General features: G+C 43.0%; 2 protein-coding genes across 2 annotated transcripts; one reads left to right on the top strand and one right to left on the bottom strand.

The window, feature by feature from the left end:
* Positions 1-433: 433 nt before the first annotated feature.
* Positions 434-11,763, bottom strand: LOC149280634 (E3 ubiquitin ligase Rnf121). The gene is made up of 9 exons (XM_089500343.1): positions 11,707-11,763; positions 8,060-8,097; positions 7,077-7,218; positions 6,543-6,697; positions 5,932-6,039; positions 5,618-5,738; positions 4,656-4,789; positions 3,542-3,643; positions 434-554 (listed from the first exon to the last, which is right to left on the bottom strand). Exons 1-9 carry the CDS (start codon positions 11,761-11,763, stop codon positions 434-436), a joined length of 978 nt encoding a protein of 325 aa, XP_089356469.1.
* Positions 11,764-12,921: 1,158 nt separating this feature from the next.
* LOC149280633 (uncharacterized) lies at positions 12,922-47,854 on the top strand. Its single transcript, XM_089500335.1, has 24 exons — positions 12,922-12,966; positions 14,101-14,239; positions 14,609-14,764; positions 15,465-15,622; positions 16,559-16,644; positions 16,851-17,089; positions 20,514-20,565; positions 22,014-23,105; positions 23,314-24,066; positions 24,131-24,953; positions 26,756-26,920; positions 29,242-29,331; positions 37,861-38,553; positions 39,397-39,600; positions 39,862-40,026; positions 40,225-40,399; positions 40,541-40,741; positions 41,111-41,273; positions 42,008-42,100; positions 42,404-42,596; positions 42,807-42,934; positions 43,244-43,313; positions 44,349-44,481; positions 47,514-47,854. The coding sequence occupies exons 1-24, from the start codon at positions 12,922-12,924 to the stop codon at positions 47,852-47,854; spliced, it is 6,357 nt and encodes a 2,118-aa protein (XP_089356461.1).
* The last annotated feature ends 13,094 nt before the right edge of the window (positions 47,855-60,948 follow it).

Genomic DNA, 60,948 nt, shown 5'->3' with positions numbered 1-60,948 from the left:
GCGAAGTAGTGGGGCGGTGGGGGGGGGCGCAGCTCTATCTTGGGAACGGAGTGGTATATAACACTCTAGTGCTGGACGTGCAATCCCACCAGCACTAAAAAGTTTAATTTAGTTAAAATAAAACACTAAATACACAAAATTATAGGATCCTGTAGTGCCAAGTAAAAATATTTATAGACACAATGTTGTAATAAATAAGTAATACAACAAGCCCCTCCGGCGTGGGCAGCCGCTAACACTGCGGAAGAACCTACGCAGCAGCCACGGCGCCATGTTCCAGGTGGCTAAAAATCCAGAAGTGAGTGGCATATAAAATACAAAAAAAAAAAAAAAACACCAGAAAATGGCCGCTGGGCCGAGCTGCCGTGTCCTCTGGTTGCTGATGTAGGAACTCCTGGATTTTTTCGGGGTCGGGAAGCGTTTTTTTTTTTTTTTATTCCAGTCCGAGGCAATAGTTGATACCTTGTACCAGTCCGATGATGACCGGCTGCCAGGCAACGAGGTACCGTAACCAGTCCAAGAGCTGCCCGTACATAACGTGGGGTCTCTCCCATCTGAATCAACCAGGATTAAGGAAGTTAAAATCAAGATATGACAACTTGTCTGATCGGGTTTGGGTTCCTGTCCTTGAGAATGAGAAGAATTTGGTTGATGCACGGGGAGGGCCGGGTGTGCCAAACCATTTATCATTCCCATGTACGTGCCAGTCAACGCAGCCATCCCATTACTCAAACTATTAAGCCCCAAAGCCATCAACCATGGTGGTGGTGTGGGGGGGGTAATCGGTAGGAGAGTACCCTAAAGCCTGACACTCTCGTTCACTCTTTGCGGTAACACATTAATCATAAACTTTGTTTTTTTTTTACTTTTTAGAATACGGTCTTTGTTAATTCTAAAACCCCATTCAGTATTAGATACAAAGTAATGGGGGGGTAGTGATGAAGACAATGGGGCTGATACCAGTCCTCTATCGGAGCTTTAAAGATGGGTGTCGCAATCTTCCCCGTGACTTTAAAGTACCGTAGTCTACGGAAACTAACCCCGGGGTAACATCGCTGAAACTGGTTTTCTGACATTTAAATAAACGATTTTCCATGCGTGGAGCTCATTACAGCAAGACACGCGTTTCTAACGCGCCGTGCCGGGGCCTTCACCGGTGAATCAAGCTACGAGTGTTTTAAACACATATGATGGAACAGTTTAATTTAACAGATACGTGCCGGGAAGTGGTTTTAGAAGTTATGTAAAACTATTAAAAACGCAAAACATTTTAAAAAGTGAAGACACACGGGGGATTTTCACACCCTGTTAATGTTAAAGGGGAAGTGCCATGAGAAAAACTTCTCTCAGAATTAACCCCAAACCTGTATACAGTAATAGCCCCCAGCACTGTATACAATAATATAGGTCTGCTTTGGGGGAAAAAAAACCCTAAACCCTGTTTTTTATCTCATTTTGTTCCAATAAACTCCCTTTATCTGCAGACCTGGAGCCGGCGTTGCTGTCAGTCATGTGATAATTTGGGTGCCACACTGAGCTGATGCTTTATGGCAATGCAAATCCGCTCCTCCATAGAGATCCAGCTGGGTAATTGAGACTGAGGCATTCTATTGTTTCCCAGGGTGTTTCTCTTGTAAATTAAGCTAAGATAACAGCGAGGAGACATATTAACACGTAATATTCAGCTGTCTGAAATTATTATATTAAGGGGCAGAAACTAGAACTGCCTTAACCCCTTCAGTCCCAGGGGTTTTTGGTACCTCAAGTCCTGGAGCAATTTTGCCATTTTTGGGGTATGTCGGTTCAGCGAATATTCTCCTTTCCTGTGAATAGCGTAAACTATATATTGTTTTTTTCCCAAGAAGAGATAGAACTAGTTAGATAATTAGCTGAAAATCTAGGATGAGAAATTTAGTAAAAACAAGCAAGAATTAGAAAGAAAAAAAAAAAACCCTATACATTTTCCCCTCTGAATGCTCACAAAATTAGGTAAAGTGGCGGAAAATCCCCTCCAAGTTTATCAATTCAGGTGTCCTGATTACAGAAATACCTAATTTATATAGAATTTCCATACTTTCCCAGCCCCTATAAGGTGTACATTATTCGTAGAATTTTTACATTAGGTATGATGGGATTGCAACTCTAATTTGGGGGTTGTGAACGGAGGCAATGGGATAAGGGTTTTTTTTTTTAACCCCTTAAAGACAAAGTCCGTACATGTACGGGCTCAAAATGCATTGTTTTCAATGGGTTTAGGGACCGCCCATTGTCCTTAAGGGGGTTAAAATTATTATCTTTTTTATATGTTTATTTTGTATTTTTTATCAGTGCAGTATGCTTATAGGTCCTCTTAGGGACCTCTTGAACATGTTAGTAATGCCAGTGATGTCACAATGACATCACTCAGCTCACTATTTAAAAAAAAATATATTGTATTATTTTAGTGAATTGTTTTTCTTTTTTTCCTGAGTCCCCACAGACTTGCATAGAGATCAGTGTCTGTGATCTGTGCCTCATCGGAGCGATCGGATATCCCAGCCGGGTCTAGACAATCCCTGCAAGGGATATCCTGTCCTCCGATGACCTTCCGGGTGACGTCAGCAGTGACGCGAGATCGGGCATTTAAAACGGTAACAGGAGATTGGGCATGCTGGCTTCTGCTGACAGGGGGGAGTCCAGGCTGTCAAATGACAGCTGCTGCAAGGTCAGGACGTACCGGTACGTCTATAGGGGACCGAAGGAGTTAAAAAAAAAAAAAAAGAAAAAGAAGAAAATGTTTTTAATCAGATACTAGTAATAAAAGATTTGATGGGCGTTGCCTTTAAGGTCTACTTGCTCTCAGTCAAGCTCCCAGCTGACACTATAAGCCTAAGTAATGTCTATTAATATCATTACACAAGAAGTTTACTTTCGCTCCAAAAAAGCATTACTTTTTTAACCAAAGTTTAGTAATTCCAGAAATTCCTTATATTTAAAAACTAATTTACTTGTTTTCATTTCCCAACCTGCCCCCCAGTTATGCCACTCTGTCCCCACAGACTTACCAATGCATCTCTAGACTTGTCCCCCGTGTTTCAGACTTCCGGGTGTCTAGTGGGGGCAGCCAGAAGGTCATATCACGGCAGCAGTGATTGGTCATAGAAGCCCCGGCGGAAGTGCCGGCAGCAGCGGAAACTGTCTACGTGCATCGCGCAGACCTTCACCGGCTGCCGGAGAGGAGGATCCGGGTCCCCTGCAGCGCGGGGGATCTGGATCTTAGTCTTGTAGTCAGACCTCTAAGACGGCCTCGAATATAAGATGAGCATTTGCTCTGAAAAAAACCTTGTCTTATATTCCAGCAAATACGAGATATAGATATATATATATATATATATATACATATAATAAATAATTTACCCATAGTTTGTGCTTTCTAGTTTTTCCCTAACAAAAAGAGTGGAAGGAGCGATTATTCTTATTCTGAGAACAGAAAGTGGAACTGGTTTTAAACAAAAAACATGTAGGATCTGTGCCGACCACTTTCCCCGGAGTAAAAGGATACGGGTTACTGAACATCCTCTTCAGATCCACCTTCTCTTTGCAGTACGGACACGTCTGCTTCTTCCCCACGATGCACCAGCCGCGGATGCAGAACTCGTGGAAACTGGTGAATTGTGCAAGTTAAGGGCAAAGATCACAATTAAACTCTAAATACACAACGGTAAAAAAACCCCACAAGTTTCATACAAAGGCAAAAAACACAAGTTTCACGGCAAAACACTTTATATTCATTACGCCGAGGTTATCCTCATTTCACCCGCATAGCCGACCCCTCAAATAAAGTGGAAGGGTTGATATTCAAGTAATTCTTCCAGGTTCGCAGCCAAGAAATTCAAATTAAAGGGGTATAGTTACGACACAGCAGAAAATCGAGCCATAAGCGCCTGCAGATTGCGTTGCGGTTTTGATTTAGAACATTCAGTCTTAACCAGGGGCAATACGGGAAACATATGCTACAGGGATGCTTAAAAGACAAAACATGTACGACTCAAGCTTTTTAAAGCACCCTCAATGTAGGCGGCCATCTGTTCACACGGCTACAAGCATTTTCCAGATCATTAGCTATTGTCACTCTATCCCACCCAGCCTGAAGGCTAAGACAAGCGTGAGAACATATACTTTATATCAAAAACTCCAAGTCCTCACTTGGTTCTCACGTCGCGTTCTTGCACGCTTCATCGAAATTCCTCTCCTATGCGGCAAAAACCACTTTGGTGCGTTTTAAAGCGCTCTGGGTTGGAGCTATACATTTAGTCGTTAGTATTTCTATTGACAGCATTATTCCGAGGATGAGGTGGTGGTGCGCATGTGATAATATTTAGCACACAATGAGCTGTGGATGTCTGCCCACCAAAGCTTCTTACCAACCTCAGCCTGGAAATTCTCTATCCCAGGGCTCCTTACGCCCAACACAAATATCAAGGTGGTGGGAAGGTAAATGTAGCCCTTGTGCATGATGCGTTGTGTTGCGCGCATGCACACACATTCACAATAAGGAATAAAATATACATCTGTTAGGAATTGAGGGATGGACACTGTTAAGTGGATGAGTTAAAGCCTCGGCGAGAGTAGTAATGCATTCTTTAAAAGGTACTTTGGTGTGATTATAAGGATACACATGGTTGCAGGACAGTCTAAACGTGTTCTCGATGATACCCTCTTCATTGACATCGACGAAGATCTGCTGGCCGCAAACGGCGCACATGCTGTCCGAAAGGTGCTTGGTGGGCATTCCTGATGCACTGTAGAACTGCGGGAAGACGACAAGTCATTAGGACATTACGCTTCATGTCCTCGGGTCCTAAAGCCATCTCCAATAACATTTACCCAAACGTACGGTGCCCTCCGTTCTTTCTGTACATATGCAGGCATTTTCATGTTTTTTCTGCGCCAATCGCTCCACAGCCTACCCATATTCTGTAGAACCAAATTCAAACGTCTGACCCGGACCTACCCCTTATATCTCTACCCTCCTAACCAAATACACCCCCAACCGTCCTCTTCGTCTCGTAACCTGCATCTCTCTTCTACCATCGTTACCTCTTCCCGCTCCCAACAGACTACATTGTAAGCTTGGAAGAACAGGGCCCTCTCCTTTTATACTTTTCTTTTTATTGGGCACGATTTAAAACGTTCTTACAGACTCTGATGTAACAGCGCCACGGGATCTGCTGGCGATATATAAATAAATGTAAATATTGTATGTGTGACGGATGGTAATCTAATATAAGTATCTGCTGCCATCTAGTGTCGCGGCAGTGAACAGCATCACTTGGTTTGAGTTATTGATCATGCCACGCAGCACGGAAATATGGACTTTAAACAGCAAACGTTGGCATGCTAAGCCTTAGCCGGTCATTCTATTCTTTCCGCTGATTAATTGCACAAGCAAGCAAGGTTTTAATAAGGTTTTTTCAGTTTCTATGGCAACAACCTATCAGTACTTGATCTTGTGCCCCTGGCAAACACTATGAATAAGACGATTTTACGCCATTAAAGACTCATCTCGGGGAAGGGTTTTGTGTATCCAGCAGTACTTGAAATTTTGACACAACGGTGTTTTAATATCCACACTCACCCCAATGGTTGAAGCCATGTAATCCGCGCACATCTCGGCAAAATCCCTTCCAAGCACCCCGTAGTAAAGGCCATAGAAGAGCAGGGATATCCCGAAGTCCATGGCGTCCTCTGGCTTTATTCTGTGGTGAGAGAGAAGAGGTCTTGTGGTCAGTGGCTTTTTTTTTTTTTAAAGCAAAGATTACGCCCATGTAGGATTTATAAATTATGTTTTTGAATTTTCTAAATTACTGTAAAATTGGGGGGGGGGGAGCCGTCACACAGCACTAATGAATGAAGTACAAATGAACATTAAAGACAAAAAGGAGAACTCACCTAAATACAAAATTGAGACCAAACAGCGTGAACATCACTGCTATATACCCCACGATCCCGGTGGCGTAGCTCAGCTTGTACAGCAGCAGGAACCATTTATAAACCAGCCTGTGGATATAAGACAAGCGCATTGGAGAAAAAACACCTTCGAGATTTTATTTCATTTCATTTTTATCTTTTATTTGTACAGCGCAAGTAATTCACGCAGCGCTCCGTAGTGCGTAGAGATCAGGAGAAGTATTATGACTTGGAGTCAGGGAAATCTCATACACCCAATTCTGGGGAACGCAGTGAAACGCGGGTAATAACTATTATTCAGCTGCCGATTCGGGGCTTTAAGTACCACTGGGAGAAAGGCGCTATATAAATACTAGGCGTTATATTATATTACCTGTCAAGTCATTCACAGGCAACAGGAGCCTGAATGAAGTTCAGGGAGAGCTGGATCGCCCCAATGCTGTACCACTGGTGAGATACACAATTGTATCTCGCTAGCTCTATGGCTATGGTTATGTATAAGTAAACACATGAGCTTATTGTGAGCATTAGGGGAGCTGCATATCCATAACAGCCGGACCGCGTTACATACTTAATCCCGCACTCCCACTCACCTGGGGGTAGTCTGTTCCAAGGGTTTACGGGTCGCTCTGTACGTGATGAAGGCGGTGATGATGGAGAAGAGAACCCAGATGCCGAGGAATCTCCACCAGTGGAGCTTCACTGTGAAGTAGACGGGTACGATCCACATCTGGAACAGGGTCACCATCTGGGGCAAAAGATGCACAATGACATCTGCGGCAAACTGTACTATATACGCCGTGTGTGTGTGTGTATATACACACACACACCAAGAGGGCAGGGAGGGTAAAATGTTTGGACGTTCCTGGGGCAGTACTCGGCTTTAACCACTTTGTCCCAGACCCTCTCAGGCTTGCTACGATCAAGCCCTGTCTCAGAAGGCTTGCGTGTCTGTGGATAATATTTGCTGTATTGGTACTAAAACACAATACGTTTCCCCTTTCACCATCAAAATGTGAATTCCCCCCAAAAATGCACCTCTGGTGCTATGATAGGGTTAAGCGCAGCCGGCGCGCTCTGACGGCCCGTCACGGACGCAGGAGGCAGACGGGACGCGTGATTCTTACATTGTAGGAGCGCGAGTGTCTTTGCTTCCACTGAACAAGCAGCAGCTGAGCGACCACCAGTGTGGCGATGAGGATAAGAACCATCTCGGCATGCATCGCTTCGTGGCCTCTGTGCTTGGCGTGCATCCGCGCATGTTCTACCCTGAAAATACACAACGGAGAGTTACACCGGCGCCGCAAACTCACTTCCCTCACGACTTTCCCTTCGTGAAACCAATTAGCATTTAGACATAGATCTGACTAGGTAAACCTATGAGTTCTAATTTCCTTGGGAAACGCTACTGTGCACGTTTCCAAAGTGTGTGTATATATTATATTATATATGTGTGTGTATATTATATTATATATGTGTGTGTGTATATTATATTATATTATATATGTGTGTGTCTATTATATTATATATGTGTGTGTCTATTATATTATATTATATATGTGTGTGTATATATTATATATGTGTGTGTGTATATTATATTATATTATATATGTGTGTATATATTATATATGTGTGTGTGTATATTATATTATATATGTGTGTGTATATTATATTATATATGTGTGTGTATATATTATATTATATTATATATGTGTGTGTATATTATATTATATTATATATGTGTGTGTATATTATATTATATATGTGTGTGTATATTATATTATATATGTGTGTGTATATTATATTATATTATATATGTGTGTGTGTATATGTACACACACACGCCATGATTATATGCTCTGGTAGATGATAATATTTGTGACCCATGACGGTTTGCCCTGCTTGGTGTCTACAAGCTCCTCTTTGCAGCCAAGTTCTTATAGCATATGTCACATGACTAGTGATAACATGGGTATATAATAATAATGATAATAATCACCACTAACGACAGGAAAGTGCCTGCATGGGCTAGCAAGCTCTGGGTCCTCAAAACGCTAAGTGTACTGAAAACAGGGGCTCAAGCTGGATCCGTGATATAAATGTAACTCACCGCCATCTTTCCTCTGGGGCCAGGTCCGAGAGATCCACCTGCTGTGAAAAGGAAAAGGTTAATAAGCGTCCACCAGCAGAATGTATAATATAATACGCGGCACAGCGCACAGCACCACCGACACATTTACAGAACTGCCCGCATAACTATAATAAAACCCATCCTGACCAGCTGCTGGCGGATACCCGGCCCTCCAATCCGTATCCACTGCCGAACTGGCAAACGTTAACGGATGTCACCAGAGCGCATGGGTAACGCTTGGGATTTAAAGAGTTAAATGAAAACGGTCATGGCTGTGGCTACCTGTGAATGCCCCAACACCTCATAAATCTCAATGGGCCCTCGGACTGGAATGCCCCCCCCCCCCCCAGCAATTCCACAATACCTACCAACAGTCCTTTACAATCACCTCATCACGAATAGTTTACGGCCAATTATCTCAGGACCTCTTTACCCAGAACCGCTAATAAACTCGATCGGCTCCCCGGCATAATTAACAGCTAGAAATACACGCGCTGTTGGGAAACGCACAGCTTAGAAGATTTATCACAGAGAGACGCGAGGAGCCGGGTATCAGAGCACGTTGCACAACCCGGAGAGATGGCGACTGCTCTGGGCGAAGGTCGGCCGAGGTCGGCGAAGGAACGCGCTGCGTACGGCGTAGAGAACGGCGAGATCGCTGATGATTGCGACATTTCTGCCACGTCGACATGGAAAGAAACTGCAGAGAAACCGCGTTAAGAACCAAGAGGAACGAGCGGGGGAATAAACGCCACGGAGGCTGATGAGACGTCCCATCCGCGTGGCGCACAATGTCAGGCCCCCGCCGTTAAAGGCACCAAAGATCAGGAGCTACCCGAGCGTCTACCGCCGGCGCCCGCTGAGAGCTCGTGGCATATGCGCCCACCGAGTGCCGGGCGAGCCAGATGTAGATTATCCATAAAATCCGCGCTTCAAACGTCACGTATTATTCACCGATATGAAACAGTAACAGAAAAAGTGGGAAAAAGGTTTTTCCAAAGCCATTTCCCCCCCAATTTCTCAGAAAATTTTCATTTTGTCCGTAAAAAAAAAAAACTTTTAAATCTCTGCCCGCCTACCGTCAACTGGGAGTCTGGCGGCGTCAAAGAGACCGGCGCCCCGGGGGGTGGTGGGGGTTGGGTTTGTGTTCTCACCACGGGACAAATAATGAGAAACGCAAACATGATAAACGCTCAAAGGCACGACGGTTACACGGCAGCCAAGCACCACGAGCAGCAAGAACATTATACAAAGTTTCATGCCTCCCAACTGTCCTGCGCTATACCAGACAGTCCAGATTTGCCAGTCTCTCTCACCAAGCTCTTCAGGGGTAGCACAGACAAGAAAAAAGCCCAAAACATTACTATCCTCACAAGCCGGCCCTGCATAATGCATAACGTAACGGGTGACAAGACTTTGGGGAAACCTCGTATACATGCATCCCAAACGATCATGCGGGGCTCTGCTGTTAACTCCGTGAATGCCAGCCCCGAACACAGCCCAGCTTTAAAGCCAGGTGGAAATAGCCCTAAAAATATTACTGAATTATATCAAATGTTACAAAATACTAATAATTACCGCGGCATTCACTAAACATTTCCTCTCCTTTATTGCATTATACAGGGTGATGGGTTAACCCCGGCGAAACGACATTCAGGAAGTGACCCCATATTAAACATGCCGGCCCTTGCCGCGGGGGCCACTTATCACATTGCTTACTTTCTAACGCATTGTTAGTTGGAGTCGATATGATAAACACCCCCCCCCCCCCCCCAGAGTGAACGCAGCAGGTAGGAATTCGGGAGGCAGCCGGGGAAGCGGTCCGGAGGAGGCAGCCGGGGAAGCGGTCCGGAGGAGGCAGCCGGGGAAGCGGTCCGGAGGAGGCAGCCGGGGAAGCGGTCCGGAGGAGGCAGCCGGGGAAGCGGTCCGGAGGAGGCAGCCGGGGAAGCGGTCCGGAGGAGGCAGCCGGGGAAGCGGTCCGGAGGAGGCAGCCGGGGAAGCGGTCCGGAGGAGGCAGCCGGGGAAGCGGTCCGGAGGAGGCAGCCGGGGAAGCGGTCCGGAGGAGGCAGCCAGGGAAGCGGTCCGGAGGAAGGTCAGTCACTCAATGAACCGAAAAACTGGTTATTCCTGAACGGGCTCAATGACAGAAAATGGAGAAAAACACACAAAAAAAAAAACCCCACAAAAAACTAACAAATTCCGAGATTACAGGGGAATTCGCAGAGAAAAGGAAAAAACGGTAAATATGGAGAAAAAAAAAATTAAAAACAATAAGTCGCAGGATTTCATATGGAAAATGCCAGAATAATATATGAATAACGATTATATATATATATATAACGCGTGGGGGGGGGTCGCGGGGTGTATACAGTGAGGTATCACGCGATGGGGTAGAAAGGACTGATAGTTTGTACACTGCTGCCCGCATCCCGACTGCAACCTGGATTCAGAAAGTGATGCAAAAAGCTGCAGTTTCATTTAGACGTCCGGCAGGTTCACGCAAGAAAAAAAGAGCAGCTAAAGCCGAAAAGGAGGCCGAAAAGCGACGGCCGACGCAGAATCGCCAAGGAGGGAGGGGGTCGGATCCGGCACAATTACCCCCCCTCCCCCCGGCACATCATCTGGCCGGACACCGCGTAATACATTATACACCAGCCGGGGCAGGCGACGTACAGAGGGCTGATCTAGAAAATAAGACGGGTCACAGGGACAGCGAAGGAGGCAATTAGAGAGGGGATCTTAATAACCAACTTATTATTGTTTTATATAGCGCCCCATCCGGCCCCCCGTCTAGTCGCCTGTTCCTCCTGCTGTAAAGACTCCGAACCTTAATCAGCCGTCTGTCTCGTCTTAGATTCAGGAGCTGTACGCCTGTCCCATGTATGTTTTTAACTTCTACTGCTTCTGCTGGTAAGCTGTTCCACTTATCAACGGCCTTCTCAGTAAAGTTATTCTTCACGCTACGAAGGCGTCCAACTCCCATTTATTAAGAGTCTGTAATGGACTGTAAGATCGCAAGAGCTCAGCCCTCGTCTCCGCCGGATTACGTTTCTTCTTTATATCCCCAATTTTAACGTTATCGGTAATTCTGTATCAGCCGCGCAACGTGAAGGAAGCGCGGAACCAACCGGCACATCGTATATAACGTGTAATAATAATACCGGGGAACGTATGCTGCCAGCAGCCTGTGTATGGTGTATGTATCCAGCTATTGATACTATTAATCTACTGGCATTAGACGTAACTGCCTGGGGGCAATTCGTCCTGTCAGGGAGGGGGGTTTATATTAACCGCGTGGGGGGAGGGGGATCTGCCCATCGGTCATTCCAGGGAGGGGCTCAGACGCCAATGAAAAGGTATAATGTCACACCTGTCATTGGGATGAGGGGGGTAACAGCTCTACCAACGGGCCCGGTAACCGAGTACAATCCCCCGTATATCCGGGGACGGATATTACCACCCGGGGGAGGACCTGTCAATACATCTTCGCCCTGTGAATGGCCCTGGAAGAGGCAGCTAATTGCCACACTGGGGCAATGTTACAGCCAACGTGTCGCCCCACCGGGCGCTGGCCCACACTCATTCTCACTTCCCGGCCTACATGCCCGTGCCGCTTTCTCACTCACCTCCTCTACCTCCCTCGCCCCGGCTCCTCCAATTTCCACCTCCAACACCGCCGCCATCTTGCGCCACGACAGCGGGTTCTGGGACGCTCAACCAATCAGAGAGCGCGTTCCGTCGGCCGCTCTACACCAATCAGAATACAGGTTGACGGAAATCGATTCTCTAAGAAGGCGTCAGCCTGTCAAAGAAAGCGGCCATCTTCCTACACCCAATAAAAAAGGAAGAGGCGGCCATCTTACTACACTCGAAAACAAGGAAGAGGCGGCCATCTTACTACACCAAATACCATAGAAGAGACGGCCATCTTACTACACCAAATACCATAGAAGAGACAGCCATCTTACTACACCCTATACCAAGAAAGGAGCGGTAATCTTACCAGAATGGGAAAGGCGACTGCTGTCACCGCATTATGGCGAGCGGTTTTGTTTAAATAGCTAACTTTATCAAACAATACACGGACACAGCCGCTGAGGCTTCTATACTCTAAATATCGCTATATTATAGCTTCCTGTGATTGTGCTGGTAGGGCGGGTTGTGCTGACGTCGTGCGTGGGCGTGGCTGAGAATGGGAGCGCGGGAAATTGTGGAACCAGAGGTACGGAGTATGAGGGGCTGATTTAATTCCTATTCCTGGGTTGCCGTGGGGTGGCTCCGCGGGTGAGTCGCCCTCAGGCTGCGTCCCTCCTTCTGACAGTTATTATACACCAGTGAAGGGGCTTTGTTAGTAATAACTCCTGTTAAAATAGATTTTTGTGTTCATTCGTAAAGCTAAATTGCTACAAGCGGAGGGTTATTCCTCATATTGGGTGTTATATATATATATATATATATATATATATATACACACACACACACACACACACACACACACATACGACGGGACCCCAATGCACAGATTGATAAATCGCTTTATCACCATAGCAACCAGCGATCAAGCTTGGTAAAGATAATACTTTTATTGGGTAACTGGATTTTTCTTCCTCAGCTTGGTGATCCATTTCATTGGTTGCCATGGTGATAAGGTTTTCAAGCTTTGAATCAGAATCACAAAAAAATGATGATTTACTCAAAACCATATTGCGTATTTCCTGTCAATCGCAAGCAATAAAATAAGTCTGTGTTTTTCCTCTTGTTTCCAGGTTGGGGGCTGAAATTTGCCGTATGGATCGAGGCCATCGAGAGCGATACGGCATGAAGCGACCCAAGGTGTCCTGATGGCCCCTATTAAAATCCAGCACGTCATCTCCTTCACCTCGCAGGTATCTTTTACGTAACTCCTTACCCCAAAAAACCTAACGTTACCTTTTGGGAAGGTTCTTTGAATTTTGGGGTAAACCGGTCGATGTTGTTCGTCTTTTTCAGGCTAATGTTAAAGGGACAACTTTTTGCTCGTCTCTTCTGTACCTTAATTTCTTGGATTCAAACGGTCTATCCAACTGCTCTTCTTTTGTGCTTCATACAGATGCCCCCAAACTACTACTTCATGCATGTTTTGGGGTTAATTAAATTTTATATCGCACAAAGCGAATCTTATGTGGTACTACTTGGTGTGAAAGCCAGGAAAAGAATAAAGAAATAAAACCATAATAATAACAAAATATACTAGAAATATAGTGACTCCGGGGTGTCTTTTACTTAATTCCCTAGAAATATCTTAGCTTTTCAGGAAAAGAGGAACAATGGGGGGGGTAATATGAGAGCAACAAACATGTGATACACGCGTGTCCCAGTGACCAGAAAGGTGAAGTCTATCTCCAGTTTGTCAAAAAGATAATCTAAATCAACCCATAGAGGAGAAAATCAGTGCGCACCTTTAATTGCTTCCCCTTCAACTACCCCAGTGGGTAAAAGTGGCGCATGAAAATTTAAAGGGACTGTGCACTTATCGTATGCATTGAAGTTCATGCTATATCTGGAGTGTCCCTTTAAGCATGGGCCGGTTGATCATCGCCGGGGTGATGGGTCTAACAGGTACTACACCCGATCTTACCCAAACTTGATGGATGTGTCTCTCTCCCCCCCCCCAACCTAAATGACTATGTAATAGATGAATAACATACCTGGGAGATCGGTTTCCTTTGATTTAAGGAGGGCCGGCACCTCGTAAATGTATTTTTTTTTAATTCTTTACTTGTATCTTCTAATTTCTATGTAATTGGTGCTGTTAGTTTTGTGTTGGTGTTTTTTTTTTCTTTCCCCCCTTGATAATTTCCCCTTATAGCAAAGCTAAGGACCCTGACACAGTAAACGACTCTTACTAGTCCTTCCATTTATCATGTCCTTATTTATATTTGGAGTTCTGTACATTTATCTTGCTTGCGTTCGAGTGTGTGTTTATTCTCTGCTAGTTTTTATTTTTATTTTGTAATAATGATAGATCGATTTTGCCGCAGGACCCCAAGCACCCGGTGGAAAACCTTCTGTGCGAGAGTTCGATTCAGCCTTGGCTGTGCTGCCCACGTGAACGAAGCCGGCAGCTTACAGCGGTCCTGCAGCTCGAAAAGGCCTGCCAGATTGGATACATCGATATAGGTATTTAAAAAATAATATACTCTATATCCCAATATTGATAATTTATTACTAATTAATTAGATAGGACCCGATCTATTTCTATATTAGAAGTGATAACTGATATTCCCATATCCCCCATCAGCCTATACAATAAAAAAAAAATGACGCTATATATCCTTCAACAAATCTTTGTTCTTTTTTTGTTTTTTCTTTTCTTTTATATACATCATGCAAGTCTTAAGTCTGTTAAAGTTTGTAAGATAGAATACAATCGTTATACAAATAATTACTTGGCTTGACATGTATCTTCTTTAAAATGGAAATGGACTTAATTGTTTCTGTTTAGCTCGGCACGATTGTAATCTAATCACGGCTTTCTTCTGGTTTCAGGGAATGGCGGGTCTGCTTTTGTGCAGATTGATGTGGGGCGCTCCAGCTGGTCCCCCGAGAAGGCGTTTGTAACGCTTCTCCCTACTGCCACGCTGATGAGCCCTGCCGATTCCAAGCTGGGGAAGAACCGCAATGTTGTGAGAATGTTTAAGGAAGGTGAGTAGAGAGGAAGGATTGTATGATATTATGACGCTGTTAAAGGGTTCCTGACACCCCTCGTTAAAAAATGCATATTAAAGTTCTCTGCAAGACGGGCTCGACAAACCCTGGGTTGCCACGGTGACAAGAAATTGCTTCCCGGCACCTAGGGTCTTGCAAGTAGCGAGGACAGCGAGGGAGGAGGTGAGCTGTCCTCAGCCAACAAATGTTAGGGGTACAAAAAAGTGTGTGTGAGTGTGTGTTACTTTGAGTGTTAATATGTTAGTATGTCAGTGTGTGTGATGCTGATACTGTTAGTGTGTGTAAGTATGTTAGTATGTGTGTTGTTGTTAAAAAAAAAAAAATGGCTCCTGCGTTTTTGGCTTGCTAAAAGTTTGTCAGCCCCTGCTGTAAGATAAATGTGGGCGCTTTTGATGCATGCGCACAGGGTCTGAACAGTTTATCAGCTCATCTAGTCTGCTAGTTCTTTCTGATTTACTCAGACCTTAATCTTTCCTTGTTCTCATCTTAGATGCCTATGCCTTGCATGTTTACGTTCCTTCATTGTATTAACCTCTACCGCTTCTGATGGGAGGCTGTTCCACTTATCAACCATCATCTCTGTAAATACTACAGAATTCTGATACTTGCATTTTTTTTTTTTTTTTTTTTTTGCTGTAGTTGAAGAGGTTTCCTGTTTTTTGTTTTTTTTCTTGAGGTGACTTTGTCAAAGAAGCAGCCAGTGAAAAGTGGGACAGACTTCGTATCATGTGCAGCCAGCCTTTCAACAAGCAGGACCCGTTTGGTCTGTCATTTATACGCCTTCGATCTCCTCTGGATGAACTGGAACAGGCCTTGCCTACTACAAGTTGTGATGTGAGTTTATAGCTATTTCCGCTGCCTCTGGGTTCGATCTTGACACAGAGCAATCATGTACTTTCTTCTCCACTGTCACTGGACCTCAGCCTTATTTAACAAGTTTGAGGATACTTAGAGGGAGAAGGCAAAACACATTCTGACATCTCTATGCATTCTTGCTGATGCTCTAAAGGAGTGCTGAGATAACGTGAAAGCAGCCATTAAGGCACATTATAGTCACAGCAAATCTTGAGAATTTTTTTGATTTTCAGTTACTAAACCACCACATTTTTGCATTTATTAGAGAGAGTTATTTATGTCAGTGTGTTCTGCCTTTTTCTTTTTTAAATGCCCTCAAACATGTAAATTGAGGTCAAGCAATAGTGGTGGCAAAAGCCATGCAAACTAGATATCCTTACTCTTCCTTGGAAACATCTTTAATGTGTGTTTATGGTTGTTTTCCTGTTGGAAAATAAATTTAATTTTTCATTGAAAAGCAGACCATTAAGGACCGGTGATGTGCCTGGCACCCATGGGGTTGAATTAATTTAGAAAGTGACCTTTGGTGCTTTTCTTTGCTAAGCCCCCTGATTACTTGCTGCCAGGTTTGCAGAACTTAATATGCCTGGAAGGAATATCTGTGTGGATAAATCCCTGACAAAGTATAAGGGATGGTTGGGATTCATGCAGTATATTTCCGTGGTCTCCAGGTGTTTAGCGAAGGTGTATAAGCTCTGCGAGAGCCTTCCAGGAAAAGAATAGCCACCTTGACCTTCCAGGTTGCCCAGAACATACGGCAACCAGTTTCAAGATCTAATATCCCCCCTATACGAACAAAAAGCATTTAGCATGAGAATAAGGCTGCAGTTCTCTTGTAAGCACTGTTTGAAGCCTGCGAGGCTCACATTCAATGCCTAATTATTATTATTTGTTATTCGTTGTTTTTCTCCGCAGAATGGCGTTTCCCAAGTGGATAACGGCTCGCAACTCCCTGGCGCATCCCCAAGAGATATAACTAAAGAGAGAAATGAGAATAAAATGTAAGCATCTATACGTTTAACAGTTGTCCCCTATGCTGCTGCTGGGCTGGGGTTTGTGTTGCTGTAGGGGTACATGTCAAATGTCATGCTGTGTAATATAAAAACTAAGTCACGGATCACAGAGAACACTTAGGTCTGGGGCGGTCTGGGACAGTGAAGAATCCGCGTTGACTTTATTGGTAATTCTTTGTGTTGTTTCTGTACAGGAATACAGAGGATGAGAAAGTGAAGGATAAGTTACAGCAAATCCTTGCCGACAGTTCACCGCGAACGGAGCCGTTGACTCCTATGAGCCGAAAAGCTATGATGGTCTTATGTGCCGCTAAGTCACGCAAGCGCAGCTATCCTACCCCTGCCGCAGATTCGCAGACGCATCCAGGCAAGTCGGCAAAAAGCAGCCAACAGCTAGCGCAGAAGAGTGACGGCCAGAGCCCGGTGCTTGATGGTGGGTGTGCATCATTTAGAGACTTCGTATCTGGAGCTGTTATGAGGTCCGGCTCCCTATGTAGGTTATGTATAAAGAATAAAAGTGGCTAGATGAGTTGAAATGTTTAGCCCTGCATGATGGATAGTTAGTCTTCCTACTGCACACATTTTGTAACCTGTGAGAGAGCGCGTATTATGCTTCCTTCTAAAAAGGAACTAAAATTCTAGACTGATCTTATCTTCCTGACAGAGCAGTGTCCCCAATGCTGTAGCATGATTTGGGATTTTTAGATCCCAAGTGTGTTGTTTTACATTTATCTTCATTAGCTTCTGTCACTCAACCATTGCTTTATCCATTCAACCAAACCCACCCAAAGACAGTGTCCCCCGTGCATGTTTAAATCCTCTCGCTGTGTTCTACTAATTCTGTTGGGAGGCTGTTCCACTTACCGTATTTGCTCGATTATAAGACGAGGTTTTTTTCAGAGCAAATGCTCTGAAAAATACCCCTCGTCTTCTAATCGGGGTCGTCTTCTAATCAGACCTCAAATAGAGTCTGATTAGGAGACTAAGATCCAGATCCCCCGCACCGCTGCAGGGGACCTGGATCCTCCTGTCTCACCCCCCCCCCCATCATACACACTTACCGGTGCTTCCTGCTGTATTGCCGGGGCAGCGGGTTGACGTCTACGCGATCCGCGTAGACAACGTCCGCTGCAGCCGGAAGGAGGTGTGGCTAGCAGCGGGGGTTGTCTGCGTCCGTCGCGTAGACCTTCCCCGACTGTCAGAGATCTCTGATCTCTGACAGCCGGGGAAAGTATACGCGACGGACGCATACAAACCCCCGCTGCCAACTCCACCTCCTTCCGGCTGCAGCAGAAGGCGACGTCAACCCGCTGCCCCGGCTGGAAGCACCGGTAAGAGAGGGCTGAGAGGGGAGAGAGTGGAGAGAGGAGAGGAGAGGAGAGGGGAGGGGAGGGGAGGGGGGGAGGGGGGGGGAGAGAGTGTGTGTGTGTGTGTGTTAGTTAAATGGGGGCATAGGGCATTTCTGGAGTGGCGTTAAGGGGGCATTTAATAGAGCACTCTGCCTCCTGAAATGCCTTATACCTCCCTATATGCCACTCTGCCCCATAATATGCCTTTTAACCCCCTAAATGCCAGAGTGGCATATAGGGGTATAAGGCATTTCTGGAGGCAGAGTGCTCTATACAATGCCTTTTAACTCCCTTAATGCCACTCTGCCTCCTGAAATGCCTTATACCTCCCTATATGCCACTCTGCCCCATAATATGCATTTTAACCCCCTAAATGCCAGAATGGGATATAGGGGTATAAGGCATTTCTGGAGGCAGAGTGGCATATAGGGGGTCAAAAGGCATACCATGGGGCACAGTGGCATATAGAGGGTTAAAAGGCATATCATGGGCCACAGTGCCATATTGGTGTGGCAAGCCTGGGGGCAGATGTGCGTAACTGGGGGACAGGCTGGAAAATACAAGAAATAAAAACAAAAAAAATATTTTTCTCAATCATAGCTTTTATTAAAAAAAATAGTTTACATGAATTAACATTTACTGGTAAAACTTTTTTCCTTTAGGGTCGTCTTATATTCAGGCTTTTTCTTTTTTCCTAAGTTAATATTCAGATTTTGGGGGGTCGTCTTATAATCAGGGTCGTCTTATAATCGAGCAAATACGGTATTTACCACTCTCGCTAAACGAAAATAAATAAAGCAGGTACATTTCTTCCCGTGGTGGGAGGCTGAACTATTAATGAATCCTGCTATGTTTTTGGCTATAGATAGGTTATACTTTATACACTGTTCATAACCACAGCTAGTGGGCTTTTTTAAACTTGGCCCTCTTCTAAACTAGTATGTAAATGATTCTTCGCTATTGTAATAGTGCTACAAAATCTCTAGGGCTATACAAACTAAATGTCATGTTTGTTTCCACAGAACCTTGTCCAGGCGGCTTTAGGACACGACCCGGTCAATCACAGAAAGAGCGCGTGAAGCCGGGCAGCAGACAACGGCTGAGAATGCATGCGCCGCCTGGAAGGTGGGTTTCACGTGTAATGATTAAATAGTATAATGTAGTGTAACATCCCTGGGCTAACACATTTCAGATATCAATATAATTCAAATTCAAACTAAGCCATTTGCAAGACGTTTAGACTCCCCAGATGGCCCATTAAGCTTAAGGGTTCTACTGGTAAAGGCGTACTGGATCTGCTGCCTTTGGCCTAGTCGACTTAGAGGATAATATGACTTGTTACATGGGTATAGTGTATACTACACAACCAGAAAGCATGAGATTTGTATGTCTATTCGCTGCGAGGTATCCTGTGCCCAGGCCGAAGCACTGGTAGTGCCAGATTTGGTTACCTTTTTGATAAACTTAATCATGTTTCACGTCGGAATTTCATTAAAAAAAAACAAAACATATATTAAAAATTTGATTGAGAACTGATAAAGATCTCTGATCTGTTATTATTGGGTGGTGGTAGAAATTGCCCTTTGGCCAGCCTTTTCTAACATAACTTATTGCTTAGGGTCCCTGTGGACATAAAAGGTACTATGTTTGATTTGGACCATCTGCACCTTAGTCTTTGACTAGACTATGCTTACGAACAACACGCAATGTGAGTGTGTATCCGTGATAAAGAACCTAAATTGCTATGAAGGAGTACAGAAATAAGTGAAAATATTCTGCATTTATTTGCATCTGTAAAAGCTTTTAATTAATGTTAGAATTATTTGACTCACATGGAATATTAAAATTGATTTATTTTTTTTGGGTGAATTAAATTAGATTTTTTTTTATTATTATTAAATTCCTTACGCTTAAAGATTTGGCTATTTATTTACAGTCATAACCTAGTTACTCATCTCATATCTTGCATATCATAGTTTCCCCCCTAAAAAGGCAGTTTTATTTATTTTGTGTATTCTGAACGTTAATATATTAAATGTATGTTTATCCCCTATGTGTGATGGCTTTTTCTGACCTGCAATAATTGGCACTTAATTGACAAGATACTAATTAGCTAATTCATGTCAAACTCTCCAATGTATAAAAATACCATGTTCCCTTATAGATGCCGTGGGAAACCCCTTTCCCAAAAGAGAACTCCAACACGCAGTAGACCATACGCGCATTCATCGAGGGCACCCGGTTCTGAGTCTACACAGCAGCGCGGCAGCTGCCCGATATGCGGAGGTGAGGGCCTGGCTTCTCCCCATGATACCTTCTTACTTTGCGGATTTCTGTTTTAGGAAAGAATATTTTCCTGCCATACAGTGGCAGTACGATTGGGTAAAGCCTCTTCGTGGACAAGAAGACGCTATGGCAAAACAAAGGGTTAACAGACAGGAACCCTCCCCTTACCCATAAAGCCAGGCTAACCCTGAACGAATCCAGTTTTCTTCTTGTCCCGTTCAGGGACCGACGTTTCCTATGGCTGGGGATGTTTCACCCGAAGATCGTCAGTCTGGTGAGGCGCACGGGTTGCTGCCTGGGGGTCTTCATCCTCCGATTGCTCCCCGGGTGGTGAGCAGAGCGAGGTCCTCTCCTTAGTGTTTGAGTTACGGAGGGGTTTGGACAGATCAAGTTTATTGGCTTCCGGCTGTGCGCAGTGAGTGGAACGCACGCCCGGGTGGGGTTGCGTTCCACTGAAGTTCCGATCGCGCTACTGCGCATGCGTGTATCGGATCTTCTGGAGGGCGCCAAATTCAAACCTTTAAAAGGTTTGAATGCATGCTGTCTGTCTGCATGGGCATTGTTCAGCACAGGATACCGTGTCACCAGCCCCCCCACACGGTTCAGAGGATTTGGAGGTAAGATTTTTTTATCTTTCCCTTCATTTTTTCTCTGCCTCCAGAAGATTTGGTTTATATATATATATATATATATATATATATATATATATATATATTAAAAAAAAAATGTCTATTCCGGTTTCTCCGGGGGATAAAGATAAGAAACCTGCTCCCACTCCAAGGAAGGCCACTTTTAAGTCAAAGCATGCAGCTTGCTCTGAGTGTGCTACTCCTCTTCCTGATGGATGCAGGAAAAAGATGTGTAATGCCTGCGCGGCAGAGCAACTTTCTAAAGAAAAGCAGAAAGACTTGCAATCCTTCCTGGGATGGTTCCAGGAAAACCTAGCACAGACCTTTGAGGCTTTTCAGGTTTCTGCAGCTCAAGCCCAGTCAAAGGTTTCGAGTAGGTCCTCCCACAAACGCAAAAGATCTCGGTCATCTTCCAGATCAGAGCTATCATCTGGTGAAATCTCTCAGTCCTCAAGCTCTACAACTTCGTTCAGTTCAGAGGAGGAGGCCGTTTTTCCTCCCCAAGAACTTCGGAAATTCACCAAGGAGGTGACTCGTATCTGACGAAGAGGCTAATAAAATCAAGGGCTTTCCTGTTCTTCCCAAGCTGAAGCAATTTATGGAAAGAAAATGGAAATACCCGGGGAAGAGGGTTTTTCTATCCAGGCATTTTAAACACCTTTTCAGGCTCCAGAGTGATGAGCGTTGGGATGAGCCCCCCAAGGTTGACGTCCAAATAGCTCAACTGTCGAAAAAAACAACCATACCCATTGGAGGAGTCTCCGGCCTTAAAGACTCGATGGATAGGAGGCTTGAAACTTCCTGCAGGCATATATTCCAGGCATCAGGTGCCCAATGCAAAGCTGCTGTAGTCAGTGCAGCGGTCTCCAGGGCTCAAAGCTATTGGTTACAGGCCTTGGAAGAGTGCTTACCGGACGATCAAGACTCCGAAATTTCTCAACTACTAAAGAATATGAGATTGTCCAATAGTCTTCTTACGGATTCATCTCAGGAAATGGTGAAGATTTCAGCTCGCAATATGGGCTTTGTGGTTAAGATCCTGGTCAGCAGATACAGCCTCTAAGGCATCACTCTGTGATTTACCCTTTGAAAGGTATAAATTGTTCGGAGCTCCGTTGGACGACTTGATTAAGAAAATGTCTGACACTAAGAGGGCTCTTCCTCAGGATAAACGCTCCAGATGGAATAGAAGGTATCCATTTCAAACCTCCAGGCCCTTCCAGTCATCTTCCAGATCGCAGAATTTTCGGAGTTCCTTTGGAGACCGAAAGTTCCAGGATCGTCACAAGAAAGGAGAAAATTCTGACAAAGTAGGGGGAAGGCTGCAGCGGTTCACTCATGTTTGGGAACAGACTACGCGCAGCAAGTGGATTCGGAATCTCATTTCAGAGGGATATAAGATCAATTTTTCGTCACTTCCCAGAAGTCAGTTCCTGATTTCCTCGTACCCATCCCAATTAAAAAATGTAGCGCTTCATTCGGCTTGCCTGTCTCTCCTTTCAAAAGGAGTCATAGAGAGGGTTCAGGCTTCTCTACACTTCCAAGGAGTGTATTCCAGACTCTTCCTAGTCCCAAAACCGGACGGATCCTTCCGCCTCGTTTTGGATCTAAAAAAAGTGCCACTTCCGGATGGAGAATTTATCTTCGGTCGCCCAGTTGCTTCAGCAAGGAGACGTCATGGCAACCTTGGACCTAAAGGACGCATACCTTCACGTCCCAATTGCACAGTCTTCCAGAAGATTTCTGAGGTTTGCAATCCGAATACGTGGAGTCGTTCATCATTTCCAATTCAAGGCACTCCCGTTCGGTCTATCCCCAGCCCCAAGAATCTTCACAAAGATTTTGTGTCCATTGACTGCATCGATGCGGGAAAAGGGGATTTACATAGTTCCCTACCTCGACGACTGGCTCATCAAGGCCGAATCTCCAAGGAAGCTCCAGGCAGACCTTGCCACCACGATGCAGTTTCTGGAAGATCACGGCTGGATTATCAACCGCAAGAAGCCCAACCTCATCCCTTCTACCAGGATCCAGTTCAGGAAGGCCATGAGCATCCTTGGTCTCATTACGGCATCCATCCCGGCGGTCAAGTGGGCAAGAGCTCAAATGCGGCCCCTTCAATGGGATATTCTAAGGAATTGGTCAAGACGAGAGGAAGACCTGGATCTAGATGTTACGATCGCGAGTAGAGTCTTATCCCACCTTACCTGGTGGAGGACGCCTTCAAATCTTTCCAAATCTTTCGTTCCCCCAAATGGGTAATACTTACCACGGATGCTTCCGGCATCGGATGGGGCGCCCATTTAAATTGTCTCTTCCGACAAGGCGTGTGGTCTCCAGCAGTCGTTCATCCAATTTTCGGGAATTAAAAGCGGTTCTTCTTGCCCTCGTAGCCTTCAGAACCATGTTGGAGGGTCGTGCAGTGAGGATACAGTCGGACAACGCCACGACGGTTGCATACATAAACAGGCAAGGGGGTACTCGGGTAAGGAGCCTTCAGGTTCTTTGCTCTGTGCTGATGAGTTGGGCCCAGCGGCATCTGGAAGACATATCGGCTACTCACATAAGAGGATGCGACAATACCATTGCGGACGATCTCAGCAGGCTAAGATGGTCACAAGCAGAGTGGTCTTTAACCAAGGGAACCTTCGCCTCCTTGGTGTCAAGATTTGGCCTCCCGAAGATAGATCTAAGGGCATCCAGGAGAAACAGGAAAGTTCTAATTTTTGCCTCTCTCAACAGGCAAGATTCTCCAGACTTCCTGGACGGTCTGTCCATGAAGTGGGATTTCCGTCTGGCTTATGTTTTTCCTCCGGTCGCATTGATTCCTCGCGTCCTCCAGAAGATCCGTTCAGACAGGGCATGGGTCTTAGTCGTCATCCCATATTGGCCAAACCGCAGCTGGTTCTTCCTCCAAAAACAACTAAGTCTAACGTGTTGGGAACTGCCTCCTTCAAATCACTTGCTGGACGATGGGGCCCTGCATCTGGATCAGCTCCAGATGTTCAAGTTGACGGCCTGGCTACTGCAAGGATGATTCTGCGGGGTCAAGGTGTTGAGGATGATTTGTCTGACTTGCTGTTAAAATCAGTTAGAGGCTCTACTTCAAAGATTTATTTTCGGATCTGGAAGAAGTTCCTTCTCTGGTATGCCTCAAGGGACTTTTCGGTTTTTCCTCCTACAGTCAACTCCATTTTGCTGTTTTTAAAGGATGTATTTTCCGCTGGCCTCAGTGTCTCTACCCTTAAAGGTCGGGTTTCGGCCCTTAGTCATTTTTTTTCTGGAAGACCTAGCTTCTCACTTGCTAGTCAGACGATTTTTTAAGGTCATCACCATTCAGCGTCCGCCAAGGAGGGCTCACTTTCCAGCTTGGGATCTTACGGTGGTTCTTCACTCTCTCTGCTCGCCTCCGTTTGAACCCTTAGAGGAAGTTCCGTTGAAGATCTTATCGTTTAAGACGGTGTTTTTGGTAGCCATCATTTCTGCCAAACGTGTGGGAGAAATCCAAGCCCTTTCTTCCTCGGAGAAGTTTACCATCTTCCATCAGGATAAAGTTGTTCTCCACCTTCAGCCTTCCTTTCTGCCGAAGGTCTTATCCAAATCAGCTATTAATCAGCCTCTGGTTCTTCCATCATTTTTTCCATCTCCCTCCTCTCCAGAAGAAGTTAAATGGCACATGTTAGATGTCAAGAGAGCCCTTGAGTTGTATATTTCTAGGACTGGCTCCATTCGTTCCACTGACCAATTGTTCATTTCTTGGTCTGGTTGTTCGGCAGGGAAGGCTGCCTCAAAGGCTTCCCTGGCAAGATGGATCACGGGAACTATTCGTATGGGCTATCAAGTCTCTGACGTTCCTCTTTTGTCTCCTGTCACGGCCCACTCCACCAGAGCTGTGTCTGCTTCATGGGCTGAGAAGGCTTCTGCTTCACCGGAAGATATTTGCAAAGCGGCTACATGGTTATCGTTCAATACCTTTGTTCGTCACTACCGGCTAGACGTCTTCTCATCCTCTGCAGCGGATTTCGGGCGTAAGGTGCTCCAGGCGGTTGTTTCCTAGGAGTTGGTTGCCCTCACATTCTTTAGGGATCTTGGTACATCCCGATCGTACTGCCACTGTATGGCAGGAAAAATGGAAATTTTTTACTCACCGTAAATTCCTTTTTCCCTAATACAGTGGCAGTACGGATTTCCCTCCCTAAATAAATTATTTTTGGATTCAGTTTTGGTGTTCTTGTTATTTACTGGATTCGTTCAGGGTTAGCCTGGCTTTATGGGTAAGGGGGAGGGTTCCTGTCTGTTAACCCTTTGTTTTGCCATAGCGTGTTCTCGTCCATGAAGAGGCTTTACCCCGATCGTACTGCCACTGTATTAAGGAAAAAGGAATTTACGGTGAGTAAAAAATTTCCATTTTTTTATGTCATCTATGAGTCAGTATTAGCAAATACAGTGTGTTGATTTTATTATTGGTTTGATTTGTTTAATATACATGTGTGCAGCATAACTACTCGTGATGTTAATTGGGATCGTGCTTTTTTTTTTTTTTTTCTTTCATGCAATTTTTTTGTATTGGTTTAAGGTATTCTATGTTTGTTTTCTGAATGAGACCCTGATAGCCTGTAAGTCTATTACCGTATTTGCTCGATTATAAGACGAGGTTTTTTTCAGAGCAAATGCCCCTCGTCTTATAATCGAGGTCGTCTTCTAATCAGACCTCTGCTGGGGCCAGGCTGCTTACCGGTGCTTTGGTCGCGAGCAGCTTCTCTTCTACCAGCGGCAGGAGAACAGGAAGCTAGCAGAGTGTCACATAACTCTGCCTCCCCCTCCTTCCTCTGGGGGCGGGGCCAGAGAAGTTGCTCGCACAGCCGGGCCCCTGCAGAAGTCTGCGAGTGAGAGATCTGCAGTTCAGGTAAGGGGGTGGGGTAGGGTTTTTGTGATTAATGTGTGAAGTATGTGTGATTAATGGAATGAATGAGTATTTAAATGTTTGTGAGTGTGTGTGATAGCATGGATGTGTAAGGGGGGTGGTGGTGGTAGCATGGCATAGGGTGGCTGTACTCCTATCATCCCCAGGTTCCAGCATGTACTGGCTGCCTTGGCTTGATAGGAGTGTGATTGCTATATATATATAATTGTGTGTGTGTGTGTGTGTGTGTATGTATATATGTATATATATATATATATATATATATATATATATCTCCAGAAATGCCTTTTACCCCCCATATATGCCACTCTGCCATATAGGGGGTTAAAAGGCATATCATGGGGCAGAGTGGCATATAGGAGGGTATAAGACATTTCTGGGGGCAGAGTGGCATATAGAGGGTTAAAAGGCACATCATGGGGCAGACTGGCAAATAGGGGGTATATATATTTTTCTCAATCATAGCTTTTATTAAATATGAAAAAATTGTTTACATGAATTAATATTTACTAGTAAAACTTTTTTTCCTATAGGGTAGTCTTATATTCAGGCTTTTTGTTTTTTTTCCTAAATTAATATTTAGATTTTGGGGGGTCGTCTTATAATCGAGCAAATACGGTATTTAATTTATTTCAGTTTCAGTTTCCAAGCCCCTCGTTGTTTCCTTTTGTAAACGTCTGCTTAAACATCTGATACATGATGCACAAAACCACACACTGCCACCCAAGCTCCCGTGGATATTCTAAAGCCAATATATTATCTTAAACCCCTTTTCAAAAACCAAATGAAACATTCTATAAAGTGACATTTGTGACAACAGAGTAATTACTTTATAAGTAGAGAATTTATTATTATTTTTTTAATCTTGCATTTTTTTCGCTCATAGTTTTGCTACATTTCCCTCTTTTTAGGTTATTTCCGCCTTGACTACCTTCCTACTCATGCCTCAACATGCGGAGACGTTCCACCGCCGGGACATGTTTCGCTGTCTTCTTCTGACGATAGTTCCTCCTCTGATGATCACTTGGACTCCATCCTTCCCGAGCAGAGTGTTTCATGGGTCACCTGTCCGTTGTGTGGGTTTCGTTTCGAAAGATCAGAGATCGAGCACCATGCCAGCGCGTGTGGGGAATAAAAGTCATTTGGAGCTTGTCCTGTATGCGGACTACATGTGCGTCGACGAGGCGGTGTAGAAAGATATGTACAGGGAATGCCTGTAGCACCTCCGTCTTTCCAAGGACCAAAATGTCATATCTTTAAAGGATGAGAAAACAAAAAAGTGAAACTTTGGATTAGCTGATTTTATTTTAGCTTTTTACTGTTGAAAACAAGTTTGTATGAACAAAGGAACGGCCAATTAACATCATGATGTAAATGCCACGCTTAGGCTGATTCTTTTTATTGGATGTGTTTGGGACTGACCTGGAAGCTCCCATCGTTGTACTATGGATCAAGTCTTCAGGAGGTTCACAGTCGCGGGTACTTATTGGATACGTTAGACTAGATTCTATGACCTTTCCAATCCTTAATTGTTTTTAATGGAGGTGATTAATGTTTGTGATTTAACGACCTCTTTGCAATGCAATCCTCAAGCGTTTAGAAGCTAGTCAACTAATACTACGTTTAAAGCCAAAGTAAACATCCTGTAAAACCACCTTATTTTCTTTGTCATTGTATGTATATATTGCTTTGTGTATAAATACTGTATATATATGTGTGTGTAATATATAACAAACATTTTAGTATGCGCTAATAAGAATATGATATATATTGTAAGCACGTTTGATCAGGGCCCTCCTTACCTCGTTTCTGTAAGTGGAATTTTTTTTTTCCTTCTTCCATACCCCTTGTTTATCCATGGCTCAGCGTTGCGGAATACAAAGGCGCTCTATGAAACAATATAATATATATTAATTGGAGCTTACTTTGAAATACAGACTGAATATTCTACTGATTTTACAGTAATGGCAGAAGCGTTACACAGCGATATGACAAAAATAATTAGCATTTGCTTGAAAACACAGATTTATGGATAAATAAGTTATGATGTAATAGCTATAGGTGTACAAGTATGTGTTTAATACCAACGGAAGACCACACTAAACCCCCAAAACATTATTTCCTATGTCAGTATTTGGAATACCTGTCAGCAATACCCATTTGTTATTTTATAAGATAAAGTTGTCTGAATGCTTTGTCCAAGAACTAAATCTGTTTACACAGAAGCTGTGATTTCATATTCTCTTTGGTTGCAGAGACAATTATATGTTCCCAAGCAGGGATGTATTTACAGTCAGTGCTCAGCCAGCTGCCGCCCTCTGTGATCGCCGGGAGGCATCTCGCCTGAATTAAAAGGTGCGCCGTGTGTCTTAAAGGGGTACAGTGCCTTCTAATATGGTGTGCTGAGGCTGCGCTGAGGCAGTATAGCCTGGATGGAGTAAATGGGCCAGTTGGGGAGATCAAAGATTTGTAACTGTAACGGGCCCATTGAGCAGAGGGACACTGGAGGGCCTGAGCACCCGAGAAGGTGATCTGCCCCCGTGGTCCAGCAGCACACCTGCGTGGACACGGCTTGACCGGTGCTGTTCTGGAGCTAAGGACTGGGTTTTAATTGTTTAAAAAGGAAGACATGGTTTCCCTGCGCCTGCAGTCATTTAACCCTTAACGTTTCAAGCAGTTGAATTGCTGCTGGTCTTTGGTTGTTTCATGTATTGGATGCAATCTATCAGCCAGGTTAATACAGCCAATAAGCAGACTAACGGGCGAAACTGTTTATGGGGAGAGATTTTCTAGACTTAATCAGTTTGCAGAGAGATCTTAACACAATTAACACATTCTTAAAAAGCAAGATTAAAACATAGCACATGCGCAGTGGAGGTGAAATATATCTCCATTAATTAATCATTTCATTGCCAGATGAGATTTATTAGACATCAGTATTACAATACATTGCAGAGGTATATGTGTATTTAATTTAATACCTACTACTACTACTAGTAGTATTTTTAAAGGGGCATCCCAGTGTTCCACGCAGCCTCACAACCACAATGCATATTTATATACTTTGTGAGTGCTTTCATTTGCATCATTCAACAAAAACAAAAACTTACCTTTAGGAGAAGCTGCAGCTCTCCGATGGACTGATGTTTCTCATCACTGGGGGCAGTTTTTTTCCACTAGAATGCATAAACTAGAACGGCCATTATCATTTTTGTTTATTGACCCATCTTCAAGTTATTTAGATATTCCCGCTGTAAATAGAATTCAGATGAGCACCATTTTGTATTAAATATACATCTTGTTATAGACACTTTTGCCCAAGTAGACAAGTTTTTGTTAATGATTTCTTTCTCATCCTTGGGTAAATGAGATAATGTATGTTTACTTGTACGTTTAGGACGATAGCTACTCCTGTGTAAATAAGAACTGTGACCTTATTCCAGGGGTGTCCACATTTGATTCTGCAGTGGGCCGCTTCATCAGAAATGTATGCGTGCGTGGGCCTGAATTGATCAGGGCCGGATAATGAACATCATGAGCCTGGTGCTGAGGATTTTGGTGGCCATTTTATGGAAATAAATAAAATAGAATCTTAACTCGGCATCGATGTGTACTGGATAAAGATGACCTCGGTGCTCGGCCGATACCGTATTGGCTCGGATATAGGCCGCCCCCGTATATAGGCCGTACCCTAAAAGTTTGGTGCTTTTTTAAAGAAAAAGTTTTTTTCTTTAAAAAAGCACCAAAAAAACATGCTGCCTCTGTCTCCCCCCCCAAGATATGCTGACACTCTGTCTCCCCCCCCCCCGAGATATGCTGCCACTGTCCTCCTCCCCCCCGAGATATGCTGCCACTGTCCTCCTCCCCCCTCGAGATATGCTGCCACTGTCCTCCTCCTCCCCCCTCGAGATATGCTGCCACTGTCCCCCCCCCCCCCCCGACTTACTAGAGGAGACTCCCGGGTGTCTTGCGGGGCCGGCAGGGGAAAACTACGCGTATACAACTTCCGGTGCCGGCACTCAGCTGATGTGCCGGCACCGGAAGTTGTATACGCGTATTGCGTAGATGTCCCCCGCCGGCCCCGCAAGACACCCGGGAGTCTCCTCTGGTAAGTCTTGGGGGCAGAGGTAAAACGCATCGTGCGGACGGTCACCGGCTGCGACGATGCGGGTAAACAACCTCCACAGCCGGTGACCATCCGCACGATGCGCTTAGACAACCTCCCGTGCCGGCACCCCCCCCCGTGGAAAGTGCTGGCAGGGGAGGGTGTCTAAGCGTATCGGGGAGTAGGATGCAGGTCCCCTGGACCGCTGCGGGGGATCTGTATCCTAACCCTGCCCGACGCCCGGGAATATAGGCTGCACCCCCACTTTAAAGACTTAAAGTGGGGGGAAAAAGTGCGGCCTATATTCGAGCCAATACGGTACTACAAGATAGAATCTTATGTGATGGGATTGGGAGTAATCAATACACTAATAAAAGTCATCATACATGGGATGCCTGAAGCCACATTTTAGTGCCACTAATCCTTCGTAATAAGATATGCAGATTGCAATAGAGTAAATAACACGAAACCTTTACTTTTCCTCTCACTGATTTCTGGGCCAAGAAAGTTGTTTTGTCCTCTGAAGTGACTACAAATTCAGGAGGGCATTTTATCTCTGGATAAATAGTTAAATTTAATCCTACAGTAAGTAAAGTCACAGGAAACAGATGACCAAATACACACCAGGACAGGTTCTGACACACACACACAAACAGACTGCGAGCAACGCAGAGGGAGACAGCGCCCCTGCTTAAGTCTGCGAGCGGCACCGCAAGAGCTGCAGTTCAGGTAAGGGTGGGGTAGGGTGTATGAATGTTTGTAAAGAATGAATATGCATGTGATAGCATGGATGTGTAAGTAGGGGCACAGGGCACAGGGAGGCTGTAGGTTATGTGTATGTATTGGCTGCTTGTGCATGATAGGAGTGTCATTGCTACATTAAATATATATCAGGGGTGTCCAAGTTTTTTCTGCAGTGGGCCACTTCATCAGAATTGTATACGTGCGCGGGCCGCACTCATTTTTCACTGTGACAAAAAATATGGCCTTTAATAAAATATGCAGATTAAAATAAAGTAAAATGACACAAAACCTTTACTCTTCCTCTCACTGATTTCTGGGCCTTGAAAGTTTTGCGACTACAAATTCAGGATTCCCTAGATTTATTCTACGGATGAACTAAAATGAAAATTCTAGACCAAAACATTCAGGGTTCACTTAGCCAAAACGGAAAATGACTCCCACCTTTAAAAATAATAATAAAAACTCACATGTTTAATAAAAGTAGGTAACACACAATTGGACAAAATTAGCAATATGACTTGGCATGATAGTGTGATTGCTAACAGCAATCACACTCCTATCATACCCAGGCAACCAGTAAATGCTGGTACCTAGGCATGATGGGACTGTGCTCGCTGTGATTGCTGTTAGCAATCACACTCCTATCATGCCAAGTCAGCCAGTACATGCTGGTACAGGGTGGCTGTAAGTGCAGACCCCATACTGCTGGCAGCATCACTACACAAGGGGGGCAGCTGGCCAGGTTTCAGCATGTACTGGCTGACTTGGCATGATAGGAGTGTGATTGCTAACAGCAATCACAGTCCCATCATGCCTAGGTTCCAGCACTTACACATCCATGCTATCACACACACACACACACACACACTCATTTATTTATATAATCATTCATTCACAGATTCATTCCCTCAATCACACACACTCATTCAAACACCCTCCCCACCCCCTTACCTGCACTGCAGCTCCTCGATGCCGCTCACAGACTTCAGCAGGGGGCGCGGCCTCCCTCTGCCTTCTCTGCTAAAGCACAGAGGAAGTAGGATGTCACGTGAACTCCGCTTCCTCTGTGCAGTCCAGAAGACCCTCCCACAAGTAAGTAGCAGGGCTTGAGGTGCGGCTCGCGTAAGATCGGTTGCCCTGGCTGCCGATCTTACGCGGGCCGCACCTCGAGGTCTCGCGGGCCGCATTTGGCCCACGGGCCGCATGTTGGACGCCCCTGATATATATGATTACTAACAGCAATCGCACTCCTATCATGCCCAGGCATACCCAGATTCCAGCATGTACTGGCTGACTTGGCTTGATAGGAGTGTGATTGCTGTTAGTAATCATATATATTTAATATAGCAATGACACTCCTATCATGCACAAGCACCCACAGTAGGAACAGCTAGCAGAAATTACGCTTTTACCATGTCCATTGGTAATACATTTTAGTTTTTTTATTTTTTCCTGCTCTCCTCCGATTTAAAAAAAAAAAAGTTCTATTTATTTTAGCGATGCACTAAAATGAAAATCTGGACCAAAACCGAAAATTCAGGGTTCACTTAGCCGAAACTGAAAATGACCCCCCACACACTTTTAATAAAAGTAAGTTGTACACCAAAATTGTACAAAAAAATTCTATATTATGATTGTTAACAGCAATCTCAGGCATACCCAGATTCCAGCATGTACTGGTTGGCTGGGCATTGTATTTTTTGTCCAATTTTAGTGTGTAACCACACTTTTATTAAAAGTAACACCACAATTGGACAAAAAAAATCAACAATATGACTTGGCATGATAGGAGTGTGATTGCTAACAGCAAACACACTCTTTTTATACCCAGGCAACCAGTAAATGCTGGAACCTAGGCATGATGAGACTGTGATTGCTGTTAGCAGATTGCTGTTAGCTATCACACTCCTATCATCCCAAGTCAGCCAGTACATGCTGGTACAGGGTGGCTGTAAGTGCAGACCCCATACTGCTGGCAGCATCAATACACAAGGGAGGCAGCTAGCCAGGTTTCAGCATGTACTGGCTGATTTGGGATTACAGGAGTGTGATTGCTAACGGCAAACACACTCTTTTTATACCCAGGCAACCAGTAAATACTGGAACCTAGGCATGATGGGACTGTGATTGCTGTTAGCAGATTGCTGTTAGCAATCACACTCCTATCATCCCAAGTCAGCCAGTACATGCTGCTACAGGGTGGCTGCAAGTGCAGACCCCATACTGCTGGCAGCATCAATACACAAGGGGGCAGCTAGCTAGGTTTCAGCATGTACTGGCTGACTTGGCATGATAGGAGTGGGATTGTTAACAGCAATCACAGTCCCATCATGCCTAGGTTCCAGCACTTACACATCCATGCTATCACACACACACAAATTCATTCATTCACAGATTCATTCCCTCAATCAGGCATACTCATTCAAACACCCTCCTCCACCCCCTTACCTGCTCTACAGCTCTCGATGCCGCTCACAGACTTCAGCAGGGGGCGCGGCCTCCCTCGTTCTCCCCACAGAGGAGGCAGGACTGGAGCAGAGAATAGACCCTCCCACAAGTAAGCAGCAGGGCTCTTGTGATCCTGGCTGCCGATGTCACGCGGGCCGTACCTCGAGGTCCCACAGGCCGCATGTTGGACGCCCCTGTCATAGGGTCTTGTAGCAGCCTCCCTGAAACAGTATTTAAACCTCCTCGTAACAATGAATACATTGAGAAGTGACTGAGAACGAACACCTTGTGTGTCTGAATTATTTACTTCTCCCAGATATCTGCGCTCGCCACTCTGAAGGTTCTGCTTTCGGCTCAAGAGAGGTGTCCCCCATTAGAGGAGGGACGAAACATTTTCACCTGCTCCCAAGGTTAGGGCATTTCTTGCAAATTTCCCTTTATTTCCAACCATCAGTGAAGATTGGGCTGGAATCCTACCTTTCATCCAAATATGAAGTTATAACCCATGTGTGCCCTACATATCTTATATATGCTATACATGCTATACATATATATGCTTCCTACGTAAAGCTATCACTTATAGAAACACCAGAAACATAACCCCCCCGTCTAGTCTTCCTATACGGTATTCTGTAGAATACAGCACAGCACGCTATTACAGCGACCTGAAATGTGACGGAACAGAAAAATAACATTACTCACATTCAACAGAATCCGTCAAAAATAAATACTTATTAAAAGGGATGATATTCCAGAATATAGACATTGGCGGAAGGGTGGTTTGCTCGCTGCCATCATTATCGGTATGACCGGCAGGGACACCGGCAGGTTATTGCTGCTTGATAAAAACAGGCGACGGGTTCATTCTTGCTCTTGGGACTTTGTCCCCGGCCAGGTCTCTCTGAATAGGAGATATTAAACTCAAGAGCCGCAAACACTTCAGGGTTCTTAGATACTCCGGCCGCAGGTAAATAAATAACGTTATATCGCACTCAGGCCTGCTTGCCTTTAATGTGCTACGGAACAGTCGCAGTTTGACATTTCATGGGGATTTTCTCCATCAAAAGAGTCATTTTATAAAGAGACGGGCTTCATTTTTATTTTAGTTGCTATCAATTTCCACGTCTGTTTGGAAATTGGAAATCTGTTTGCCCGACGCAATGCGGTGGCCCTGCATTCTCTTATTCTTCTTAGAATTAGTATAATCTCGCCTTGCTTTCAGGATAGTCATATAATTTATTGAGTTTTTTAAATATATATATATATATATATATATATATATAATGTCCCTTTGTACATCAAATAACTATCTGGACTTACTGAATCGAAAAGCGAAGCTACCTGCAACATGCCCGTTTAAATTGCCTCACTGCATTAACTCTTACCACTTCTGCACGGAGGCTGTTCCACTTATCTACCACCTGCGCAGTAATAAAAAATAAATAAAAAAAAGTTAACAAGTTAGATCTTATGCCCATTTGTTTTAGATTGTGATCTCTTGTGCTAAGGGTAAAATTGTTACATTCATACCATAGAAAGTTTAAAGTAAACCCCTTTTGACGAGGAGGAGAACGGCTATACATCCTCCGGAACACAAAGTGTTACAGCGACAGGAGGCAAACAATTAATTTCCATCCTTAAATCCTTAGAGGGGTTTCATTAGAACAGATTCTTTTTCTCTTTCCATAATGACCTGCGCTGCTAGCCGCCCTCTCCAGGGGCATGTGGGTGCAGGCGACAGACCGTAATAGAATAGTTCACAATAGATAACTGTTACCGCTCGCTGCCGGAGTACGCACGACAAGCTGCGCGTATATGGGGATTCACTCATACAAGCTTCATCGCATACGAATGCTTCAAGAGTCAGTTCCATGCTCCAGGTGATTTAGGAGGCTTCGCCGTATACCTTCCATGGGGCAATCCCAGCAAAAAAGGGGTTAAACTTTTCCAGCGCCAGTTCCCTAAGAGGACAAACCACAGCATGGAAAATTTAACGGTATGTCCCCTGATCCGCTACGGATTCTCCAGAAATATCTGTTTTATTTAAAAATCCAATTCTGTAGACGCACTACTTGCTATGTCCTGTTAACCCTTTGTGCAGCTCTGCGGAATATGATGGCGCTATATATAAAACAGTATGAAAATGTTACAGTTTTACTCTTCTGCTTTCCCGTGTTCTGAAAAGTAGCAACGTTTTTTTAAAAAAAGGAATGATTTGTTGTTAAAATTGAATACAATGTTGCCATATTTTTAACCCTTGAGTGGATCGGTTTGTATTGGCACTGGTTAGGCTGACTGCTTCATGTACGAAACATTTGGGCTAAGTTGTTCCGGCAGGGTAATGGCTGAGGTCGACCATAGATCTATGGGGGTATATTTACTAAGAGAGGAGTTTCCGCCTCCCGTGACGGCGTTGTGTATTACGAGGGGCTGAGCTGGCCGGCTTAGTTTAGTTCATTCGGAGGGTTTAACTATGCAGTTTGCGGGGTCAGTAGGCTTACCCCTGTATAAAGTGAATTCAGAGAGTTGAGATGTGGACATTGATGCCATAGCCCCGCATTAGTGAATACACCCCGATGCGGACCAAACGTGGCCCAATTTCACTGGGATCAGCTTTATCTTAATAAAAATAAATTCTGAAAATAAGAGAATTCTGGGTTTATCTTCTAGCTTGGAGGGGCTCCTCAGCTCCTGTTATTTCCTTGATTCATTTTAGCTGCCGGTTACTGGGTAAATTAAAGATCTTTAATTTAAATATGTAAGAGATCGTTACGGGTGGAATATGTCGGGAATATTCTCGGCAGCTCCCGTGTAATATATGTAGCCATATATATATATATATATATATATATATAGGTGAATGCAGTCATATGATGATAGAATTGAGGCAGCTAAGGATCTTGTGAGTTGTAGTCCACTGGCCTTTCCTAATGCATCCATCTATAGTTATTCTTTTTAGTACTTTATGTCACTTTATAGTAAAGCAGCAAATATGCAATGCATTCTCCTGTAATCTCCGTCAGTAACAAGATGTTGTCTTCAATTAATCTCTTTTGGCATATGGAAAGATGCAGATCCCAAGTGCACAGTAGATCCCAGGTGTGGAGTAAATCCCAGGTGTGCAGTAGATCCCAGGTTTACACAGCTACAAAAGAACATCTATCTAGATCCCCTATTCAACGCCTTCCATACAACATTAACCCCTTAATGGCCAATGATCCAACAAAGCCTACTATCCAATGGGTGACACTAATATCCCGAGGGCGAGAAGGTTTTCCTTCTATATAATCATATAGCTTTTTTTGCGGAGAAGGGGGGCGCCCCACGGCATGTTGCAACAGTAATTGTCAAGGGCTCTACAGTGTAGCTTACATACAACATATATGCAACATGCTAACAACTTGTTTACACTTGCGTAATACTATAAGTAGGCCCGTCGCTATTTTCTGTTATACGTCGGATGCTGCAGCATCACATTTTATTTAATCGCTGACGCGCCCAGGGGTATTTGTGATAATAGATCTACAATAGGATCTGTGTGACTTAACAATCTCTGTTGCTAGAGGCTCACACTCCGCAAGAAGAATCCAGAAAGTGGATCACAACTTTCTACTTGGGCTGACAGCAGGATTCCGATGAAATATTTATCATAAGAAATGAAGGCGAAATGGGCACGAAATACCCCAGCTATGTGGCGAAAAACCTAAATTTGAGATAATAGAGATGTAATTTACCTAAATGACCACTAGGTGCTGCTAAATGCACAAGCACTAACTTCTAACATTTAGAAACGGAACAAATACATTTATTATTTATTGTTTTATATAGCGCCATCAAATTCTGTAGCGCTGTACAATGGGTAGACAGGGCATAACAAGTAGTATGTAACATAACAAATTGACTTACAGAGACAACAGGTGAGGAGGGCCCGGCTCAAAGAGCTTACAATCTTGTTTAGGATAGCCTCTACCCACCAAACAGTGTCCCTCGATCTCCATTTGAAATTTACACGTTTACTGAACTTGCTCTTTATATGAAATTCTCAATGCATAAAAATGTAGATCACTATATAAAACCATTGTTGTAATATGATTTATGCTCCACATTAGAAAAAAAACCTGACTAGGTAGAGCTGAGTGAAATGTTTCAATAAAGGTTTCTGAAAAATAGCAGAATGTAGCAATGGCCACATAGGTAAGTGGTACGGGGCGACTGGAGCTAGGGCACTTTCCAGCCGAGATACATCTCTTCTTCAAGCTCAGGTCGCTCTGTGGCCATGTCCTGGTTCACCGGACCCCTTCACGGAGTCAAGCCCCCAATCGCCTACCTTGCGAATTTTCTAATCGCACAATTACTTTTTATACACAAACCTCAATGCTGTGTGGGTTACTTTTCTCCACTTGTATGATACAACATGTGTGTGACATCCCTGATATGATGGTTGGCGACAAATGCTCATAGAAAGCCAGTAATTTCCACCGATGGTTAGTTCTTGAAGACCTGTGGCTAAAAAAGAGCACGCTTCTCAGTGTGATATAAGTGGACATTAGCGCCGGTTACCCCAAATGAAGAACATTTCTAGAGAAACATAATTCCAATAAGGAGTTTGAGGATGCTTATGAAACTTGTTTAACCTGGATTTATTATACTCTCTAAGGATCCTTTTGTGATTCTTTTTAAATTAACTTATTTTGTTGTTGTTTTTTTAAAACTCTACAGCAAGCCAACTGGAGGGAAATTGTCAACAAAAAGCTCAAGTTTCCCGCTTCCCTCATCAACGCCATCCATGATGGAAACCTCATTCAGGTCCAGCAGCTTCTGCAGGTCAGCGATGGAATCCTACGTCAGCTGGATGATAGTGAGGACAGGTCATGGAGGGAGGCCCTCAACTTGGCCATCCGGACAGGCAATGAGGAGATCATGAAGACCCTGCTGCACTGCGTGAAGTTTGACTTCCGCCAGATCCACGAAGCTCTGCTGGTAGCTGTGGACACCAACCAGCCACACGTGGTTAAGATGTTACTGGACCGGCTAGACCGGGAGAAAGGGATTAAAATGGACATCAAGTCATTTTCATTGGCTTTCTTCGACAATTCCATTGACAATTCTCGTTTTGCCCCCGGGGTGACTCCGCTCACCTTGGCCTGCGAGAAGGACCTCTATGAGATCGTAGAGATGTTGATGAAGAAAGGTCACGTGATCACAACCCCTCACAAGATCTCTTGCGCCTGCTTGGAATGTAGCAATGGACGCAAGTACGATCTCCTCAAATTCTCGCTGTCCCGCATCAATACATACAAGGGCATCGCCAGCAGAGCTTACCTTTCCATAGCCAGCGAGGACGCCATGCTGCGCGCTTTCAAGCTAAGCAGAGAAATAAAGCGCCTGTCGAGGAAGGAGCCAGAGTTCAAGGTCTGCTTTAATAATTCATGTTCAGATGATGCTGCGCCGGACATGGCCTCATCTTCACCGTCCGCGGTAGAACTGTAGTTTCCATAACTGCCTTCCTTTTGTGTAGTCAAAGTAGTAACAATGGAATAAAGTGCGTAAAACCTACTTAACAAGATACGTATCCGACGAGGAAATCTTTGGCTCCTGAGGAACAGTCCAAAAGTCTCTGATCGGAGCTTCAACGTCCCATGACGAATCCCTGAAGGCGAAACGCGTTGACGTGAGGAACGCAAAGCGGAGAAGCCAAAGTATACCCAGAACACAAGGGATAACGCAGATCGTGGAAAGACGCCGAAGCTCCAACCACAAGAGACCTTTGGACTGTTCTTTAGGAGCAGCTAAATGACTTTCATTTGTAGTCATTTATTTTATACAAGTGGATGCTATGCATTGTTTTAGTAAAATTGTTGAGCATTCACGGTAATTTAAGTTGAAAAAAGACAAATGTCCAACTTATCATTTTCTTCAAATTAGCTGTGGCTGGTGTATTGGTCTCTAAACCTGACAAAAGGGGAAGAATGTAAATTCTATTCATCCCATTATAGTCTAACAATAAATAATGTCTCCTTTTAGTTCCAGATTTTTTTTTTTTATAAATATTTCTTTTATTAGGTATAAATTTCCAAGTACATATAAATAGATTATACATAGTTTAGACTTAAAAACATCAGATAAGGAAACAAAGAAATAATATTAAAAAAAAAACATTAAAAAAAAGAGAAGAAAAGAGAGATTACAGATTTCTTTCTCGCCAAAGTAAATATTTTTGTTGATTTATGTCTATTACGTGGTCTGTACTTGCAGCCGGAATACCTGAGTTTGGAGGACCTGTGTCAGGAGTTTGCGGTGGAGCTGCTGGGCATGTGCCGAAACCAAAGCGAAGTAACCGCCGTGCTCAATGACTGCGGGGACGACAGCGACGAGGAGCAGATGGACAATCAAGCCTTCGAGGATGGGATCCCGAACCTGGCCAGGCTTCGCTTAGCCGTGCATCACAACCAGAAGAGGGTGCGCCAACCTTAAATATATGGTCCGGTAGAAAGACAGGAGCCGGGCATTCCATTAATAATACCCCAAATTATTGATGATTACCCATTATATATATGTATAATGCTATCTATTTTAAATATAGTCATGTTAATTGTTTATTTTTAGCATTAAACAAAATGCAAAGTTATTGAAGAAAAATCAAAATCAAATGAATATTTGGTGCAACCGCCCTTTTTATATATATGTCCACATTTTTAATTTCTCGCCCCTTTAATGCAGTTTGTGGCTCATCCCATTTGCCAGCAAGTCCTGTCCTCGATCTGGAGCGGGAAGCTGTCGGGCTGGCGGGGCAGCAACACCATTTGGAAACTGTTCATTGCCTGCGCCATATTTTTCACCATGCCTCTCTTATGTCTTGTGTATTGGCTGGCTCCAAAGTCCAAGGTAGGAGTGACCTTCTCCCAAATATCCCCAAAAAATCCGTGAAGGTGAAATTTTCGTGAAGCAGAAGCTATAATTTCTAGAACATTTTTACTGATTCTTGGTGAATAGACTCTATAAGATTTACTGTAGCCTCTACCCATAGTTGGAAGTCGCACAGGTTTCATTTGGTTTAATGGCTGAACTCTCGTTTTGTCGCAGGTTGGCAAAATCCTGAAGATCCCGGTAATAAAATTCCTTCTTCATTCCGCCTCTTACTTGTGGTTCCTCGTCTTCCTATTGGTGGAGTCCTTGATAATGGAGAGGAGGCATGATATATATGAAGGCAGGAACCAAGCCATTTGGCAGAACTCCTTACACATGATCTGGGTGGCAGGTCAGTCTACAACAGGGGGTCTTTTGTTGAAGTAGATACCATTATAGAAATAGCTATTAAGGTACATGAGCTTTTGGACCTCAGAGGTCTTTTCTTGAAGGCCCATGCTCAATCACCCACTGGTGTAGTTGTCTTTGGTAGGGTTCCTTTGGCACGAATGTAAAGAGGTCTGGATTGAAGGTTTGAGGAGCTATTTCTTGGACTGGTGGAACTTCTTGGACATCGTCACAATCAGCATGTACCTGGCCTCGTTCTCTCTGAGGATCCTGGTGACCGTGAAAGGTTATACGACCTGCATGGATGATCCAGACTCCGCCATCTGCTTTTACTTCACCAAGGCAGGTGAGGCGTCCGGTAACGAGAAGATTATGGTACAACATCTTGTGAGCGCACATGAGCCAGAAGCACTTTCTTTGAATAAAGAAAATGTTATTAAAGCTAAATTTCTATGAAACATGAGCAGAAGATGATTTTTTTTCATCCATTAATTCCTTGAAACATGTGTCGTCGTTTCATTTTCTGTTTCCAATGCTTGGAGCTCAATATTATCCAACATACAACCTTGAAGAATGTCTACCTGTTTTATTATATTTATGTGCAAAAGGCAGACAGGGCTTGGTGAATATAAGTTTTCAGTTGCGAGGTAGAAAAGCTAAACGTGGACTTGCCGGCGGTCTCGTAAATTTGCCCTTATTTCATGGGTTCTTTCAGAGAGGGAGGAATGGAACATGGAGGATCCCCAGTTCATTGCCGAAGTTCTGTTTGCCGTAACCAGTATGCTGAGTTTCACTCGCTTGGCTTATATCCTGCCTGCCCACGAGACCCTGGGAACCCTGCAGATATCCATTGGGAAAATGATCGATGATATGATAAGGTGAGGAATAGCTTTCGTGTAAAACTTTCAGATACAAGCTTGGTTTTATCCTCAGGAACTCCATAGACGAATCCTTGTTATATCCACCCTGAACGGATTTACACATCATCATGCCCGGGGACTTGTGGGCTCCGGCTACCCGGAGTCTACCCTTGCGGGACGCAGCCAGGACTGCCCACTGACATCAGTGGGTGGTCCCGCTGATATAAGTGGGCGGTCCCGCTGATGTCGGGTGCGTTACTGATGCCATCAGTGGGCGTTTCCATCTCTGACATCACAGGATACACCCCCAGTTAAAGAAAAAATGGGCAGGGAGTGGGGTTGTGTCACGTGACCCGTAGGATTCGGGTGTTGAGCTCCCAGGTATGCACGTCACTAACACTCAGAGCCGGCCTTAAGTGTTCTGGCGCCCTGTACGGACTACACCTCCGGCGCCCCCCCATCCCCTTCTCACTGCCCCCCCCACTCTGCCCCTTCTCACTGCCCCTTCTCACTGACCCCCCCCGTATCCCTACTTACCTTGTTGCCGGAGTCCTGCGGTGGGAGCAGGAGGCGTCTGTCTTCTGCCGCGGTGCGCGCTTCACAGCTGAGCGCCGGAATAATTACGGCGCTCAGCATGAAACGCCGGCACCGCGACGGAGTCACGGAGAGTGAGGGGCGCCGAGCGGTCGCTGAAACTTCACAAGTGATCGCTCGATAGCCTTACTAATAATATTGATCTCGCGTTCTCACAGGTTTATGTTTATCCTGATGATAATTCTCACTGCTTTTCTGTGTGGACTCAACAACATCTATGTGAACTACAGTGAATCAGACAAGCTCGGCAAGTATGTTTTTAGGCAACAATATGATAACAGCGCACAAATACCGGCAATCTTACCACCAGCTGTCCTACCCCTATCTGACCTACTCCAATGTTCCATAAATGTTCTAAATTGTACAGCTTTTACTGTTGCCGTCACCTCTTCTGAACATTGGTTTGGTACATTTCACATATCATGTATGTTTGTTGGCCCGTTGGCTCATACAGCCCCTGGGATCTCGGTGGGAATCTCCCTATCGAAGATTGTGCAGCTGCTGTGTTCATTAGTTGAAATCCTATGGAAATAAACTATGTTGTACATTTTCAGCTTTAATGAAACCTTCCAGTTCCTCTTCTGGACCATGTTTCAGATGGTGGAAAGAACGACGGTTGACATGAATCACTTTGTGGTGGCTGAGTTTGTTGGCCGTGCTCTATACGGACTGTTCACCATAGTCATGGTCATTGTCCTGCTGAACATGCTTATCGCTATGATCACCAACTCCTTCCAGAAGATCGAGGTTAGCTCCTGCTCGTTACATCTTTCTTCTGCCTTCAGCCTTAACAATGTCCTGTGTGTAAATCAGTGATCCGACCTTTTAAATCTTCCTTTGGCGTCAGAGCTCTTGCTCTCATCTCACGTCCCCCTTCCATCTCTATGCTACCTTCTCACCTATCTTCTCAGAAGACACCTTTACGCTTTACGATTTCTTTATGTCTCATCTCTATAGGACGACGCGGATGTGGAATGGAAATTCGCTCGCTCAAAACTTTACCTTTCATATTTTCGAGAAGGGCTGACTCTCCCTGTTCCTTTCAATATCATCCCCACTCCCAAAGCTCTCTTTTATGTCATCAGGTAAAAAGATGATTTATTCAATAAGAAAGTCTGGAGAAACGGGCACTATATATAAAAAAAACCCTCGCTTTACATTGATAATCTACACTATTTGTATCCAGAGTTAGAGTAGATATCTAGGACTACTACAGGCAACATTATTTTGTATCTATATTCGTATTTTGTTATTTTTATGTATCAAAAAAACATATCATGATCCCTAAATGGATTATTACACCTATATAAATTCGACCCGAAACCCGCCGAAGCCTTTCGATATGCATCTCCATGGCTGACGAACTCCTAAATGTTATGTTTGTTTGATTGCAGAGCCATTTTTAAATTCCTGTGCTGCTACAAGCCCAAGAAAAAACCGGAATACCCTCCAATCTCTACAATCGTAAGTGAAATAAAAATAATACATCAACAAATCTAGCCCCGGACGGGACGCTGTAGGACACTGTAGGAAAAATCCTCTTTTTTGCCATATCAGCAATTTTCATTTTCCAAGACACATCTAATTTTTACGTATCTGTGACCACCACCCGTAAAGAGCCTCTACTCGCCCAATGGTGATGCAGAAACTTGATAAAGTAATTGATTTCCTTCTGGGAGTTACATCCCAAGAGAGCTTGTAGGAGACTTGAGGTTTTGACTCGCCAAATACATTATTTATTTTGAAGGCGACCCCTAGAAAGTGTCTCCCACAAGAAGGGCTGCGCTAGCTGACTCGCAAGACGTTTCTCCTGCTTGACCACCATTGACCATCATACATGGTCAAGCAAGGTTCTCCCCACAGCAGAAGCTCACTGAGGTTGGATCTTTATAATGTACTGTACAGTGACATTGGTGAGTTGTCCTGCCAACAACCGGAAGATTATATTTAGGTCCAGAAGAGTAAGAGATATAAGTACCGGCACTGGTTATAAGGTCCAGCTGGCCACCGAGAACAAGTCTCTTCTCTTGTCTGTCAAACGGATCACCGCACTTCAAAATACAAACCATATAAAAGGCTTTTTCGCCGATAGAAGAGACCGAAGTATAAAACGTAACGCTTATTGTAGCGCTACAAAATAAAACAGCAAGACGAACGGGTTACAAGTCAGCTGGCAACCCGACGCGTTTCGTCCAGAACAGGACTTAATCATAGGTCTCACCTAACCTAACGCATCAGGCCGCTAGCTGACTTGTAACCTTTGCATCGTGATGTTTTATTTTGTGCCGCTACAATAAAAGTTGCGTTTTATACGAAGATTTCTGCATTTCGGTTACTTCTATCAGCGAAAAATCAGTTCTTTCATCATTTAGGTTCTTAATCAAGGGTTGATCAATCAGGCAGGTCTTTCTATTAATGGTGAATACATGTGTATATATATATATATATATATATATATATATATATATATATGTCCCCTGAAGAAGTTTGTATCCTCAGTCTAACAGGAACGGAGGATGCAGCGATTTACAAGGAGAAAGCCGAGCCTCGTATCGTCTACAGGTGATCAGAGTTCTGGTCCAGAGATACATCGACACCGCCAGGAGGGAGTTTGAGGAGAGCCGACGGAAAGGTAACGGAATCAAACTAACCCCCCCCATCAAAAAAAATTGATGAACGCAAGAAAACGTTACCAAATTCAAATTGGGGGGTTTTTTTGTACGTGGAAAAACAGGTGAAGTTTTAAATTTTTTAGAAAAATGCATTTTTTATTTTATTTGGAAGATGTTGGTGGGAAAACAGCTGCACAGAACATGTCTGTAAATAAATAGCCCCAGTTATAAAACATATATTTCTAGGGTTAAATTGGAGTATGAGACCCTTATACTGTCTCATATGAAACATGGGCCCAGTGCATGTACCAACTTAGACCCCACAACATACATATGCATGACATATATGCAGGGGTGTACCTAGAGCATTTGGCACCTGGGGCGGATGCTGTATGTGGCACCCCCCCACACACACACTTTAAAACTGCATAGCTGCTATCGTTATATACTGGCACAGACATTGAAGGTGGTACAGCATAACACCTATCACTATATACTATATACTGAGGCAGACATTGACGGGGGTACAGCATTACACCTATCATTATATACTGAGGCAGACATTGACGAGGGTACAGCATAACCCCTATCACTATATACTGAGGCAGACATTGACGGGTACAGCATTACACCTATCACTATATACTGAGGCAGACATTCACGGGGTAGAGCATAACACCTATCACTATATACTGAGGCAGACAATGACAGTGGTACAGCATATCACCTATCACTATATACTGAGGCAGACATTGACAGTGGTACAGTGTAATCCCCATCACTATACACTGAGCCAGACATTGACAATAACCCCTATCACTATATACTAAGCCAAACATTGATGTGGTATAGGCCTACCACTTCAGTGTCTGGCTTAGTAGGGATGCACCAAAATGAAAATTCTGGACCGAAACCAAAAATTCTGCATTTACTTGGCCAAAACCGAAAATGACCCCCCCACACCAAAAAAAAATCTCACACTTTTATTAAAAGTAAGTAACACATCAAAATTGGACAAAACAATAAAATAGCAATATATATATATATATATATATATATATGATTGTTAACAGCTATCATGCCCATGCATACCCAGGTTCTAGCATGTACTGGTTGTCTGGGCATGATAGGAGTGTGACTGCTGTTAGCAATCATATATATATATTAATATTGTTATTATTATTGTTCACATGTGAACTCAGCACTGGAGGCATAGAATCAGACGTACAAATCCTGTATTTGCATATATACAATAATAATGTACGGAAACAGCATTGCAGGTATAGATCAACTAGAAATCACATAAAAACTCAGCAATAAAAGGTATAGATAAAACCCCCTAAATTACAGGCATATATCACAGATTGCACACCCCAAAGCGGACGTCCACATAGCTCACATAGAACCTGACCAGCACCCAAATTGCACACACACATGACGTGCCATCTTTGCCCCCAAACAGCCCAGCATGAGTCAGCATTGTTCCCAAACAGCCAAGTGTACGCCATCTTCCCATAAACACGCTACCTGTGCCATCTTTGTCCCATAAACACGCTACCTGTGCCATCTTTGTCCCATAAACACCCTGCATGTGCCATTTTTGTCCCATAAACACTCTGCTTATACCATCTTTGCAATTTTGACAAATCAACTATACACCTATGATTAACACAAACACTTTTACAGTCACTCACTAATTCACTTTCATTCACACAATTCATTCACACAATCATTTATTATTTCACACAAATTATTTACACATATTCATTGATGCATTCTCACAAATTCATTAATTCTCTCACTCATTCACACAATTCATCCACACATTAATCCATTCATTTTCTCTCTCTCATTCTGACTCTTTATTTCAATATTCTTGCTACCCTCCTTTCTCCCTATCTACCCATTCTCACCCCCTTCTGCCCTATCCCCCCATCTCACTCCCTTCTCCCTATCTACCCCCTCCTAACTATCTACCCTTTCCCCCCTTTGAAGTTCACTTACCTTTCAGGAGTCCTGCGGTGGGGGTGCAAGGCCTCTGTCTCCCAGCTCTGCCACTGTATGGAACAGTATAGAGTGATGGGAGTTATGATGTACTTTAGAGCATAATTATATAATGAAAAAGACATTGGAAATGGTACAGCATAACACCCATCACTCTCACACATTTACCAATCCACACTTACCTATCCACAGATTCCACACTTACCAATCCACATTTACCAATCCACAGATTCCACACATACCAATCCACAGATTCCACACATACCAATCCACTCTCACTGTCACTCTCACTGAATGATTTTCTACCTTTCCTCTTTTCTTCTTATAGCAGTCAGCTACTTTTCTTTCTCTTCCGCTTCTTCTGTCTTCTTCCGGGTTCAGAGGGCACGGACAGCTGTGGGCGCAGCTTCAGTGTTGTGCGCCGGGATCTGACAACAAACCCCGGCGCACAGCAGCAGTTGCCGCGCGGATCAAGGGAACCGGCTTAAAATCACTCAAGGGAGCCGGAGGTCTGTTAAAGACCTCCGATACCGCTCCCATGCGAGCCTGCTCCTCCAGCGGCGGACATTACTGTCTGTCTCTGGAGGGGTGCTGGGTGCCGGCAAGTTGGCACCCCCCTGATGAGTGGCACCACCCGGTGCAGACCCCCCCCACCCTAGGTACGCTACTGCATATATGTATATAGATATATGGGAAATGGTTGTATCTAGAGAATGTTCCTGCAAAATGCAAAAAATACGCCCTACTCCCCACCCACTTCCTCTACAACAATTGCCTCTTCCTGCGCGTGGGGCTCACCACGCACACAACATCAGCGGGGCCGCCATCTTGCATGGGGAGGGCTTGGATTTTTTTGGTTTTGTTTTGCTTACTTTACCAAACTTTGTCTTTCATTGAGAGGTTTACCCCTAGAATAGCTTTTTCTAGGTGGCTTTCTCCAGTTTCTGTACACGTGCGAAAAGGTTTTGGATTGCCGGTCTCCTGTTGGCGTGACTTGGTAAATTATCAAATCTAGAATATATAACATCGTACATTTTACTTTTTGCAGATCTGGGGAACCGAATAACAGAACTTAACAAAAACGTTATCCGTCTCCAATCTGAGGTGAAGCATCTACGGCGCTCCATTGGGGAATGCGGGGTACCTGACAGCCCCAAAGAAAACGAGAACGTGCTGAGCCACTACATAATGAAAGTGAAGAGCGGCTTCCGAAGTTACGACCAGGAGTCCGTCAGCAACGAGTCCTCAGAGGTGATGGTTCATCAGGGCTTTGATAGGAAGCTTGTGCCAGAAGACGACTGCCCACCATATCCCGATGAGGTGTCTTTAAGCAATGAGATGGCCGCACAGGAGGATGCTAAACAATTAGAAGAGGGGGGAGATAATTGAGTGCAGGAAGCTGATAAAATTCAACAACTTCAGTCATGAGGCCCACTAATAAAGCAGGTCAAAAAACATTTTGGAGACAATGTGCTCCATATGCAGCTCTAGCCCTATCTCCAGCCCTATCCATTACGCATTTACTGAAGGAGAATGCATGGGAAACCCACAAAGAGAGCACAGTAAGGATCCAGTGATGATGTATATGCTACCTAAAATCCATGTTATTCTAGATCCCCTGGTGGCTGTATGGGGAATTGCAAGAAAACACATTGAAGAAGTTCAGGGAGAAGCCCAAATGCTTTAAATCTGACCCAGGTCCAATACTAAAAATCTAATTTTCTTTAAAAGATCGACAGGATATAATATCTTTTGTAAATTTTTGTTTACTGGAGCTTCTTGTAAATGTTTGTGACGTACGCAAGACACGGCAACCAGTTTTATTAGTGATAATCTACCACAGATAAATGTGATGGCACCGTATAAATCCCTAGGTTTCTTGTAGCAATGATGTAAGGTTGCAAAGAGAGTATTTTTTCTAGCAGGAAATCTTGAAAATAACTTTTAAACCATCTGTCCTCACAGAATATTGTCATTGAATAACAATTTTTTTTTAACTTTATTTTAGATGGCCCCCCGTATAATACTAAAAAAGGGTGCAGTTATTAATCACTGTATGCACTGTGACTATAAAACACGCCAACAGGAGTACATTAGTTATCGACATCTGTTTTCACCATATAGATTTTCACCATTAGTCTACATTGAGAGAGAGTGTGTGTGTGTGAGAGAGTGAGTGTGTGTGTGAGAGAGTATGTGTTTGAGAGTGAGTGTGTGTGAGAGAGAATGTGTGTGAGAGAGCATGTGTGTGAGAGAGTGAGTGTGTGAGAGAGAATGTGTGTGAGAGAGTGAGTGTGTGTGAGAGAGAATGTGTGTGAGAGAGTGAGTGTGTGAGAGAGAATGTGTGTGAGAGTGAGTGTGTGTGAGAGAATGTGTGTGAGAGAATGTGTGTGTGAGAGAGAGAGAGTATGTGTGTTGTTAGGGATATTAATGAGACAAAATAGGTAAAACCAATATTTTATCACACACGCAAAATAACGACGCTACCAAAGATTGTAGAACCACATCCACAATGTTAATTTAAGGAGATACCCTATATTTTATCTCCGATCCTAAATCCTTTCAGATCGCTGAAAATTATAATTCAAATTAGATATATATATCACAATAATAATCAATCAAAAATATTATTCATTGTAAACACAATTTATAAAATATCTATAGGAGTCACACAGTGCATGATATAAAACACAAAATTCTTAAAACATGTCAAATTGAATCAGTTCCAATGACAATATATTATCGATATTATCAATATGAATTACTACTTTATGAGTCTAACACACACAATTAATTTCCATCCCACTCAGCAACCAAAAATGATAATCAGGGCGGTAATAAAAAGATCACTAACTCTATTATATTAGTTCAACTAATATGACAGATTAAAATAATTTAATAATGTCTAAGAGTATTAGTGAAGTTCCTAATAGATGCAAATAATGTCAAACTTCATCTACAGGTAAAAATACCTTTTCATTATTGTCATTATCACGGGTTATAAGCTGCAGTCTCACAAGCCGTCATATACAATAATGCAATATATAATTTATTTCCCAGAAACAGGGAATTCTATATGAAGAAGACAAAATTTATCTCTATTCAGCATAATAAAACAATTATATTTACCACCACTTGTTGCTGTTGTCCTACTGGTCCTTGTAGAAGTTAATCCAGGTTCAGTGGCAAGAAATTAAGTGGAAAGAAATATACTTTCTAAAAGTTATATAGGTTGGGACTCAAAGTAATTCTAAGAGTAAGATTATGGTGCCAGGATCTTGAGATTCCAATTCTCTGGGGTAAATTTAAATGAGTCCGTCAGGGTCTGTCTGTTTCAGGTCCGTTTCTTTTTTAAGGTCCGACCCTTAATTATTAAAAACCTAAGCTTTTAAAGACAGAGCTTATTATCATAGCCTCCACCTCTTGATTGGAATTCTCCAATCATAATGGTGGGTTTTACCCATTATAATTAGGACTTTTACTCGTATTTACATCGTTGTAATTTCTTAATTTACCTGCGAGAGACGCTCTGGTCTAAGAAATAACTTAAGACCATTACATATGTGTTAGGAATTTATCCTTGGTCACCTTATCTTTAGATGTTACCTCCTAGATAGTAAATCAGGTCTTTGTAGTCACCCATATCTCCAGACGTTGCCTCCTAGGTAGTAAATTAGGTTTTGGTGGTCTTACGACGTATCCCCCATTCCAATTTACATTCCTAAGGATATGTAGTGTCTACTCCTTAACTTTCTCATGGAAGATAACGTTAATTGGATCATATATACTGAAACATCTATATACATGAATACTTCTTTGTTCTCAATTATAGAGGGAACAAAGATAGAAAGAAATAATCATTATATGATTAAGTAAAATAAAATGGCTCTGACTCCATTTTGTGCTCATGTAAAATACAGAATATATAGAATACATGTTTTCTATCATAAAATATCTGACAGTGTGAGAGAGAGAGAGAGTATGTGTGTGAGAGAGAGTGTGTGTATGTGAGAGAGAGAGAGAGAGAGAGAATGTGTGTGAGAGAGAGAGAGAGAGAGAATGTGTGTGAGAGAGATCGGTCTCCAAACCAGAAAAAGGAAACATGTCCAAAATGAATCAGGTAAAAAACAAACAATTTGTTCCAATGATTGTTTTGTCCTCATTCACACACATTACATATTATTGAGACAGTTGAAAGAGTGCAAATCAAAAGGAGCAACAAATGTTTGTCCTGTGTATTTGCTACGTGTGCACTTAGAGGGAGACTGTCAGATAAAATAAGCTCCAATCTAACTTCTGTTTATCAAAAAAAAAACAAAAAAACCCACATTATTGTATGCATGCATTTTATATGTATTCAAGTGTATATGCTTATGTGTTTTGCCTTGTTTTCAAATTTATGACAGTGAGATGTAAAAGAAAAATGAATATTCCCTCTAGCTGTCTCGTTATTTTGTGAGATGCTCCATTTTCAGTATTTACAGGTTGCCATCCAATAGGCCAAACGCAACATAACCATGTATTAGGACACCACAACAAACTATCTAGTATCATGTTATCTCTCGATTTTCATTATGTCCATTGGTCCTCCGGTGGTTCTCCCCAATATCTAAAATTTTTGCCGTTCCATTCCCTGCCATTCATTTTATTCCCAGCGGCCCCTGCCCTTAGTTACCGGACCCAAAAAGCTCAATGGGTCTCATACTTAAAAGAAAAGTACATAGAAATGACATGTTTCAGGGATAGAAAAAATAAAGAGATTTTTATTTTGTTAGGGGATAATAACAGTGCTGAGAGTACTGGGAGTGTTCCAGACACCAGAATGATTCTTATGTGATTGTGTGGTCTGGCTCAAGGATTAGAGATGGAGAAAAGAAAGTAAAATATTGCAGAAAGTGTGTTTTTTTTCAAAGAAACTCAGCTACAGGAAGCATCTGTGATCGAGTTGGGACAGGTCGGGCCAAACACTGCTCTTTTCAGACTAAGCATATACTACGGTGTGTGTGTGTGAATGATTAAGCTCTGCTCATTCCTTCTTACGATTTACCAATTCCACCTGCTTTTCACCAAATTAAACAATGTGACTCATACTGCAGACATGCATGCTGTACAATAAGAATAAATGCCATCAGGAGATCAGGGTAAATTCTTCAATAAGCGCCAATTTTCGATCAGGCTTGCAGCGCTGGAAAATAATGAAGTCTCTGATTACGAACAGAGAGAGGAAAATGATGACATCAGATGATTACTGCGAGGGACTCCTGTTTAGAAGCAGGTACCTGGCGGCATGGACAGTAATACCCGCTACAGGTCGGAGCTTGTTCGTGATGATTTAGAGACACCTGGGGCCGCTGGATAATGTTTTCCAAGGAACTGTCACCATGGCTACTCAATTATAACCACATGGGTAATTAGCGTGAAATAAAAACGCATTCCCATCTTATAAAGTCTGACACTAGTTCCATTTTTGGATTAAATGGCTTAAAATAAACCATGACCAAGAAATACTATATTATGGATTTTTTTTTCTATCCAGGTCAATATAGCATTTTGAAAACTTGTTATAACCCTTTCTAAAGGCGTGAACCGAAACAGTCAAAACCGATTTATAACACGGCTACAATGGAAGCGTCATGTCGTTTTGGGGGGGGGGGGGGTTAAATTTTTTTGTAGACATTTTCTTGTTTTATGGGGAGGGGGACAATTTTTTTTTATTATAATTTTTTTTTTAAAAAAATTTTTTATACCTTAGCCCCCCAAACAAAATATATTTGGGGGGCTAAGGTATAAAAAAAAAATAAAAAAAAATTGTCTCCCTCCCTTTAACTAGAGGTCAATTTGGGGTTCAGAGCATGTGAGGATTTCTTTTGTGTGTAGGGGGTTACTTTAAAAAAAAATAAAAAAATTATTATTGAATTTATTTATACATTTTTTTAAGATGGAGAAACTTTGTTTTCTCTTGTTTCTTACTTTGATCTTCATGCCTGCTGTTGGTGGAATAAAAGTGAACCATTAGGAATAAATTCACTAAACACTAGTATATCTTAAAAAATTAAAGATTGAAGACTTCCTGGTAGGCAGTTTTACAAAAACAAAAAACAATCCATGTGCTGCCAGTCTAGGCATATAGATGACCTCCTAGGCCATTTACCAGTGCACCCCCCCATTCCCATTGAATCTGAAATTTAGAATTGAATGCTAGTTGGACTCTTAAGAGGTCCACACGATGTCAGCCGAGCAGCAATAACCACCTGGAGAAACTCTCAGATTTAAAAACATGATTGAACATTGAGAAAAAGAAATTTGCTGGTATGGTGCTATAGCGTAGGATTTACATAATAGTAAGTCACTTATGAAACAAGTAAAGAGAAAGAAAAAAATAATCTTGGTAATATTTCAGAAATATAAATAATAATGTGATGGCTAAACGCAATAACAAAATGATTTAAGGGGGGTAAAAAAAGGTTCTAGCCATTCTAGACACTGACACTCCTAAACGTTTGGAGGGGTAAGAGTTGGCTAGCAGCTTGGCAAGTGAGAAAAGAGGTCGATGGGACTGCCAGATAAGCCCAACTTGTTCTCTAGGCCAATATGGTACCCATATTCTGAATAGTATCAAACTGCCAAATAACGGGCCCACTTTAATAATCCTTGCATAATCCAGTGGCAGAATCCAGCAGCAGTGTGGTAACATGGTAAGAATGCACAGATTTTCAATTTCTTTAATCCTAGATTATAAAGCCTCCTTTAAATTCCTAGTTTCTATAGAATAATTACTATATATAAACAGATGAAATAGAGGTCAATACAACAGCTGCTACATAATGCGCATGTAAAGTAGTTTAGAAACAAAAATATTGCAAGTTCATACGGCCTGCGTCAATTCTGTGTATCTATTCAGAAAAATGTACAAACTAGACTTGTGCATTCGTAAGAAGATATAAACGAACACGAAGAACACACACAAATATTCGCCTGCAAAGAATATGGGAACGGGTAAACATTTGTGGAATACAAAGGTTTTTTTGATTGTTTGTTTTTTACGAGGATGAACACGACGACCCCCCCCCCCCCCCACACCAGTATTTGGGGCAAATATGGCACATGCAGGCAGTTTGGAGGCACTGACAAGCTTTTGGGGGGCACATATGGCTCAGACAGGCTTGTGGCAGAGATGGCACAATCTGGGGTCACTGGCAAGCTGTTTGTGTGAGTCAACTGCTAAGTAAGGGGTTTTAGGGTATGACGGTGGTGTTGCATTTATTATGGGGGACTAGATGAAGAAAAATTATGGGGGCTAGGACCCTACACGTGTCACATTATACTGGGACGTAACATGATAAATTACATTTAGGGCATGGCAGCTGAAATTTCCTAGCATTTACCTTATCAATGACAAAAACATTGATATGATAATATACGTGCAACATTTATAGTGATTATATATATATATACACACACACACACACAGGGCCGGACTGGGACTGAAAAGCAGCCCTGGAAAAATTTGGAGACCAGCCCCATATAGTTTATCTCACGGTCAAGCTCTTATACCCACACGCACCCCTTATACATACCCGCGTCACACTATTCGCCATTCTTTTTATCTCATTATTTGTATTAAAATGCCAGAAAGCAAAAGTGTTAAAAGGCCCTAATAAATTAAATACATTACACATAATGGGATCAAAACATTTGCTACTTCGAACATTTTTAGATGAAAAAGTTCCATTTTATTCAGTGGAACAAAACACTGATCACATTATTCTTCACGATATTCTGGTAAGAAACTTTTATTTCTTTATTAATTCATGTAGACAATTTTTTTCCATATTTAATAAAAGCTATGATTGAGACATGTTCGGTTTTTATTTCCTTTCATTTGACAACCTACCCCCGAGTTATGCACCTCTGCCCCCAGGCTTGCCACTCTGCCCCCCTGATATGCCTTCTAACCCCCTATATGCCACTCTGCCATATAGGGGGTTAAAAGGCATATCATGGGACAGAGTGGCATATAGGGGGGGTATAAGGCATTTCTGGAGGCAGAGTGGCATGAAGGGGGTTAAAAGGTATATCATGGGGCACTCTGCCTCCAGAAAAGCCTTATGCCCCCTATATGCCACTCTGCCTCCCCGATATGCTTTATACCCTCCTATATGCTCCTCTGCCCCATGATATGCCTTTTAACCCCCTTTATGCCACTCTGCCTCCAGGTATGCCTTTTGACCCCCTATATGTCACTCTGCATCCAGAAATGCCTTATACCCCTATATGCAACTCTGGCATATAGGGGGTTAAAAGGCATATCATGGGACAGAGTGGCATATAGGAGGGTATAAGGCATTTCTGGAGGCAGAGTGGCATATAGGGGGACACACTTACATACACACACATGCCGATTTTTTTTGTTTTTAACAAATACAAAAAAATATTATACAGTACAAAAAATACATTGGTTTACTGACCTTCTACTTCTCTTGACTTCCGTCCTCTGGTAGCTGCACACTGTTCTCCTCTATGCTGACAGGAAGTCACTGACGGAGCTTTCACCCCTCACGCTGCTCCCATCACTATGCAGCCTGTTAGGGATATTAATGAGACAAAATAGGCAAAACCAATATTTTGTCACACACACAAAATAACGACGCTACCAAATATTGTAGTACCACATCCACAATATTAATTTAAGGAGATACCCTATATTTTATCTCCGATCCTAAATTCTTTCAGATCGCCGAAAATTATAATTCAAATTAGATAGATATCGCCACGATAGTCAATCAAAAATATTTATTTATTGTGAATACAATTTATAAAAGCTATGTATGAGTCACACAGTGCATAATATAAAACACAACGTTCTAAAACATGTCAAAATTGAATCAATTCAAATACAATATATTATCGATAGTTATCAATATGAATTAGTACTATATGAGTCTAACACACAATTAATTTCCAGTCCACTCAGCAACCAAAAATTGATAATAATCAGGGCAGTAATAAAGATATCACTATCTCTCTTATATTAGTTTAACTAATAAGACAAATTAAAAAGTAATTTAATAACGTCTACGAGTATTAGTGAAATTCCTAATAGATGCAAATGATGTCAAACTTCATCTACAGGTAAAAATACCTTTTCATTACTGTTATTATCACGGGTTATAAGCTGCAGTCTCACAAGCCGCCATATACAATAATGCAATATATTATTTCCCAGAAACAGGGAATTCTATACGAAGAAGACAAAATTCACCTCTATTCAGAATAATAAAACAATTATAATTACCACCACTTGTTGCTGTTATCCAACTGGTCCTTGTAGAAATTAATCCAGATTCATTGTCAAGAAATTAAGTGGGCAAGAATATAACTTTCTCCAAGGTTATATAGGTTAGGACTCCAAGTAACTCTAAGATGGAAATATGGTGCCAGGATCTTTAGATTCCAATTCTCTGGGGTAAATTTGGTGAATCAGTCCGTCAGGGTCTGTCCATTTCAGGGTGCAATCTTTTTCCTTTTTAATTATCCAAGACATAAGCTTAAAAACAGAGCTTATTATCATAGCCTCCACCTCTTGATTGGAATTCTCCAATCATAACGGTGGGTTTTACCCATTAAAATTAGGATTTCTACTCATATTTACACCGTTGTAATTTCTTAATTTACCTGTGAGAGACGCTCTGGTCTAAGAATTAACTTAAAACCATTACATATGTGTTTGGAATTTATCCTTGGTCACCCTAATCGCCAGGTGTTGCCTCCTAGATAGTAACTCAGGCCTTGGTAGTCTTACCATGTATCCCCCATTCCAAGTTACATTTCTAAAGATATGCAGCGTCTACTCCTTAACTTTCTCATGGAAGATAACATTAATTGTATCATACATACTGAAACATCTATATACATGAATACTTTGTTCTCTATTATAGAGGGAACAAACACAAAAAGAAATCATCACTACATGATTAAGTAAAATAAAATGGCTCTGACTCCATTTTGTGTTCATGTAAAGTACAGAATATATGGAATACATGTTTTCTATGATAAAATATCTGACAAGCCATCAGACTGTTGGGAATGTAATCTAAACGGCCGATGCGTGCTGATGCCGCCGGCCGGAGCTACTTTAACACTTTTTTTTTATTTATATGGTAAGCTGGATCGGCTTGCCATATAAAGTAAAAAAAAAGGTATTAAAGCAGAGCCGGCCGGCGGCATCAGCACGCATCGGCCGTTTAGATTACATTCCCAGCAGTCTGATGGCCGCATAGTGATGGGAGCAGAGTGAGGGGTGAAAGGTCAGTGCGAGGGGGCGGAGCTTTCACCCCTCACGCTGCTCCCATCACTAGACGGCCATCGCACACCGCTTTGATTAGATTTCGGGCAGCCTGGGGGGCAATTGCCCCCCTGGCGCCGAGGGAGGCCTTCAATGCCATTTGCAGCCGCTCAGCGGCTGTCTTCAGGGTTAGTCTGCCGGCCGCCCAGCCCACGGACCTGCCGGCCCACCGGGAAATTTCCCGGTATCCCGGTGGGCCAGTCCGGCCCTGCACACACATACTCACTGGCCACTTTATCCGATACACATGTTCAATTGCTTGTTAACACAAATAGCTAATCAGCCAATCACATGGCAGCAACTCAATGCATTTAGGCACGTAGGCGTGGCCAAGACAACTTGGTGAAGTTCAAACCAAGCATCAGAATGGGGAAGAAAGGGGATTTAAGTGACTTGGAACGTGGCATGTTGGTTGTTGGTGCCAGATGGGCTGGTCTGAGTATTTGAGAAGCTGCTGATTTACCGGGATTTTCACCCAAACCATCTCTAGGGTTTACAGAGAATTGTCCGAAAAAGAGAAAATATCCAGTGAGCTGCACTTGTGTGGACGAAAAAAATGCCTTATTGATGTCAGAGGAGAATGGGCAGACTGGTTCGGGATGAAAGATAGGCAACAATAACCCAAACAACCACTCATTACAGCCAAGGCATGCTGAATACCATCTCTGAACACACAACACATCGAACCTTGAAGCTGATGGGCTACAGCAGCAGAAGACCCCACCGGGTGCCACTCCTGTCAGCTAAGAACAGGAACCTGAGGCTACAATTCGCACAGGCAGTGGAGGTTCCTCCATAGGAGCACATGCGCACGTGAACCCCCAAGCACAAAAGAAAAAAAAACATTTGCAAAATTCATCCAATTTTTTTTTTCCTTTTGCACTTTGGGGTTCACGTGCCATGAAGCCTCCTGTCCCCTGCCGTAGCCTGCCTACGCCTCTGCCTATCGCACGTGCGATGGAGACCCTATTTGGCTCAATTCCCATTTGATCCCTGTTCGCACAGTAACAGTCCGCCCTCCCCAGTGTCTGACTGCAATCCCTTCAGTCACTCTAACGATTGGCCCCACCCATTTCCTAATAGCGTCCACACTGTTTAGGGTTAATTTAGGGGCAATTATGGTTGATGGGGTCTTTAGGGTTAATTTAGGGGCAGTTATGGTTGATGGGGTCTTTAGGGTTAATTTAGGAGCAGTTATGGTTGATGGGGTGTTAAAGGTTAATTTAGGGAAATGTATTTTAACCTGTACATTAAGTAGTAAATGTACATTTCATTTTCAAAATTTATATATTGTGAACCCCCATTGGAATTACCCACCAGCCGCCACTGCACACAGGCTCACCAAAGTTGGACAATGGAAGGCTGGAAGAACGTTGCCTAGTCCAATGAATATCGGTTCCAGCTGGGAAATTCAGATGTCAGACTACAACATGAAAGCATGGATCCATCCTGACTTGTATTAACTGTTCAGGCTAGTGGTGGTGGTGTAGTGGTGTAGGGAACATTTTCTTGGCACACTTTGGGCCTCTTAGTAGCAATTGGGCATTGTTTACCTTAATATTGTTGCTGACCATGTCCATCCCTTTATGATCACACTGTACCTATCTTCTGATGGCTACTTCCAGCAGAAAAATGCACCATATTACAAAGCTCACATTATCTCAAACTGGTTTCTTGAACATGACAATGAGGTCACTGAACTCCAACGGCATCCACAGTCACCAGATCTCAATCCAACAGAGAACCTTCGAGACGTGTAAAATCCACAGCAACTGTGTGATGCCATCTCTGGGGAATGTTTCCAGAACTTTGTAGAAAGTATGCCGCGAAGAATGAAGGCAGTTCTGAAGCACAAAAAAGGGGACCAACCTGGTACTAGCAAGGTGTACCTAATAAAGAGGCCATTGAGCGTAGGTCATCAATGTATCTGTTGCATCAAACTATACAAAATCACTACTATATAGACTAAGGTCCTCTTCCAGGAACCCTTATATAGGTTAGCATAGGAAGGGCAAACTTTGTACCCATAACAGTGCCACACCCCCTTAGTAACTACCCCCACTAAGACTTAAATATTCAACTGCAAGTACACCTTGAAGAAGAATTCAACAAAAGAGAAGTAAGATCTAAGATAACCAGTCAGATGTACTCTAATAAACAGTAGATAATTTCTGTTGTGTGTGTTGGATAACGTGGAAGCCTGTATTTCGCTAAGTGGCGGCACTGGACGTTGCACTCTGCCGCTAGACATCCTCAGCTGTTTCCCACTTGCCATGCGTAGCTGGGGAGGGGGGGATGGTGTTCGCTGTTGGGGAGGCAGGTTTTAGTAAGCGACTGTATCACTAGATGGAGTTGCAAAATTTCCTGTGAATAGGAAGCCATGCATGTGGCCTATTAATGAGACCACATCGGCATGCATTCAGTTTTTGGCAGATGGTTCTAATATTAATGCTCCAGCTGCTTACTGCTCCTGAGAGACTTCCGCGTCCGGTGACGCTGCTTTCGTCTTGCTGCTGTTGCCTATTTCTTTTTTTTCAAATTTAAACTATAGAGACACATAACACATTAAGTTAATCACTGTCAGGCAACTTTAAAAACAGTGTGGAGGGGTACAGGGAAGATGTTATCACTTGAGTCTAGAGATACGGAATTATGTGCATTTGTTGGGTCTCTAAAGATAAATTGCTTTTTTTTTTTTCTGTAAAGAGCATTTTGAGTGTCCGATATGCTTATTCCTTTCTCCATTTCTATCTGTTTAAGTGGATTTTTGACTACAGACCATGTAGGTGATTTATGAGACTTCCAATTGTAATCTTAGTGAACAATTAAGAAATATTCTTTTTTTTTTTATATATATTTTTTTTTAATATTTTGACCAGTCAAGTAAGGTAAGAAGCATGGCCTCTGGTGTTCGGGTTATAGGTATTTTAAATTGATCGTCCAACCAATCAAAAATAGCGTTCAATAATTTCTTTATTTCTTCGCATCCCCACCAGATGTGAAGAGATAGGTACCCTGGGATTTATGGCATCGCCAGCATGACGACGAAATTGTCAGATACATTTTATACAATCTTTTGGGAACCAGATACCATTTGTTCATTAATTTAAATTGAGTTTCATTCAAATTCAGACAGCGATTTATCTGTTTGTTTTTTTGTAACGATCTACACCATTCCTCGGAGGTTAAGCCCAAGTAATTTTCCCAAGAAGTTTTTGCAGGGAAGTCTTTAGGTTGTTTAGAAAGTCTAATAAGCTCCATCGTTTGTTATCAAAGATTTCTTGGGATTATTGTTAAAAATTTTAGTTAATAAGCCGGTCATTTTTGGATTGTCTTTCAATAAAGAATTGTCTAGGTAAAATTTAATCCTAAGGAATGCGTAATGGTCCTTAATTGTAAAGTTAAATTCAGTTTTCAGCTCTTCAAAGCTTTTCAGACACTGTCGGGTCATTAATTGCGCAATATTGTTGATGCCTTTTTGTTTCCAGTTAACCAGATTTAAGTCTTGAATGTTTATCTCCAGGATATCTATGCTGATAAAGGATGAGATTTTATTTTCCAAGCCTATTTCTTTATTTTTTTTTCATGAGTATATCAGGTGGGATAGAGTTGATAATTCCAGAGGCTTGTTGTCTTTTAAATAAAATTTCCAAAGATGTTAAGCCAGTATGTTCCAACTCTAATTTATAACAGCTAGATTCTTTAAAGCTGTTAGACTGAATTTTGGCCATTTGGGCAATCTGGCTTGCCTGATATAGATTTCTAATAACTGGATAATCTACACCGCCATCCTTGGGAATTTGGTGGAATCCTGCTGGTGCAGTGGGGAGCTTTCATTGTTGATGCGGTCTGCCCTCTTTGCCTGTTGCATTGCCAGAGTATTCTTATAGTCACCATTCATTCATTGGTTTAAGTCTAAATTGCATTCAACATTTGAGTATTTCCAAAGTATGGCTATAGCCTTTGCATCCCAGGTTTCCATTGCTCTGCAAGGAGTCTCTGGTGCAGGTGCCATCCCGTGTCCGTTACGGCTTCTGTTCTGAACTTTTACGCATGTGGGAAAGATTTTGTTGTGTCTGATTCAGGCTCAGAAAACTATTCATCTTAAGACAAAAGGGACATTCATGAAGAACCTTTC

Source organism: Sceloporus occidentalis, unplaced genomic scaffold, assembly GCF_023333645.1.
Source record: "Sceloporus occidentalis isolate IW3139 unplaced genomic scaffold, rSceOcc1.0.p SCAF_151, whole genome shotgun sequence".
Taxonomy (NCBI): Eukaryota; Metazoa; Chordata; class Lepidosauria; order Squamata; family Phrynosomatidae; genus Sceloporus; species Sceloporus occidentalis.
Note: the sequence above shows the minus strand (reverse complement) of the source record. Positions and strands in the feature narration are given on the sequence as shown.

Coding starts and splice junctions, on each gene's coding strand:
- LOC149280633 (XM_089500335.1), top strand. CDS start 12,922: ATGGCCCCTATTAAAATCCAGCACGTCATCTCCTTCACCTCGCAG. Junction 12,967..14,100: donor TCATCTCCTTCACCTCGCAG/GTATCTTTTACG, acceptor ATTTTGCCGCAG/GACCCCAAGCACCCGGTGGA. Junction 41,274..42,007: donor ATGATCGATGATATGATAAG/GTGAGGAATAGC, acceptor GCGTTCTCACAG/GTTTATGTTTATCCTGATGA.
- LOC149280634 (XM_089500343.1), bottom strand. CDS start 11,763: ATGGCGGCGGTGTTGGAGGTGGAAATTGGAGGAGCCGGGGCGAGGGAG. Junction 6,698..7,076: donor GACACTCGCGCTCCTACAAT/GTAAGAATCACG, acceptor CTTTTGCCCCAG/ATGGTGACCCTGTTCCAGAT. Junction 3,644..4,655: donor AGACTGTCCTGCAACCATGT/GTATCCTTATAA, acceptor ACAATTCACCAG/TTTCCACGAGTTCTGCATCC.